Here is a 70,184-nt window from a genome sequence, read left to right on the forward strand (position 1 = left end):
ATGCTGAAACTCTTAGGTGAGCCTCCACAGGAATAGTTTCTAGGTATGCTTCTGGAAGCCTTTGTGGACTGACCACAAAGATGGCAGCCATGTGGGATTCTCAGGCCTTTTCCCACAGGCAAAAGCAGGCTTGGGGGGTGGCAGGGTTAATGGCCGGGGTGTGCTGCAGGATAGGTCTGTGTTCAAGTTCAAGACAAGAAGGTAGCATGAAAAGGGCACAAGCATGTCTTGAAGGAAAACGGGTTTTATTGGTCTCCTTGCACTCTTCCAGCATTGCTGGCTCACACTGTTCAGTTCTCTGCCATGATTGTCTCAGCCCATTCACGGAGGGCACTGACACGAGCATACACGGCAGGGGTGGTGGTAGAGCATCGGCTGCTTCCCCAAGACACGATGCCCACCAGCTTCCAAACTCCATTGTTCTGGCACACAAGAGGCCCACCCGAATCACCCTGCAAGGCACAACATAACAAAGGTTGTGGGCGTAGTCCCAGGTAGAGATGGACATGAACTGGGGAAAAACGTGTGGTTCGTGGCATTTCACAAACCACGAACTTTCACAAACCTGCCCCAGTTTGCGAACTGGTTCGTTTGGTTTGTGAAAACGTTACATCCAAGTCAGCAAATCGTCACTTCCAGGTCAGCAGAAGGCCACTTCTGGGTCAGCAGAAGGTCTGCAGAAAGTCCAACCCCTGTTGCCTGGGAAACTGATTGTTCGGCACCAGGCTGTCTGCCGTGATGAACCAAAAAACGAACCAAACGAACCAGCCTAAAGTTCGTGGCGGTTCATCAGAAATGGGCTCTGACAAACTGCTGGTTTGTGAACCATGAACCGGCTCAGTTCGTCATGAACTTTGGTTCGTATTTTGGTTCCTGCCCATCTCTAGTCCCAGGCCCTTGGGCAAATGCCTCTTTCCCTAGCAGCTACCCCACCCACTTTAGAAACCAGCAGACTTTGGAAGGAAAAGTTGCCCCATTTTAGAGTAAGCGTTCCATTTCCATTCACTTGCTCCTCCTTTCACACCCTCTTTCACACCCTCACACAGACCAAGTGGGAACAATTGTTCCTGGACTATATCATCCGCAGGGGGCAGGATTACATGATTCTCCATCTACAAATTGTTTTCTACTCATTAGAAACTAGATGGTGCTGATCTGTCTTAATCTTCCCCCTGAGAATTTTTATTTGTCTATATAGGACATTTTTGGGTCCGTGGGAAAGGAATCAATACCACTAGCGGTTGAGAAATTCTTTTACAATTCCATTCATGTGAATGCGGGGAAAACCACACCTAAGGAGAAAGGAACTGGCTACACATTTCTCCTTGTAACACCAGAACAATTAAGGCTAGATATTTTTTAGTGGAAGCTGGGAATTAGTACATTATTGCAACAGATAGTTGGAACACAGTAGTGATCTAGGCGTTACTATTAATTTTTTAAAAAAGTTCTCTGGTGGCAGGGGGGAAAGTGGTGGGGGCTGGGGAAGGGAAGTGCAGGGAAAATACAGGACTGGCTTGTGACTGTGAATGCCTCTGCACTTGTCTCCAACTGGAGGCAGCCCCAACTTATTAAGGGGCTGAAGTACCTTTCCTATGATTAAAGGCTAAAGAAATTGGGCTTTTTTGTTTAGAAAACACAACTTGGGAGCTATGTTGTCATAAAACAGTGCATGGAATGGGGAAAACATGCAGAGAATCCACCCCCCTCAAAATGCTACAACTCGGGGGCACCCACCAAAACTGATGAGCAGTACGGAGAGGGCAGACCAAAGAAAAAACTTCTACAATACATGAATTACTTATGCAACTAACTCGCTGTCATGGAATGCAGTGAAAGGAATGGAGAAATTCATGCTTAAATGGAGCTTCCACATTAAAGGGCAATATATCTTTGAATGCCAGTTGCTGGGACCAATTGCTTCAATGCCCTGTTTGTTGGTCTTCTAAGGGCACCTGCTTGGCCATTGTGGGAGACGAGATACTGAAATAGATGGACCATTAGCTTGATCCATTAGGGTCGCTCTTATGTTCTCTCAGTTTGAGTGCTACTGCTGGAAAGACAGTCATTCCGCATTTGCAGTGCAATCCTATGGAGAGTTACTCCAGTCTAAGGCCATTGGCTTCAGCATAAGATTGCACAGTGTTTTTCTATGAGAGGTGCCAGCCTACCGCTGCTCTTCTCCAGATGAGAAGGGCACTGATACTCACCATGCATGAAGAGGAGCCAGCTGCACCCGCACAGATCATCAAGTCCGAAATGTTGCTGCCCCAGGACTCCTTGCATTGCTCATTGGATAGCAGAGGCAGGGCCGTTTGCTGCAACTTGTTGGGGGTAACTAAGGCTGCAGGAAACAGGACTGAGTCAGAACACAGGGCTCCCATTTCCACACTGTCAGTGATCTGCTCCTACGGTACAGACTCTGCACTCCGCAGGCACCCCAAGTAACCCCGTTTGCAAGTTAATGAAGCCACTTGGACAATCTGTGTACAATGTGCCCTTGATTGTTTTCAGCACATGCTTTGAGTAATGCACCGGTAAACATAATACAAACCCTGCATTTAAGCAGAGGAATTAGCCATGTTAGTCTGTAGTAGCAAAACAGTAAAGAGTCCAGTAGCACCTTTAAGACTAACCAACTTTACTGTAGCATAAGCGTTCGAGAATCACTGTTCTGATGCATCTGACAAAGAGAATGGTGTTTCTCAAAAGCTTATGCTACAGTAAAGTTGGTTAGTCTTAAAGGTGCTACTGGACTCTTTACTGTTTTGCATTTAACCAGGTACTGATTCCAAATTATTAATTGCAAAGTAAACATGCATTGGCTCTTCCTTATGAACAGGTATGCACTTACGTACATATAGGATGTACATGCATTCATGTAACATGGAAACAGGGCTTCTGGTACGTGCAAAAAAGCCAGCCATGCGACTGCAGGCTATACCACTTCTGACTGTAAGTGGAGTGGGTCAAATTTTGGAATGTTCCTCCACAAATTTAGTAAATTAGAATAGTGGGTAGAAGGCTGCACTAAACCTCTCTCTCTCTGGTGTGGTGATTTTGCTACATACAAGAAAGTTTTTAAGTGCATTTGACAAAATGTCATGTAATCTGATGTGGTACAGTCCTGACAATTTCTACCACCATCTTCTGTTAGTCAAGAATGAGCTTGATAAAACAGTACCCAAGTTAAGAGCAGACAATAAAACACCTACAAAAAGAGTTAGTAAAAATCCTTAATTAAATGCCTGGGGAGGGAAAAAAACATTCTTACTTGGCACCTAAAGGACAATAAGCTAGTACCGAGTGAGCCTCACAGGAGAGGGCATTCCAAAAGTGAGGTGCCATCACGGAGTAGCCCTTGTCTTTTATCACCACCTACTTCAGTTCTGCAGGCAGGAGCACACGGCTTCAGAAGGCAGTCTTAACTGGTGGGCTGAGAAAGTTGGGAGAGAGCTGTGTAGCTTTGTGGTTAAGCACTTTACTGGTTCAAATCCCACAACTGCCATAAGCTCAGTAGATCCAGAGGAGTTAGCCGTGTTTGTCTGTAGTAGCGAAATATTAAAGAGTCCAGTAGCACCTTTAAGACTAACCAACTTTATTGTGGCATAAGCTTTCGAGAACTACAGTTCTCTTCGCCAGATACTTCTGACGAAGAGAGCTGTGGCTTTGGAGCTTAAGCTACAATAAAGTTGGTTAGTCTTAAAGGTGCTACTGGACTCTTTACTCATAAGCTCAGTAGGTCTTCTTAGCAGGGCTGGCGCCTCCATTGAGGCAACCCCAGTGATCGCCTCCAGTGCTGAGGCACTGTAGGGGGTGCTGGGGCCGGGGCTGGGGGCGCGTGCTGCGGAGCTGGTGGCAGCAGCGTGCAGGCAGCTGACCAGGAGGGATGGGAAGCTGCCCGTGCGCCACCCCAGACACCTGCCACGCCTGGCCAGCAGCTACTGCAGCCTCCCAGCTCTCCCACACTGCTGCCACTGCCAACATGCGCCCCCGGTCAGGAGCAGCAGCCGCAGGCCAGGCATAGCAGGAGTCTGGGGTGACGTGCGGAGCAATGGAGTGGGAGGGCTGGGAGGACGCATGCACGCCTCCCCAGCCACCCGTTGTGCCTGGCTGGGCTGGCAGCCTCTCAGCCCTCCTGCCCAGCCTCCCGCCGCCCCGCAGTACAGGTGCACGCGGGTGCACAAACACGTGCAAGGAGGCAGGAACAGTCCTGAAGCTGCCCCCCCCCAGCCTCAGGTGCCAGAAACCCTGGAGCTGGCCCTGCTTCTTAGCCCCAGTTCCCCAGCAGTACTGTGAGGATAATGATGATACTGACTTTGTTCACCCCCCTGGGTGGGGCACTAATCTGTCCAGAAGAGCAGTATACAAATGGACTATTATTATTATACAAAAATTGAACTGTTACAGTTTGGGAGGAGACAGTCCCTCTACTATCCTAGTCCCAAATCTTTTAGGGTCTTAAACATAAGAACAAGTACTTGAGTTCGGAAATTGATTTGCAGCCAATACAAATCTTGTTGGCCAATATAGATCTATCTCTGCCCCCAGGGCTTTTTTTCTGAGAAAAGAGGTGGTGGAACTCAGTGGGTTGCCCTCGGAGAAAATGGTCACATGGCTGGTGGCCCCGCCCCCTGATCTCCAGACAGGGGGGAGTTTAGATTGCCCTCCAGCATGGAGGGCAGTTTAAACTCCCCTCTGTCTGGAGATCAGGGGGCGGGGCCACCAGCCATGTGACCATTTTCAAGCGGTTCCAGAACTCCGTTCCACCTCATTCCAGCTGAAAAAAAGCCCTGTCTGCCCCACTTCTCCACATCCCCTGGAGCTGCTCATCCCTGCCTCTCTATGCGGTAGACCCTCAGAAGGCACATGCTCTGGCATGTGCTGTGGCCAGGGTGCACCACCTTCTGCAACGAACACATCTTTCTCAGCTCAAAACAGGAAACCTGCATCTCTCCCAGAGATACGGAAGCCTGCTGCCAGACCCACCATTGTAGCGTGTCTTGCCCCACCCGCTGGTGGCACAGAGGTCACCGCTCTTGAACTCGTCTGCAGCATCTGTCAGGCACACGGGGGACACCTTGGCAGTGATCTGGGCAGGGGTGGCCAGCTTGATCAGGGCAATGTCATTGTTGATGGCAACGGGGTCCCAGTCCGGGTGAGTGAAGACCTGGTCAGAAGAGAAACATTCTGTGAGTTCGACTGGGATAAAAACATGTGGGGAAGGAGGTGCTGTTCTCCTCTGCCTGCCCTTATTTCTTGCATTGCAAACTGAACTTTTTACTGCCGGGGATTGCTCTCTACTATGTGCCACGTGGGCTGCAAGCAGATTTGTAGTCCATCAATGGCTACTAGCCATAAGTGAGTAAAGAAAAGCTCCATAATCAGAGGCAGTCCACCTTTAAAACCCAGTTCTAGGAGGCAATATCAAGTGAAGGCGTCAGCCTCCGTGTCCTTTTTGTTGGCCTTTCATGGCAACTGGCTGGCCGCTGAGTGAAACAATATGCTGGATTAGATATACAGCTGGTATGATCCAGCAGGGCTGAATCCACACTTACTGGCATAGCGCGAAACAGTCGGAATGATAGTGTCATCATGATGACGTCAGAAATTGCACCAGGAAGGCGCTATCATTTCGACTGTTTCGCGCTATGCCGGTAAGTGTGGATTCAGCCCAGGGCTCTTCTCGTGTTCTTATGTCCCTACTTCCATCCATGCCCTTCTCTCTTATGCTTGCAAAGATAATTCAAGCAATAAGCTTCATCCTTCCTACTGCCTTGTAAATTATAAGACTTCTGGTTTTCTCACCCACCTTTTCAACAGCCAACTTTTGTATATTCTCCACAGAAGAGCTGCGGTCATGTTCTCCGAGCACTACAACGTTGGACTTCCTGGAGAACAAAACGAAGCAGTGAGTTGGTCCACAGTCAAAGGAAACAGCAACTCTACCTGCGTCTGGTATCATCCCGTTACGGTTTGCAAGCAGTCTTCGCAGCACAGAAAAGAGGTTCAGAGCTGGGAATTAAAATCCTTATTGGTTTGGATTGCCTGCTGACAAAATGGCTGCTTACAAGACAGGAGCAATTTGGCAGCTCAGCTTTAGCTCGGTTTATCTTCTGGAGAAGCGGAGCTGTTGCAAAGAGCTGTGTTTTGACCTGGCAGTCTAATAGTGGCATCCTAAACAGAGCCCTACCCTTCTAACCTTATTGACTTCAACAGACTTAGAAAAGTGTAACTCTGCTTAGGCTGCTGTGGTCAGGGTGGCAAAGCTTATTTTTATTAGCTTGCAGAGAAGCTATCTTGCAAAGTGGTTTCTCTTGATGCTACCAGTCAGCGTTTGGAATATTTATTTTGCCAATAACACCTGAGTCACTCTGCACAAGACATCTTACACAGGGATGCTCAAGTGAAAGATCTCACACTTGTTCTCCCATTGTGGATGCACATGCCCTATTAGGGAGACAGAGTACACTTGAATATAAGACCACACAGAAAGTGAGTCACTTGAGCGTCCGGTGTAAGATGTCTTGTGTAGAGAGACTCACTGTCCTGGGCCTTTCTGCATGATGAAAAAGGTGTCCATGATTCATTTTACCCTTAGTGTGATCTTAGTGAGTGTGATACACCCAGAAGCCCCAAGTCCACAGAACAGAACTAGCCTTATTTCTGTGGGCCAAACCACACATTACAAACAAAGGCATGTAATGAAGTCCCAATCATATTTTTTTCAAATGAGGGCCATTCCAACATGGCTCACCTGAACCCGGAACGCTGTGCAGCATGCCGAAAAAACGGGAGAAAAAATGTTGCGCAACATCACACAAAACTCGCAAGAGAAAACGCAATCTTCCGCATTTTTTTTCAGCATGCTGCACAGCGTTCCGGGTTCAGGTGAGCCATGTGGGAACAGCCGAAAAGTAGCTTTAGCAAGGGGCAGTTTTGAATGGAGAAGTAACAGGGGGAGAGATACGGTACATAGGGTTTCTTTTGCTTCAAATCATGCACACACACAAACACACACTACAGCTGGTTGCTTCTCCCTTCTTCCCAGTGGAGGTCCAAATACATCTTAAACATAGCTGGAACCTCTGTGAAGAATAAAGCAACTGGGAAATGATTCAGAACAGAAAAGCAGCCAATGGGGAAAGGGGTTCTCAGCCCCTCTCCCTCTGTCACTTCTCCGCTCAGAATTGCCTTCCCCTGAAGCAGCTTCCTATTTTTAAAAGAATCCAGTCAGAGCTTCGTTACATGCATTTGTTAAGCAATTGTAAGAAACGAATTGGTTTCAGCTCAGAGCTACCACTGTCGACAAGCTTGTTGCTATCATTTTTGGAGAGGAGTTGTGTAGCCATTGGCCAACAGCTTGATGCCAGTAGAGCATTAGGATGAAATCCTCCAGGCCACCAACGGGCATATTTTTCAGCCCACGGGCCACATCAGTGTCTCAACACACAAAAGATGTTCTCCCATCTTGCTCACTCACTGGAATATGAATATGGGTGAGCAGGGCTTTTTTTCAGCTGGAACGCGGTGGAACAGAGTTCCGGCACCTCTTGAAAATGGTCACATGACTGGTGTCCCCGCCCCCTGATCTCCAGACAGAGGGGAGTTGAGATCTAAACTCCCCTCTGTCTGGAGATCAGGGGGCGGGGCCACTAGCCATGTGACCATTTTCTCCAAGGGCAACCCACTGAGTTCCGCCACCTCTTTTCCCAGAAAAAAAGCCCTGTGGGTGAGTCAGACATGGCGCAAGACTGCCAGAATAGGAGCGAGAAAGAGTCAGCATCCACTCTGGAGCCTTCCCAAGCGGAGCCCTCCTCCTTTCTGCTGCTTTTAGCGGTTCTTCACATCCCCTCCAGCCCTCAAGTTGTTGAACAATTTTTTCGGAGCGCTGACCCACTGACTCATGCTCCTGACAAATGGTGAATCAGCTCAAGGGCCAAATGAAGTGTTCCCACAAACTGGAAATGTTCCCTTGAGCCCTAGTTTGTCCACCTCTGCTCTCGGCTAACGACCGCCGTGAGAAAAATTCCAGCTTGTGTTCCCTTGCCCTGGTGTGACATGGCTGAAACAGCAGGCAGCCCTGCTCGGCCAGGAGGCTGGCTTTACGCAGCCTCCCTTCCCTTGCCGATATTTTAGTTTTTTAAAAAATATCTCAACCATGATGAAACAGGAATTCTATACTCACGTCACCCCACAGTGGGCCGCAGTCACCACCCAGTTCTCGCTGACAAGAGACCCGCCACAAAAGTGCCACCCGCTCTTCTCCTGCAAAGCAGGCCGATAGAAAGAGAAGGTTAGATGAGTGTTAATATCCAGGTGGGGCTGGGATTACTCTCCAGATAACAGAGATCAGTTACTCTGGAGAACATGGCAGCTGTTAAGAATGGATTCAATGACATCACATTCCTGCTGTGCTCCTTTCCCCCCCTCCCAAACTCAACCCTCCCCAGGCTCTGCCCTCAAATCACCAGGAATTTGCCTACCTGGAGTTAGCTAAGCGACAAGTGACGCCTGACCCAGGTTGGACACTTGTCCGCTTCCCTCAAGTTTTGATGGGAAATGTAGGCGTCCTGGTCTTGCAGCTGTAATGGAGAGCCAAGCTGTAAAACCAGGACGCCTACATTTCCCATCAAAACTTGAGGGAAGCTGACAAGTGTCCAACCTGAGTCAGGCGTCACTTGTAGCTTGGCTCGCGCACACACACACACACACACACACACAAATTCTGCCTGCATTTCTTGCAAGAGAGAGCCCAATCACGCAGAAAAGTATGCATTCTGCATTTAGCATGTAATTTTGTATGTGTGTTGTTTTACCAAATTGTTTTTGTTCTGTTGTTTTGCACTTTGAGTCCTAGGATATCCAGAACAGTAGACTTATAAACATTTTAAATAAAGGAGGAAGACTGTGGGGTTGAAGGCATCACTGATGGACTTTCTGATATCCATCCCCCGTCCAACCAGCCCTCTGCCGTCAAATGAAGGGGGCCGGGTCTAGGACGAGGAAAAGAAACATGCAGTGGGATCTAATGCACACATGCGTAGAAGTACATCCCATTGGATTCAATGAGACTTACTCCCTTGTAAGCATACTCCAAAGTCTGATAGAGATAAGAAACTGAGGCAGAGCCTGGAAAGAGCCATGCATAAGAGAAAAAGGGAATTGGGGATGCGTGAGTAGGTGGGCAATGATTAATTTGTTGAAAGGCTAAAAGCCCCATCCCTCCAAGCTTTGAAACCCAGATGTTTAGGTGTCACTTGGCTGTCGTTGCTCCGTACTGAAGGGAATGTATTCTGAGCATGATCTGAAGCACTATCCTTTTTATTGTTATATAACCATATTCTGGGGCTGAAATCTTTTTTTTTTTTTTAAGTTCCAAAGTGCCCTAAGAAATTCCCAACCAGAAGATGAATGTCCAACCAAGGAAATTTGGAAAGACAAGATGGCAGAATATGCAGTGATGGCAAAACTGACGAGTTATATAAATAGAAGACCAATAAGTGAATTTGAAGAGAAATGAGGGAATTATTTTGCTTATAAAGAATAAAATAAATAAGATGTTGCAGTTTTATAAAGTAGAATAAGATCACATACTGACATTGCATATAGCTTATAAGAGTTTATAGTCTAACAAGGGGAGAAATGTATGAATATATAATCAAATATTTAATTGGTAAAATAGTTTGTAGATTTGGAAACACTGATAAAGTTATTGATAAGTAGAGAGGATTGCTATAGTAATCAGTTATATAAAGAGTTAAGACGAAATAGTGCAGCAATAATGGAATGAGGATTATATATTGATATATTGTTAAATATTGAATATAAAGCTATGATAAGATGGAAATGGGCAAATATTAATGACGAGGTAGATTGCATGATGTATTTAGTTTGGGAAGGCAAATGTGAAAATATACAGTAGCTGGGACAGTATATGTATTCTTTATTTTAATATTGATTAACTCTGAATAAGATATGTTTTGAGTACTCTGTATGTTAATAACTCTTGTAGTACAAAATCCCACCCCTTCTTTGACCCTGTATCTCCCCCTCTTCTTTCTGTACGCCATTTATTTTGAAAATATTTAAAAAAATAAATAACAAGAAATTCCCAACCAGTTTTTACCTGCAAAGAGACCTGCCAGGGCCACGATCCAGGCACTGCTTCTTCCCCGTTAACAATACGGGTGTAGCCACTAATGACGGGCTCAATCGCAGGGACACCACAGCCTAGAAACAACAAGAACATTTTTGAAAAAGCAACCATAGAGTCCCACCCTACACAGCAACAGTTTTTATTTATTTAAAATATTTCAAATTCCCATTAAATTAAAAAATTCTACTTTGCATGCAGCTGACACAGGTTATTAATTTATTTAGTTATTTATTTCATTTATACCATACCTTTCTCCGCAATGGGGACCCAAAGCGGCTTACATCATATTCTTCTCCATTTTATCTTCACAACAGCCCTATAAGGTAGGTTAGGCTGAGGCTGTGTGACTTGCCCACAATCACTCAGTCAGCTTCCATGGCAGAGTGGGGATTCGAACCTGGGTCTCCTTGATCCTAGTCTAACACTCTAATCACTACACCACACTGGTTCAGTCCCGGCCTCTCTAAATAAAGTTTAAGAAGCTGGCATCAGGAGAGACTTTTCTTGCTTGAGCTTCTGGAGCTGTTGTGGTTGATACTGCACTAGAAGCACCCGTGGTTTGATTCACCTTTGCCCTTTTCAGTTGTCGTATTTGGGGATATCCAACTACATGTACAAGAAGCGTAGGATACCTGTGCTCCTCCTAATATGTACATTTTTCTCTGAACAGGGCGCCATGTGAATTTTCAGCTTCCTTGCCTCCTCATTATCAAGGACAGCTGCACAGCCCTACAAGCTTGCATCTAGGCACTTATTTGTTATCTGTCTGCCCCCATGGGCCTAGACTTGCCAACCTCCAGGTGAGGCCTGGAGATCTTCCAGAATGACAAGTGATCTCTAGATGACACCTATCAGTTCCTCTAGAGAAATTGGACTTTTGGGCATCAAACCCCAGTGAGGCCCCTCCCCAAATTCCACCCTCTTCAAGCTTTGCCAAGGAATTTCTCAGCCTGGAGTTGGCAACCTTACATGTCACTATCCTCTCAGTAATTCCATTAAAGGAAGCTGGGAGAAGCTGTTGATGCGATTATGTAGTCAAGAGTCACACAGAACTTGATCCCTGGAAAGATGACACAGGATGGGATCGTGTATGTCTCGCTATTCCTGCCATCTTAATGGCGAAAGCCCTATCGGTGTTGCATGGGCAGCTACTGGTGCAGAGAAATAATTTGAACACCAGAAATTCCGTAAGGACAGCAGTTGTACCAGACCCCCTTGGATGTAGTGGACCACAGTTTTGCCCAAAGCTACTCGAGTTTTCATTTTGGATTTTCTGTTGTCTGGACCTTAGTTACATTTTATAGCCTGTGCCTTTAAGTCCTTTTCTTTTAAAAGCAGTAATAAATAAAAACAATTTAATCATGCCTGAAACCAAGTGAATCTTTTTGGGGCTTCCTCGTGAGTCCCTATTTCTGCTTTCCTGGCATCCTCTTGAAATCCATCTTTTGAGCCAGCTATCACCTTGAAATTCTGGTTTTCTGAACTTGTCTGTCTATCCCCTCCTATCCATTCCACTACTCCTGGCCCCGATTTTGCCCCATAACTAATGCAACCAAGACCCATGGCCCATCTCCATGTTCACCTACAAAATGTGATGTAGCCCTTCTGGGCTTGTTCTAGGCTTGCCAACCTCCATGTGTAGGGTTGCTAGCTCCAAGTTGGGAAATTCCTAGAGATCTGGGGGGTGAAACCTGGAGAAACCTGGAGAAAGTGGGATTTGGGGAGGGAAAAGACCTTGGCATGGCATAATTCCATAGAGTCCACCCCCCCCCCCACCAAAGTAGCCATTTTCTCCAGGTAAATTGATCTCTGTGGCCTGGAGACCAGTTGTAATTCCGGGAGATCTCCAGCCACTACCTGGAGGATGGCAACCCTATCCAGGTGGGGCCTGATCTTCTGGAATTGCAACTGATCATCAGACTACAAAGATCAGTTCCTCTGGAGGAAATGGCTGTTTTGGAAAGTGGACTCTATGGTATCACGTCCCGGCTGAAGTCCCTCCCCTCCACAAACCCCACCCTCTCCCGGCTCCATTCTCAACTCTCCAGGAATTTCCCAACCAGGAGCTGGCAACCCTGGCTTATGCCAATTTCAAATGCAGCTGGGGACCATGTATTCAAAAACTTCTTTCCCTCCTCCCATACTCGCACAGAATTCACTGTCCATGGAAATTTAGGACCTTGTTTAGGAAACAAGATTTCATGGTGCTGCTATGCTGTGGCTGTTGAGACAATTTTTAAATAATAACATAACATTTGATTTATATACTGCCCTTCAGGACAACTTAATGCCCACTCAGAGCGGTTTTCAAAGTATGTTATTATTACCCCACAACAATCACCCTGTGAGGTGGGTGGGGCTGAGAGAGCTCTGAGAGAGCTGAGACTGACCCAAGGTCACCCAGCTGGCTTCAAGTGGAGGAGTGGGGAATCAAACCCCGCTCTCCAGATTAGAGTCCTGCTGCTCTTAACCACTACACCAAAATGGCTAAATTCTCCTCTAAAATGTTGTCATGGGCCACAGATTTGACCCATGGCTGCAGTAACAGGTAGTTTGGCCCTTAGTTTATTAGGAACAACAGCTTGAGCCTAAATATCTCCATAATTCATTTTTGGATTTTGTTGGCTTAACATGGCAGAGCATTCCAATATCCTATCCCTTCAACTGCATTCTGAAATGGTACAAACCCAGGAGGTATTTCCTTTTCCTGGGCCGTCGTCACACGGGCATCTCTTCCGTTAAATTTACAGCATATAGCGTCCTACCTGTTATCGGCACAGTAACGTTTCTTTGGGTCACCTAACGGCTCTTCACGCCACCAGCTGTCCACACCGAAGCACTCTGTTCTGTTCTCTCTAACCGCGCAGAAGCAGCTCCTCCCCCCCTTTTTTATTATTCTGGCATTTAATTCCGCTATAACGGATTAACAGCATATAAACATTACGACCCTTTTGTTTTTCCAACTTTGAAATTATATAAATAGCCCTTTGCCCGCAGAAAACTCCCTGTCTGGCGTGATCCCCATCGCTGAAGACTCTGCCATGGCGACTGAGTCATTTTTACTTCAGCAGAAAGTTTTCATTGTGTTATGTCGTTATGGCGTTATAAGGACATAATAAAATTTAAAAAGGGAGTCGCAGGAAGAAATGGATTCTGGGATTGAAGGGAGGGCATAGGACGTTGCGAGGCGAAATACATCGATGTGAGGCATTCACACTGAGGTGCAAAATATCGCAACTATCAAGCAAAAAACAGCAATGAGGAAATCGCATCAGTGTTGGAATAAGGTGGGTGTTTGCCGGGAAATAGCGCCATTTTAGCACTAAAAAAAAGCCCGTGTGACGACGGCCCTGAAGTTATTGATCCCTTTGAAACTTTTCTGAGCTTGATCCTGAAAATGACACAAACAACTTAACTAACTCCCACCCACTGCTTCCCTGCTTTTGGGGAGTGGTGAAAAATATTCCTAAGGAGTTAGCTGAAGAGGGTAGAAACAGAGCAAAGCTACAAGTGACGAATGACACAGGTTGGACACTTGTCAGCTTCCCTCAAGTTTTGATGGGAAATGTAGGCGTCCTGGTCTTGCAGCTTGGCTCTCCGACGGCTGTCCAATGGCCTTTTCAACTGCCACTTGTCCAACATTCCGCCAAGCTGCTTACATTTCCCATCAGAACTTGAGGGAAGCTGGCAAGTGTCCAACCTGTGTCAGGCGTCACTTGTAGTTTGGCCCATAGTCCAGCTTTGTAAAACACAGCTCTGTAGTTATTATTTCTTCGTATCCCTCTCATTCTCTCTCAAAGGGTAGATTAAAATATTCAATTCAAATAAATTAAAAATTAAAAAGACAGAATAAAACAAATAACTGCAGCAAATATGTATCTATAACTTTGCCAGAGTTTTGCAAGCTACTTTGTTCCCCCCAAACCTGGATCTTACATCTCCAGAAAGGCTGACGTACCCACCCTCCAGCCCAGAGCCTGTAGCTACTTACTCTGCACAGCGCTGGCGATTGCCGCGCAGGAGAGAAACCACAAGATATTCATGCTAGATCTGAAGGTGGCACGATTAGAAAAATTGCTGGCAGCTCTATCATTTTTATACTGAATGCCCACAGCAAAGGTGGCTGTGTGCCAGCAGGTGCCTGGGAAGAAGCAGGCCTGGCCTTTGATAATGTGGTCGATAACTGACAGGAGATGGTAACTGTGTCTACAGTGGGGGAAAGGAGTTATTTTTAGGTTGATCACAGCTGAAGAGTTTCCACAGCATCATCTTTGGGGGACATTTCAGAATCCAGAGAGGAACTGACCCCAAAGCTTCCTTCTCTCTTGCTTTGCTTTGCGCCTGCTGAGGAATTAATCCCTTCCTGTTGCAAAGGACATTACTGCACTCCAGGGCGTGGTGGAACTCAGGACCGCACAATGACGTCACTTTGGTTCAGCTGGAACAAGGGGGGAGTTTTTAAAAGTTTAAATCGCCCTCGGCGAAAATGGCCACATGGCCGGTGGCCCTGCTCCCTGATCTCCAGACAGAGGGGAGTTTAGATCGCCCTCTGTACCACGATCTAAACTCCCCTCTGTCTGGAGATCAGGGGGCGGGGCCACCGGCCATGTGGCCATTTCCAAGAGGTGCCAGAACTCCGTTCCACCGCGTTCCCGCTGAAAAAAGCCCTGCTATACTCTAAAAATCCCACCCCCCACTCTGGCTTATTTCTCATGGAAATGAAGTATCTGTGTCTGAGCTGCTTTAGATCACAGGAGAAGGCTCACCGGATGGAATACCCTCCATATTATAGAATGCTTCTCTCTGCACATGAAGATGCCAAGGAGGAACATTGTTGCCTAGTCCTTGACACTCTATCTTTCAGTATACAGGGATTCCCCACGCCCTTTTCATGACAGAGCATTCCCTCACATCTGAAGCGGCACTGACCACCTCCATGAAAATTAGGTCTTCTTCACACAGGGTGCTGGTCAGTTTTTCTCACCATTGCCTTATGACCTGAGACTTATTCCAGAATGTTCAGCGTGACCAGCAAAAGCCAGGGTCATCCTTGGCCAAGGTGAGATGGATGATAGAAGAATATGCGGGGAACCTTTAAAGGGTGATATGATCAGATGACTATTATACTTTGACACCATGAAAGACGTCATTTGGATTTTCTGCCTCAGGAGACAAAATATGCAGCCTTGTTATTGATACTTTTGGACATTATAGCGGACATTAGTGCGTCAGCTATAGCACGTATTTTTTTACTCCAGAGGTAATCAATTTGTACCAGCTGCTTCCAAAATATTTAAGTCCAAAGTGATTTCACAACTATTGTATGGTATTCCAATCTGAAGGCCTTTGACTGGGTCATTGAACGTGTCCAATCTAAATTTCTGCGAAAAATCCTGGGCCTACCGAAGTGTGTTCCATATGCAGTCATTTGCTTAGAAACTGGCTTAATTTTAGTGGAAACGAGGGCATGGCTTATGACATTTAAATACTGGCTACGGTTACATTATAATTCTGACCCTGGGAGCTTTACATATCAAATGCTTTCAGAGTCCAATGTGTCAAACTGGTCAGCGTATATCATGGAAAAAATGGAAGGCATGGGTATATCTGCGGGCTCACTGTCTATGTTAACATCAAATGCGGCATTTCATCAAATTAAGAGTAGGTTGCTAGATATCGAGCGCCAGAAGTTATATAGCCTGGCTACTAAAACCTGCTCTCCCCTGAGCTTTGAAGTCCACCTCACTGTAGGGAGGATGGCTCCATATTTATCCTCCCTGCAGGTGCCCCAGCTTCGTAGAGCTTTTTCTTTGGCCAGGTGCAATGCTATGCCTTCGGCCATTCTACATGGCAGATTTAATAGGATAGCCTACTCAGCTAGAAGCTGTTTAGGTGAACAAAAATGTGTCGAGTCAATTACACATGTTCTTTTGCATTGTCATTTGTACACTGGTATACATCAAACATATTTAAAATCTGTTTTAGCTAGTATGATGGATTGCTCTGACTCGCTCAAAGTCTATAGACTGTTGAATGATTCCTTTCCTGACGTCACCGAGGTGACCAAATTTCTCCATTCAGCTTCAAAGTTGTGTCAAAGGATATCACGGAAATAAGCTATAAATGTATTTATGTATCCTTTATGTATCCTTTTAACCTTGTTTTTCTTTTTGTAAGTGGATAACTTGAATTGTTCCTACATGCCAATAACGGCTAACTTGACTTGACTTACTTGTGGATTTTGTCTAGATGCCGTCAACAACTGAGTTGACCAAGAAAAAGTATTTTCCATGATGGTACCACAACCATAAAAGCACCATGCTTTGCTTCCAGCCATCTTTTTGGAAAGGTGGGGTTCCAAGTTCTTTGATAGAGAAATTAAATTGCTTTTCTGCCACAGCAAATTCTTTCCCAAAGAGGGACTGCTGGTTCCCCTAAAACAACACAATTTGGAAACCACCAGATTAGAAAGCAGGATTTAATCAGTTTAAGGATTTTGGAGAACTCTGCAGTAACCATTCACCTTCCATATATTTATACACTTCGCCAGAATGATTTACATATAACAGGTATGTATGGTTTTCTTTTTCCTTCAGTGTGACATACAAGTGTAGATCCCAGTTCTATATTTATTTTATACCTTGTTTTTCTCTCCTCTGTGGCTTATATTGTTCTCTCTGCCTCCTTTTTATCCTCAAACCCACAACTCCACGATGTAGGTAAGGTTATGAGACAATGACTAGTTCAAGATCACCTGCAACCAGGGCTTTTTTTCTGGGAAAAGAGGTGGTGGAACTGAGGGCCAAACTACAAGTGACGAATGACACTTGAACAGCAAGTGTATTCCTCCCTGTTCACTTGCCCTCCACTTGCTCTCCACTTGATCCACTTGCCGTTCAAGTGTCATTCGTCACTTGTAGCTTGACCCTCAGTGGGTTGCCCTCGGAGAAAATGGTCACATGGCCGATGGCCCCACCCCCTGATCTCCAGACAGAGGGACGTTTAGATTGCCCTCCGCACTGCTCGGCATGGAGGGCAATCTAAACTCCCCTCTGTCTGGAGATCAGGGGGCGGGGCCACCAGCCATGTGACCATTTTCAAGAGGTGCCGGAACTCCATTCCACCACATTCCAGCTGAAAAAAGCCCTGCCTGCAACCTTTCATCAGAAAGTGGGGATTCGAACCTGGCTCCCCCAGATCCTAGTCTAACACTACCCTCTACAACAGGTTGCACATTGATGCTCTGCATAGCTTTATAAGTGGCAAAGCTACTGGCTTTAGTCCCACGAGCCCAGGACATGCACTTCAGGCAGACATTCATCGGGGTAGCAGCAGGAAGGGAAAAGGCACAGAACCTGTTCAGTGGGGTCACCAGACGCAGCTGTCACTGTTGAGGGAATCAAAGGTTACATGGCTGCCTCTCAGCTCTTGCAATGCACCTGGCTTTGAGTAAAGCTTTCCCAGCCATTGGTGTCCAGCACACTATGCTCTTCTTGGCATCAGGCAGACTTGACGGGAGTGGCAGTGGTTCATGTTAGCCTGCCTGGGAGTGAGAAGCATGGCAGCCTGAAGGGGTCTTCTGGACCTCAGTGTCTTAAATCACCAGTTTCCCAGGAACCTCAGTGGGGTACTTATTTCCTGCCTGCACGCTTTGCGCCTGCACTCTCCCATGCTCACCCATCATGATGGGGGAGAATGGGAGCTCACACGTGCAAAAGGCTTGGGCGGGATGTAAGCACCCTGCTGCCCCCCCCCCCAGTCCTCTGCACGCCTGCTTTGACCCCTGGGGCCCCTGGTCCTTGCATCAGGCAACCTGGGCCTCTGCCACACTCTGTCCACAGCTAAGCTGTGGAATTTTCTCCCTTATCTTCAAGGTCCTCAGATAGGAGATTAAAAAAAACCCCAAGCTTTGCTTTTCCATCCTCTGCCAGCCATGCAGACCCAGTCCATGCCAAGTATATAAAGGCCCGTTGCTCTTGCTTCATTCTCTGCTCTTTCAGGAAGCAAGATGGCCACCATCTGGTTCTTGTCTTGCTTGGCCCTCCTCGGCACTGCCTATGGTAAGCTCCAGCAAGGCCTGCGGTGGGTGAGGCAAGAACTAGGCAGACAAAGAGGCAGAGGTGGCTTTTCCATAGTGTGCTGCTAAAAGACCAGCCTGACGGGTTGGCCCCTTTGGGCACCGCTAAAGAAGGAGCAACATACATGGCCGGCCACCCTCTCTCTCCAGGGGTGGCATCTTCCGGCACTTAGCCCTAGTGCTGGAATCAAGTTATGTGGCTAGTTGCCGGTGTGGTGCGAAGCCAAACCCCGGGTTCTCCTTAGTGCACGCCAGGGAATCTATCCTGGGTTAACTCCTTGCCCTTGCTTCCTCATCAGGTTGCGGTGTTCCCGCCATCCAACCTGTCCTCAGCGGCTATTCACGGATTGTCAACGGAGAAGAGGCAGTGCCTGGATCGTGGCCCTGGCAGGTTTCTCTGCAGGTAAGAGTCCTACCAATTTTGCCTGTGCTAGAGATGTGGCAGGGCAAGGGGCAGAAGGCGGGGATCACCATATGACAGGGACAAGTGCCAGGCGTTTCAGTGGGTAGCCGTGTTGCTCTGCAGTAGAAGAGCCAGATTCGAGTTCAGTAACACCTTAAAGGCCATTTAGACTTCCAGGGTATAAGCTTTCGAGGGTCAAGCTCCCTTCATCAGATACCACCGAGTGTCTAGATTAGTTGTTGAGATGCTTGAGCAGACACCAGTTTAACTTACTTACTAGTCATGAGCAGAAAACCAAGTTTTGGGTAGGCGGCTGAGACGCTTGTGAATAATTCAAGCCTGTTTGCCAGGTTCATCCCACACAAACAGGCAGCCATACACAGTATACATTAACACCCCACCCACCCCCCATACCTGTCTTGGTGCAGTTTACTGCCAATTGCTTGAATAAAGAAAAAGTCACATATAAACCAACACTGTGTGATTTTTTTAAAAAAGTCTTACAGCTTGGCGTTCACCGGAGTCTGACTCATCAACATTAATGGTTGCCACAGGCCACTATTTACTATGTTTCAGCCTTTATTTATTCATTTGTTTACATCATTTAAACCCCACCTTTCTCCCCAATGGGAAATCAAGGTGGCTGACATCATTCTTCTCCCCTCCATTTTATCCTCACAACAACCCTGTGAGGTAGGTTGGGCTGAGGCTGTGTGATTGGTCACCTGACAAACTTCCACAGCAGAGTGGGGATTCGAACCTGGGGCTCCCAAATCCTAGCCTGACACTACATCACCCTGGCTCCTTTATGTCGGGTGTGGGCTGTTTGGTGTGTGTGGGGGCATCGGGTAACGTATACACATACAAACTTGCGATCATACAAAAATATAAACCTGTGAACATTTGACCTAAGTCTAGACTGAGAGCCAAGCTACAAGTGATGCCTGACACAGGTTGGACACTTGTCAGCTTCCCTCAGGTTTTGAGGGAAAATGTAGGCATCCTGGTTTTACAGCTTGGCTGACCATTGCAGCTGCAAGACCAAGATGTGCCTACATTTCCCATCAAAACTTGAGGGAAGCTGACAAGTGTCCAACCTGTGTCAGGCATCACTTGTAGCTTGGCTCAGAATCCATTCACTGCACAACTCAGCACCCTGGACAACTCGCTAAGGACTAGTGTGTTGCTGAGGTCCCTCACTAAAGACTAAGCGTTCAAGGAGTCCTTTCTGGATAATCCACTGCTCCCCTCCTCCTTACAGGACAGCACCGGGTTCCATTTCTGCGGAGGTTCTCTGATCAGAGAGAATTGGGTGGTCACTGCTGCCCACTGCAGTGTCAGGTAGGAAAAGATATTTGCATTTGAAGACTGGGGCAAGGGATTGATTTCAGAGGTGATTGGGTTCAAGATTCTGAAGATGCTGTACCTCCCTCCAGGCAGCTCTGACCCCCTCCCCAAACCTACCAGTGGCATAGCCAAGAATAAAAGAGTTACAGTCTGTTCCCACTCAGGGAAGTTCCAACACTACGCAAATGTAGCACGATTGCCAAAATTTTCCATACATTTATGAAACATGTCTCCTGTCAATCTGCTGTCCCCCTCACCTTGTTTTTTGGTGGTAGAGAGTGCCCTCAAGTCATAGCTAACTTATGGCGACCCCCGGAGGAGTTTTCATGGAGACTACCAGAGGTGGCTTGCCATTGCCTGCTTCTGCAACCTCTTAATTGGAGGTCTCCCATCCAATTACTAACCCAGGCTGACCCGGTTTAGCTTCTGAGAGGTAGACATTAGGCTCACCTGGGCTATCCAGGTCAGGATTCTTTATTTGTTACAGAGAGAGAGAGAGAGAGAGAGAGAGGAATATAAATACCATCTCTGTGCTGGGAGAATGGTCATTCCTCTACTATTTTACCATGTTCTCAGGATGATGTGTGTTTTGGCATGTGTTGCAAAACTCAGTTCTAGCTGTCAATCTCCAAACTGCTTGCTATGGTCTCCGTATTTTTAAACTGAAAATGCTCTCTATTATATTATTACACTCGTATGAATTTGGCTCCATTTCTACCATAAGGCGACATTCCTTGTGTCAATAATAGGGCAAATTGCTTCAAAATGGGGGGGGGGGGGAAGTATGGAAGTGGATGAACCCCTGAGATTCAGCATGGTGTCGTGGTTGGACTAGGATCTGGGAGAACCAGGTTCGAAATCCCGCTCTGCCATGGAAGCTTGCTGAGTGACCTTGAGCCAGTCACATGTTCTCAGCCTAACCTACCTCACAGGGTTCAAGGGGGGATATAATGGAGGAGATGAGAATGACGTAAGAGACCTTGGGACCCCATTGGGAGAAAGGTGGGGTGTAAATTAAGTAAGTGAGTGAGTACGCTTCCACTGATGGCAGAACACAGCAGGTGAAGCAGATTTATGATCCTGACAGAATAGTATCCTTTGTCTGGATGAGAAAATCCAGGAGGCAAATGATTTTCAATATCCACAAACATGTAGATCCTCCATCGTATTGTGAGTGTTGCGAATCCTGGAACAGCTGCTGTTTCTTTGAGGAGCTCTAGGCGATGTACCATGATTCTCCTTTGCCTCCATTTAATCCTCATAACAACAACCCTGTGAGGGAGGCAAGGCTGAGAGCGGGTGACTGGCCCAAGGTCACTCTGCAAGCTTCCCTGGCCGAGGGGGGATTTGAACTTTGGTCTCCCAGATTCTAGTCTGACACCCAAATCACCGTCCCATGCTGGCTAATAAGAGGCCTATTGAAGTCACTCTCTCCTGGCCTTAACCTTTGGGCAACTTGATGACAGCATTGACGTATATAACGCAACTGTTGGACGAACTGATGTTAGGTATGAATGTTAGGTGTGAATCGCCTTGAGCATTCTCAAGCACTGAGAATTCATGACTAATGAATGGTCTCTCTCTTCCCTTCTTCTCTCCCCCACTACAGGACAACTCATCGTGTGGTGTTGGGTGAATTTGATCAAGGCTCTCCTTCAGAAGACGTCCAAGTCCTAAAGATTGACAAGGTAATACAAAAATTCCTATCTCCAGAGGATGCTTAATCTTTTTTTTTTTGGTACAAACATTTGACATCTTCCAAGCTCAAATGCTTTTCATTCCCTGTCTTCACAGATCTTTCCACACACTTACCAGTGGAGACTGTGTGTGATTGTCGGTTGCAACCATTGCACATACCCTGGCCCACCTGTTAATAATCTCTCTTCCTCAACCACCATATTTTCCTTATTGATCTTCCATAACACACTCCCAAAGCTTTCAACTTGTGTTCCACTTTCAGTACATCTGTGCTTACTTGTTCCAAAAATAACTGGACTGTCCTTGCTATTTTAGGGGCAAATTGATGGTTTATTTTGCTTTAAAAAACAAAACAAAAACACCATGCCAACTTTACATCAGATCAACAACTTGCCTCGTTTCTCCACTGTTAAATTTGCAGAGAAAAGCAAAGGCTGAAAGAGACATGCATTAGTGTGTGTTGCAAAGACATCTGTGCAAGTTACTGCAAAACAAACAGAATGTGCAGATAGGTGAAAAAAAGGGACGACACAGAGGCCTGGAAAAGAAACACTTTTTAAAAGTGATGGAGGAGGGACAGTGCTTAGAGGGAAAGAGCAACAAAGTAGGGTTTTCTTTCACAAAAGACCAGCTAGAGATCTCTTGGAATTACAACTGGTCTCCAGACTACGGAGATCACTTCCCCTTGAGAAAAACAGCTGTTTTGAAGGGTGAACTCTATGGCATTCTATCCCGAGATCCCCCCTTCCCTAAACCTCACCCACCCAAGGCTCCTCGCAGATCTCTAGGAATTTCCCAAAGTAGACTTGGCAGCCTTAAAATGTGACATCCTGATAAGGGCTGATTCCGCACATGTTGGATAATGCACTTTCAATGCACTTTATCAATCATTTGAGGTGGATTTTTCGTTCCGCACACAAAAAAATCCGTTCCAAATGATCTCTAAAGAGGATTGGAAGTGCATTATCCAACGTGTGCGGAATCACTCAAGGTTAAGCGTCAGCTTTCTGAGGTACTAAAAACATGCCTGCAAACTAGGATAGGACAATGTTTCAGATGTAAACTGATGGGTAGACCCTTCCAAATTTAACCCAGAATTAATGAGGAGTAAACACATTGATTTCTCAGAATGATTCCACACACGCTGGATAATGCACTTCCAATCCTCTTTATAGATCATTTGGAATGGATTTTTTTGTGTGCAGAACAAAAAATCCACCTCAAACGATTGATAAACTGCACTGAAAGTGCATTATCCAACGTGTGCGGAATCAGCCTCAGACTCATGAGCTTGAACCAAATCGTCTTCTTTGGCAGGTCTTCAAGAACCCCAAGTTTAACATCTTCACCGTCAGAGACGACATCACCTTGCTCAAACTCGCCACCCCAGCCAGGCTAACAGCTCGCGTCTCTCCTGTGTGTCTGCCCGAGGCCACTGACAACTTCGCTGGGGGCCTGTCTTGTGTCACTACTGGATGGGGTCTTACCCACCACAATGGTAATACCATCCCTGTTGGGGAAAAGGAAAAGGGAACTAAGGGGCTCTTGCATCCACGTCTTATTCAGCTGGTTTTCTTAAATTCAACCTACCGTATACCCTCAGGAACCTGATGGTCTAGAGCCACTATGAAGCTGCCATTTCTGTTGGATTTTCAGTCTTTGTTCTCAGGACACCTCCAGATTCAACAAACCGGCTGTTTGCAGAAACAGATGGCGTAGCCCTTTGGGAAGTCTCCTCTCTGCCCTCCAATTCTGGCCAATATCTGCCAGGCTAAGACACGCAAGGCCTTATTGCCCTACGATGAAAGTGGTCACATGTAATTTTGGAAATTCCCATACTGATTTATTAGTTCTTTTAGGGCATATGTACAAACTGGTTCAATAGTCCTCGCCCCAAGGAATCCTGGGAATTGTAGTTCAGAAGCTAGAGATCTCTTGTAAAGAAATCACAACATTATCACTAGCAAGTCATAACGAAAGGGGTAGAAAATTGGGACAGTTGTTATGTAAATCCAGCCTCAAGTTTATTAAGAAGTTTTTAAAGAAGTTTTTCCAGATGAGTAAGAACAGCAAAGAGGAAAAAAACAGCCCCGAAAGAAAAAACAATAGAAATTAGGAATGTGCCACTTTTCTCTGTAAAAAATTATATAAATATTACATATTATACCCTAACTCCAAATTTACCTTTACCATCAATATAACTCCAAATTAACCCTAAGTGACTACATCTCCTTTCCCTCTAAAACATGTTTCTTCACCTCTTAGTCATCAAATGCACAAACCATCAATTCATTTCTCTCTGTTTCCTGCAAAAAGTCAATAAGGGGTTTCCAGGTAACAGTATATTTATCCAGCGACTTTTCCCTAATCAGTTTAGCCATCTCAGCATATTCCATCTTCTCCAGTCATTCTTCTATTATAGGTAATACTGTAGATTTCCATTTTTGAGCATATAACATTCCTGCTGCTGTTGTCATATACAAAAAAAGTGTACCGTGAGTAGCTTCTAACAGTTTGTTCATTAGTTCCAACAGGGTTTCATTTGTATATTAGTCTTTAGAATCTTCTGAATAATTGCATGTATTTGTATCCATTTTTTTGCCTTTGTTGCATGTCCACCATAGATGATAAAATGTCCCCTCCTGCTGTTCACACTTGCAGCATTTATTCGACACGTTCTTAGACATTTTGACATATGCCATCTGTACATCATTTTATAAACATTTTCTTTCAAATCTCAGTCTCAAGTTCAGAAGTGAATGTAGATGAAATGTATTGTTGGAAAGCTGTATCATGTATCATCTGGAACGCCGTATCTTTCCAATTCAAGAAATGTCCTTGAGAAATATCTTTTCTGTCGGGTCTTTTTCAGACAAGGATACACCAGAGAAGCTTCAACAGGTGGCTCTTCCTCTGCTGACCAACGAAGAGTGCAAGAAATACTGGGGCAACCGCATCGCTGATGTCATGATCTGTGCAGGTGCTGCAGGAGCATCCTCTTGCATGGTAAGCCCTCACCTTACGTCCCCAGAAACCCCCTCCCTATAGCTGTCTGATCTCCACCTCCCTCTGTAGACATTCACATGAAGCTGCCTTATACTGAAGCAGACCATCAGTCCATCGAGGTCAGTCTTGTCTCTTCAGACTGGCATCAGATCTCCAGGGTCTCAGGCTGAGATCTTTCACATCACCTACTGCCTGGTCCTTTTAACTGAAGTTGAACCAGGGGGATTGAACCTGGGACCTTCTGCATGCCAAGCAGAGGTTCTTCCAATGAGCCACAGCCTCTCCTACTCAGCAGCAGAACTTCTCTTGCCAGGGTCTGAACTGGCTACGGTCATCTCCTTGTTGCTTCTGCCTTTCTCTACTTTCAGGATGAAGCTCTGGTGGAATGGTAGAGTATCTGCTTGGCATGCAGAAGGTCCCAAGTTCAATCCCCAGCATCTCCAGTTAAAAAGGACCAGGGAATAGGTGGGGTGAAAGACTTCAATCTGAGACTGCAACCACCAGTCAGAGCAGGCAATACTGACCTTGACAGACCAAGGGGGAAGCTCCGTATAAGACAGCTTCTTATTAAAGGGTCATGGCTCAGTGGCAGAGCATCTGCTTGGCATGCAGAAGGTCCCAGGTTCAATCCCCGGCATCTCCAATTAAAAGTATCAGATAGGAGGTAATGTGAAAAACCTCAATCTGAGACCCTGGAGAGTTGCTATTAGACCGGACAATATGGCCCTGTTTCACGTGTTGATGTGCATCCCTTTGTTTGTCTCGCTCCTCTCTAACCTCCTTTGATAGATTCATGCTTCATTTCTGAGAGCCACAATCTAACCTGCAATGTAAATCCTGAATTTTAAGAGATTAGGCAATGGCTGCCTAGCAATAACAGAAAGGCATGCTGCGCCTGCACAGAAGCCTTTATTATTATATTCTGGGATGCAGCCGTAAGGTCGAAAGGAGATTCAAGCAGTACCCATGGTCCTTCTCCACCACTCACCTGCTCCCACGCCTGCATGTGTGTGGCAGGGGCCTTCCCGCTGACCTTCCCTCCATGCTCGACTGTGTTTCCTCTCTGCAGGGAGACTCTGGTGGACCCTTGGTGTGCCAGAAGAACGGCGCCTGGAACTTGGTGGGGATTGTCTCCTGGGGCAGCAGCACCTGCTCAGCATCTAGCCCTGGGGTCTATGCCCGTGTCACTGAGCTCCGAACCTGGATTGATGAGATACTTGCAAACAATTAGCTGGGGAATAATAAAATCTCAATCAGTTACTCTTTCTCTGTGTTTCTTTTTGGAATCTGAATGCCCTCCCCCCTCGTGCATGCATGCGCATGCGCATTCGTGCGCGCGCGTGCACACACACAGTCATGTCACTGTACAATGGATTAGCTGATCTGGGATAACAACATGTAGGTAATTCCTGTTTCTGAACTTCTGGGGCCAGTGTGACTGGGTTTGCAGCCTGACCCTATGTATGTTTTCTTGGAAGTAATTCCCACTGAATTCAGCTGTCAAGTAAGCATGCATAGGACTGTAGCTTTGGTTTCTCCTTGGGATGGCAACACTGCAGCCTTGCAAAGTCTTTGTAAAATCTGTTTTGTGTACATATGTGCAAGTGAAGTATCGTGGTGTGCAGTCACTTCTTTAGCAGACAGCAGATCCCCAGAGAATAGCATGTTACAACCGTCCCCAAAGCTGCCCTCCCATCTCTTTGAGTTTCAGGCTGAAGAACTGCGTCAAATTGTGATGATGAGAGATGAAGGTCTAGACCTATTGGGGAAATTAAAGTCTCCAGGTCCTGGTGGCATACCCCTGAGAGCTCTTAGGGAACTCAAATGTGAGGTTGTTGAACTACTAACCCATATATGCAACATCACTAAAATCAGCCACTGTACCTGATGACTGGACAGTAGTAAATGTTATACCAGTTTTTCAAAAGCGGTCCGGAGAGGAACCAGAAAAGCACAGGACAGTTATCCTAACATCTGTCTGAGGCAAAGATAGAATTATTAGACACACAGAGGAACAAAGCCTGCTGTGTGAAAATCAGCATGGCTTCTACAAAGGAAAGTCCTGCCTCGCTAACGTTTTGGAGTTATTTGAGAAAACGAACAAGCATGTATATACTTGGACTTTCACAAGGCCTTTTTGACAAGCTAACTCCAGCTAAAAACTTTCCTTTCTTTATCTTTGTTCAAACGAAATGTTCTGGCTATTTCTCTGGCTTTCCGTCAGACAAAGGGGTCTCACCTTCTTCTGAATGGGCATCTCATTGCACACACGAGAGAGCTCCCCCGTCAGGAGAGTATCTTCTGTCATTAGTCTCTATTGTATTGTCGAAGGCTTCCATGGCTGGAGAACGATGGTTGTTGTAGATTTTCCGGGCTGTATAGCCGTGGTCTTGGCGCCAAGACCACGGCTATACAGCCCGGAAAATCCACAACAACCACTAGTCTCTATTGATTAAACACCAGTGACCGTTATGGACTAACAATCCATTTTGCAAAGCCAATGTTACCATTCAATGTTTTGATATTCCTAAGGATCAGAGTGTATAAAGATCACCACTACAGTCGCATACTACTTTCATTAGCCTCTCTGGGCAGAATTTTATGTGTGGCCCTCAATTCATGTGTAGGCTGTTCTTGCTCGGCTCACGTGCATGCCACTTTCACAGGAACTCCCTTTGTGTGATTGCATCTGCAAGTGATTCTGACAGGCAGAGCGCCAATTCAGCTCTGTTTTTGCTGCGAGAACAAGTACTGTAGGCTCCTTTGACTTGCCAATTTGTATTTCTTTAAGGCGTGAGGAAGTGTCAAGATCTGCATTTCAAAGAATGGAGGTGGGAGAATCTGGGATACTTCTAGCAGTTGAGGAGGAACTGATATTGAACGCGTGAATGTATTCACACGGAGCAAATTGAAGTGTGACTGGGCGAGCAAATGCATGGAAAGTTGGAGGGAGGACATGTGAAATGAGGTTCACTTGAGCATCCCTAGGTACTTAGTAATGCATATTTCCACCCTCAGACACAAGGAAGATAATGCATCCTAGTCCCTTTATAAAATTGCAGGCTTATGTATAGGTAAGCCTGCAACATCACTCAATTTCAATAATCAAAAGCTCACCCACTTTATTATAATTTTACAGAAAAAAGGACTCATCCGTAACATTTCCCCCACTCTTAAAATGTTAGTAATAAGGCATGATCAGCAAAACAGAGAGGAGGTTCCAGGGCTAAACCCCCTCTCCCTTATCTGCACGGCCCCTAGACTAACTGAGGCTGCACACACTTGCAATTTGCATTTTACAAAGAAGAAGATAAGACTACAGATTGCATTTTACAGGTAAGATTACTAAAGGGAACCTCCATAGTCAGAGGCAGTCAACCTCAATTATCAATGCTGGGGGGCAACATCAGGGGAGGCCTTGGCCTCCCTTCCACTTTTGGCCCTCGAGAGCAACCAGTTCCAGTTCTTTCAGTATGCAGGGCTAGCTGGACCACGGGTTATCTATACAGGGGTCAGCCAATTTACTATTAGAAAGAATCATGACATTATTTCCCCCCCTCTACTGCCCTACCCTATTCCTGTCTGAAGAGGTAAAGTTTAAAACTGTAGCATTTTATTTCATGGAGCAGGACAAGGGGCGCTAATGATTTCTTTCATCTAACAGGGTGGTTAATAGATATGAATGAGTTCGACATCCATGTCGTGATCTTACCAGTTCTTACCTTAAAACACCTTATTCATTCATTCCTAACTTCGGGTCTGATGATGTCACAGTTCCTGCAGCAGGTCAGAACCACTCCATCTCACACGAGCATATTTTTTAAAGGGCAGGGAAACCATTCTTTCCCACTCTTTAATACCCCCCTCCCAAATATGATTCCAGATGCTAAGGTGAGGATTTGGGGAAAGGGGGGGGGAGCTAACTCATCTTTATTTATGATTGCTCATAGCCCAATACTAAGCCTCTTTACTGAGTTTCAGGTGGGTAACCAGGCGGGTCCGCAGCACAAGAACAAATAGCATCTTAAAGATTACTGAGATTTTGCAGGGTATGAGCTTTCCAGAGTCAAAGCTACAGGTTTTTTCACTTTTTTTAAAAAAAAATTATTATTAAGAAACATAACTACAACTACAGAAGAAACAACAAGTTGAACAGTAACAGTAAAATCATGGAGTAACAACAGCAAAGATAAGATACACTTAGAACAGTCTTAACTATATATACTAACAGATGGAGACGTGATTAACTATCAAGAATTGTCTGGTATAAGTCATTCGGTGGAGACATATCTTTACTAGCAATAAATTCCAAGAAGGGCCACCACTTTTAAAAGAAAGACGACTTGAGAGATTCTCGTTTTTGCATACAACATACGTTAATTTTTCTAATATGAACTGATCCCAGACTTTAACATACCATTGATCTCCATTTGGTCATATACAGTTTTGACTCTCAAAAAGCTTATACTGATGGTCTTTAAGGTACTACCGTTCCCGGACTCGAATCCAGTTCATCTCTACTGAGTTGCAAAGTTCCTCTTTACTCAACGGGGCTAAGTCTCAAGTATGCAAATACAGGAATCCATCTTTCTTTGCTTAGCGAAGATTATTTACCAGGCCCGAGAGGTGGACATATTCGTGACCCAAGGAAAGCTTTACCGCTCGATATAGAAATTGGCCCCTGGCATAAGGACATGCCACTGAGCATGCACAAAGTGCTTAGACTCCTTATGCCTGAATCATATTCTGACCATCTCTGTTAGCACAGGCCTTCCTCATACCCTTTCAGTCTCTGATCTTTCCTGGAGGTAAAGCTTTGCAACACAAGGCCAGGAACACGCTGCTTTCCATTCATCCCCGTTTTCCAAGCAACAGTCCTTATTTTCAGAGCCCTGGTAAATTGCTGTCCCTGTTTTTGTCTTAAAATGGTATTTGTCCCTCCTTCCCTCAGTCTCCAGCCGTTAATAAAGATGCATCCCCGGTCGTGGTCGTGATTTATCTCATAGAAATCGATTTTATCTCATATAAAATCCTTATTTATCTCATCGTTTCTCAAGGGAGGACATGGTGGTATACGTGCATCCAGGGCTTTTTTTCTGGGAAAAGAGGTGGTGGAACTCAGTGATGGAACTCAGGACCGCACAATGACATCACTTTGGGTCAGCTGGAAGAAGGGGGGAGTTTTTTAAGGTTTAAATCCCACTTGGCGAAAATTGACCTCCAGGGCATGGAGGGTGATCTCAACTCCCCTCTGTCTGGAGATCAGGGGGGCGGGGCCACTGGCCATGTGACCATTTTCAAGAGGTGCTGGAACTCCGTTCCACCGCGTTCCTGCTTTAAAAAAGCCCTGCCTGCATCTCCTCTCCTCCATTTCTATCCTTCTGAGGGAGGCTAGGATGAGAGTAAGGTTGCCAGCTCCAAGCTGAGAAATTCCTGGAGATTTTGCGGGCAGCGCCTGAGGGTGGCAGAGTCTGGGGAAGCAAGGGGCCTCTCTGGTGTACAATGCCACAGAGCCCACCTTCCAAAGCAGGCAACTTTCTCCAGGTGAACTCATCGCCCTGGCCTGAAGATCAGCTGTGACTCCGGGAGTTCTCCAGCCATCACTTGGAGGTTGGCAACTTGGGACCAATCCTAAGCAGGTAAGTCGCATGCTATTCGGTGGGGAAAGCGTCCTTAGGATTGCAGCCAAAGGCTGGCTCCCAATGCATTTCCCCACGAGCAGGCATTCCTCCCCACCCCCGAAGCGAGATCTGCACCCCAACAGATGCTTTGCAAGAGCGGGAGAGTCGGCAGGAGGCATCTCAGCGCACAGGAGGGGACCCCTGGTGGGCTTTCCTTTCCGCCCCGTGGGAGCGCGTTCCAGTTTGCAACGCCGGAGCGAGATCCGCGCCCGGGGATCGTTTCCCCCGCCTGTTCGCCGAGCGTTCCACTAAGCATGTGCAGACGGCCCGGACTGCGCGTGCGCTGCGCCTTCCGGGCTTGGGCTCAGTCCTCCTTAAACGGCGGCGGCGGCGGCGGCTCCGCCTCCCGCCTTCCCCAGAGGACGGCCCTGGCGGGGGGGAGCCGCCGTGCCCGTGCCCTTCGCCTGCGGGCGGCCATGGCTTTGCGGAGGACGCTGGGCTTGGCAGCGAGGCCTTACTCGCGAGGGGCCGCGAAGGTAGAGGCGGCGGGGGAAGCAGGCAGGGCGGGAGGAGCTCGCTGGCTCCGGCGGACTGCGGCGGCTTGTGCGCCCCTCTGCAGTGGGTCCGCCTGGCGCGGTGGAACCTCCCTGTTCAGGGGCAGCCTACCTGTGAATGCTGGGCATTGCAGCGGGGCAAGCAAGGGGGTCGCCTTGATAACCGGCTTCTGGGCAGCTGCTCGGTCACTGCCGCAGGAGGCTGGACTCGAAGTTTGGGTCTGATCTTGAGCAAAGCCCTGGCCGGGTGACAGAAACCGCGGGAGTGGCTGCGGGAGGCGGCGATTTATTTATTTTTTACACATTCAAGCGCCCTGGCTGTAAACCAAAAGGGATTCCCGGCATCCTTTGCAATGCTGGAGGGGGGCAGAGTTGTGTAGTGGTTGGAGTGTTGGACTAGGATTTAGGAGACCCAGATTCGAATCCCTGCTCTGCCATGGGCCAGTCATAAGGTTGCCAGCTCCAAGTTGGGAAATTCCTGGAGATCTTGGGTGTGTGTGTGTGTGTGTGTGTGTGTGAAACCTGGAGAAAGTGGGGTTTGGGGAGGGAAAGGACCTTGGCATGGCATAATTCCATAGATTCCACCCCCAAAAGTAGCCATTTTCTCCAGGTGAACTGATCTCTGTGGCCTGGAGACCTGTTGTAATTCTGGGAGATCTCCAGCCACTACCTGGAGGCTGGCAACCCTAGCCATTCACTATCTCTCGGCCTAGTGTACCTAGAGGTGTCGTGAACATAAGGTGGAGGAGAGGAGAACCAGGTTTTAAGCTGTTGGTCCCCATTGGGAGGAAGGGGGAATTATAAATATATAAATAAATAAATAAATAACAACAACATTCAATTTACACACTGCCCTTAACACCCACTCAGAGCGGTTTCCAAAGTATGCCATTATTCTCACGACAATCACCCTGTGAGGTGGGTTGGGGCTGAGAGAGCTCTGAGAGAGCTGTGAACGACCCAAGGACACCCAGCTGGCTTCAGGCGGAGGAGTGGGGAATCAAACCCTGTTCTCCAGATTAGAGTCCAGTTGCTCTTAACCACTACACCTTGATAATGGAATGCGGCCTGTGTGTGCGCAGGGGGTCCTAGACTGCTCTCAGACATGGACTTTTAAAAAAAAAAATTGGACCAGCAGTGGCCAGCCAGGATCTGGAAACTGATCCTGTGCATAAGAATTTAGTCCTTGTTTTGGAGGGAATCATTCCTAAACAAGGACTGCTGGATTAATTACACAAGAATTGCAGAATAAGGATGGCAGAAATGTTCGATAAACAGGTGGGGGAGATGCCATTTGATCGATGCCGTTTGTTGAAACGAATATATGTGCAGTGGCCTTCTACGGAGTTGGACCACTGATCAATCGATCCATCTCTCTATGTAATCTCATATCTAGCGTCCTCTAACCGGAGGTGCTAGCGATGGAGCCAGGGACTATGTATGCAATGCATACCTCTCTGGACAGCTGCTGCGGGGTGGACGTCTCATCCTCCAGATAATTGCGAGCCCTCCAATGTTTAGTTTAGGAAAATAGGAATGCTCGTAGTCAAGCCAGTAACGTCCAGCCCATTTCCAGGGCCTCGGGTCAGGGACGTGCTAAAGAATTCATTGACTAGAACACCAAAATATATACTTCTTTACGATTGAGGAAACTCAATTTTCACATTTATGTCTTGTCTGTTTCTGTATTTTTATCGTCAGTGTACATGTCGTTCCTCAGTGATTTACTAATGAGATCCAGTTCCCAGACAATCTTGTCCTAAAGGATGTCGAGTAAATGTCACTGGAAGAGATTTATACTTCCTGGAGCACCCAGTAAAAAGATAGATGATTTGATATGGAGCATTGACAGGGGTGTAAGTTTTGTTGCTCCTGCGTCTACTTGCTCCTTGGCTGCTGGAATGGATCAGTTTAGCATCCTGTTCGCTGTCCTTTCTTTTCTCCACACTCCCCAACAACTGTGCAGAGTTGAGCTTGCACCAAGCACAGCCCCACCTGTTACGCAATTTCTCCTTGCTCCTCCCAAATATTCACTCATTCCTTACCTTATCTCCTTGCCACAGGACTGGCTGACGGAGGATTTCCTCGATGCCCTGAGAGCCGTGGTAGGGAGCACCAATGTGTCCACGGCCACAGCTGTTCGTGAACAACACGGCCGAGATGAGTCTGTGCATAGGTATGTCAGAAGGGAATTTTCAGGCATAGATTCATTACTTTCAGTGCTCTTTCTGGATTTTCACAAAGAGAAGAGACCAGTCTTTCTTCTGGGGTGGAAGTTCTGCCTCTCTGTTCCCCTGCAATGGCCTTTGGTCCAAATAGACAGAGTCCGGTCCTCCTGAGTTGAATTTGGTGGACTTTCCTCAACCTGTCTCTTTCAGGCCTGGTATAGTTCAAAAATATTCGCTGCTGTACTTCTGGATTCTGAAGGTAAAAGGTAAAGGTAGTCCCCTGTGCACGCACTGAGTCATTACTGACCCATGGGGGGACGTCACGATGTTTTCTTGGCAGACTTTTTACGGAACCGACCTCGGAAGGATGGAAGGCTGAGTCAACCTTGAGCCGGCTACCTGAACCCGGCTTCTGCCAGGATCGAACTCAGGTAATGAGCAGAGCTTGGGCTGCAGTACTGCAGCTTACCACTCTGCACCATGGGGCTCTTGAAAAGCATTTTCCACTTGGCTGCAAAGTTCTCTTGGCTAGTATACTCTGAGGCAGCAGGCGAAAGAGAGATCCAACCTGGGGTCTTTACATAGACAGCTCTGGACAGAGTAAACGCACAGCACAGCGTTGGAGACTGGATCACCCTCCTGGCCTAGAACCACAGAAAAATGTGGTGGAGAGATCGTGGCAGAGAGGGGTAATGGGGTGGCCTTGAATAGAAGTGTGGGGTGGGGAGACAAATTGTGGCCTCCAGGAGTCATCTGAAACAGTAGCTAAAGGGGCCCAGCACAAGAAGACAAGCACCCTCTGCCTCCCTGTAACTTAAGCACTGCTCTTGCCTTTGAAAACTCATGGCACAAAAAATGTTAGCCTTTTTGTTTTGTTTATTGTCACTGCAGATGCGTTCTGCTATAGGCTTTCCCCCTCTGCGTGTGCTGCTACTAATGCACCAGCACAGAGCAGCTCAGCCTGGGTCTGCGGGTCCTTATTTATTTAGTCGCTTATTTCATTTATACTCTGCCTTTCCGATGGGGATCCAAAGTGGCTTATGTGCTCTCCTCCATTTTATCTTTGCAACCCTTCTGAGGTAGGCTAGGCTGAGAGGGAATATGACTGGCCCAAGATTACCCAGTGAGCTTCCATGGCAGAATGGAGATTCGAACCTGGGTCTGATGCTCTATTTTGCACATTGGCTTTCTGAATGAGGTGGGATGGGAGAAAAATCCAGCATGAATGCGCGTGAGAGAAGGCAGAGAACGAGCAGTTCCGTCACCTGCATTCCCCTTTAATGTTAAAATGAGGCATTTGCACAAATATTCCAGCTTTATATGCAAATAAGAGCCCCGTGGCGTAGAGTGGTAAGCTGCAGTACTGCAGCCCAAGCTCTGCTCACGACCTGAGTTCGATCCCGGCAGAAGTCAGGTTCAGGTAGCCGGCTCAAGGTTGACTCAGCCTTCCATCCTTCCGAGGTTGGTAAAATGAGTACCCAGTTTCCTGGGGGTAAAGTGTAGATGACTTGGGAAGGCAATGGCAAACCACCCCGTAAAAATGCCTGGTGGATTGTCCAACATGTGCGCAACTGTTTAAAATAGATTTTATTGACTGATGTTTTAATTTATGCTACCATGTTTTTATTGTATTTATTGCATTTTGTGATCCGCTCTGAGCCCGCCTGCAGGGAGAGCGGAATATAAATTTAATAAAATAAAATAAATGATTGCACCTTGTCCTGCCTCTCCCCCGTGTCTTAGGTGCTGCCCGCCGGATGCGGTGGTCTGGCCTCAGAACGTAGAGCAGGCTAGCTTGCTAGCCACGGCATGCTACAGCAGAGGAGTTCCCATTATCCCCTTTGGTACGGGCACAGGCCTGGAGGGTGGCGTGAGTGCCGTGCAGGTAGGGCAGCTGGCGAGAGAGACGGGCAAGGCTGGGCCCTGGTGGCTAGCAGGGATGGGGCAACTTTCTGGGGACTGGAGCAGAGGAGGACCAAAAGAGCGCCAAAGTCTGTTTGCAGAGCTCTGTCTTTGCTCTGGGGTATGTCAAGAGGTAGAAACACTCTACTTAACCGTCACCAGTGAGGAACCGCAAAACAGATTCTGCACATTTGGGTTTAGAGGAGAAAAACTGGGTCTGATGGTGGGACTTTTCAGACAGCCTTCAGCCTGAACACCTCTTACTTGGTGCAGGAAGGAGCTGCAGCTCTCCTGCACTAACCTTTCAGCGTTCTCTGCTGGCACCAACGTTTTGACTTCTAGGCCTGGAACATTCGCGGAACCCATTTTCAGCTACAGCTTGCGCTTTTGAGAGATTTACCAGGCCGGGAGATGTGCAAATGGATCCCTGTGTAGAAGTGACGTGGGTGGGGGGGAATCAGGAGGACTGTGGATGATTGTACCAGTCCTTGTGTCCACTTGGCTAACTCTCCATTTTTACCCCCTTCAATGGGACAGGGTGGCGTGTGCTTTGACCTGACCCAAATGGACCGGATCTCTGAGCTGAGCACGGAAGACTTCACCGTGGCTGTCGAGCCAGGAGTGACCCGGAAGGCCCTGAACAGGTTCCTGCGGGACAGTGGACTCTGGTTTCCTGTCGGTATGGCGAGCTTGGAGATAGGTTTGGGTGGAGGGCAGTGGCCTGGACGCAGCTTTGAGGGCAAGGCAAGAGAGAGCTGTTCTCTGGGAAGCAAAACAAGCAAGACAGTATCACAATATCCGGGGTGCACTACAAAAACAAGTTGTGAAATCTTACTACATAAAAGTCATAACCGAATATATAATGAACATACTTCACACAGATTATTTACTCAGAAGTCAAACAAACAGTTTTTCAAGTTTTTCATATTGCACAGATGGTGATAAAGCGCCGAGTCAGTTCTTAATGAGTCCAAAGAAATTAGTCTCAAAATCCACGCACACTTAGTCCTTGTTGAATGTATTCATAAATCACTTTTTGGACGCATTAAGAACTGACTCAGCACTTTATCGCTGTCTGTGCAATATGAACTCTCTTTGAATTCTCATATGGAGCTGTGCAATATTTGATTACTGCCTGGTGATTGCTAGACTTTATGAGCACTGAAACCCACGCACTTTAATGGTTAATTGTATATTTGGAATTCAAATAATAATAGTTTGTTTGTACATCCTACTTTAAGAGAACAGTTTGTTTCTTCTTGATTTGGGATTGAGAACTTTGTCTGTTCATCCAACTTTGTGAATACACTTGAAAAACTGTCTGTTTGACTTCTGAGTAAATAATCTGTGTGAAGTATATTCATTATTTGGTTATGACTTCTGTGTAGTAAGATTTTGCGAGTTGTTTTTGTAGTTCACTGGGAAGGGCAGAACCCTATGTGGGCTGTGACTTGGGTCAGTCGCATCTTTCCTTACCTGTCCCCAATTCACATGGCAAATTTATTTAGATATTTATGCCCCGCTGTTCTCCCCAGTGGGACCCAAAGCAGCTAATCACATCGTTCTCCATTTTATCTTCACAACAACAACCCTGTAAAGGTAGGTTAGGCTAAGAGAAAATGATTGGCTTGGAGTCATCCACCAAGCTTTCCTGGCTGAGGTCCCCCAGCATACCTGAGGGACCACCTCTCCCCGTATGTAGCCCGGAGAGCGCTTAGATCAGCACGAAAACACCGGTTGGTGGTCCCTGGCCCCAGGGAGGCTCGACTGGCCTCAACCAGGGCCAGGGCATTTTCAGTCCTGGCCCCAACCTAGTGGAACTCTGTCAGAAGACACTCAGGCCTGCCAAGATCTTGTGTCCTTTCGGCGGGCCTGCAAGACAGAGATGTTCCACCAGGCATTTGGTTGAGGCCAGCATTTAAATCCACTAAATCAGCCTCCCTGCTGGTCTCCTACCAGTGAGGAGGAAATACAACCGTCTGCCCGCCACGTACAAGTAGTGACCAGCTGAGCATCAACTCACGTCTCCAACCCCTCTCCTCATATGGGTTTCAGGGATGGGTGAATGGAATCTCACCCTGGAACACCAGGAACTTATGTGGCGGAGCAATGCTTTATGCCGCTGAACTTGGATCTTGTGATATTACGGTTTTATTTATTGTATTTATTTGTTTTCAGTAACCCACCCTGAGCCCACTTGCAGGGAGGGTGGACTATAAATTTAATAAATAATAATAATAATAGAGTGGGGCTCGGACTTGCCCCAAATCTGACTGTCCAGAATCAAAACGGCAATCATAAAACAGGAGAGCTGTGCTTCAAGGACCAGTTCGGGTCAGTTGCATCTTTCCTTACCTGTCCCCAGTCCACATGGCAGATTTATTGAGATATTTATGCCCTGCTCTTCTCCCTGGTGGGACCCAAAGCAGTTCTCCTCTCCTCCGTTTTATCTTCACAACAACAACCCTGTAAGAGAAAATGATTGGCTTGGAGTCTTCCACCGAGCTTTCTTGCCAGAGTGGGGATTCGAATCTGGAGCCGCCCAGATCCTAGTCCAATCCTGTAATCACCTCACCGCACTGGCTGTGTGGGTTATGAAGGAACTGTAGCGGATGTTATGTAATAAGCCTTTTAAACGGGGGCCGTAAAGCTGCCTAAAAGGGCTACATTTATTTGGGGAGTGGCGTGGCCTGTAACGTCCATATTTGAAAATCCGTTTGATGCCAGACTGACTGATGAAGGATGGAGACAGACTAGAGAGGGTTTTCCCCCAGAAAGTTGAAGGTAGTTCGCAACAGGGATTACCGCTCCCTGCTCCAGGTGTATAAACTCACCCACTTCCAGTGATAAGCAAACAGGTTTGGCAGGTAGATCAAGATGGGGAGCCGTGTTAGTCTGTCTGTAGCAGCAGAAAAGCGCAAGACTCCAGCAGCACCTATAAGACAGAGCAGAACCACAAGTGACAAAAGGCACAGGTTGGACCCTTGTCAGCTTCCCTCAAGTTTTGGCGGGAAATGTAGGCAGCTTGGCGGAATGTTGGACAAGTGACAGTTGAAAAGTCCATTGGACAGCAGTCGGAGAGCCAAGCTGCAAGACCAGGATGCCTACATTTCCCATCAAAACTTGAGGGAAGCAGACAAGTGTCCAATCTGTGCCTTTTGTCACTTGTGGTTCTGCTCTAACAAAACTTGTGGTAGGGTAGGAGCTTTCATGAGCCAGAGCTCACTTCTTCAGATACCAGGTTTGGGTGTTTTTCCAAAAACCAGCAAGACTAGTTTGACCAGAGCAACAGCTGTGTGTGCCACAGAAAACAGGACCTCTTAAAAACCACATTCTGTTTTCTTAAAAACACACCAGGCACTACCTTCAGGCAAAGCCTAGTTTTGTACGGACCTGGTTAGTAGTTAGACAAGACACCGCTGGGATCGCCATCTAACAAGCCACTCTGTTGGCCTGACGAGACGATATATTCTGCTCGTGTGTCCCCGTCTCGTCCACCTCAGCTGCTGTTGACCAGAGGTCTGCTGGAGTTCTGTGCAGTGAACTGAATTTCCATCCACGCGGGGACCCCATTCAGATCAAAACTACTGCACCAGGGGTCACGGGGTTTTTTTTGCCCCTGCACCATTTTCCTAACCTGAAACTGTACTGGGGAGCTGCTGTTGGCCCCACTGGGTACACTGATGTATATTGATGGGCTGCAAGAAGATTTCCCCATCAGGGCAAATAGCAGGTCCTTAAGGCAGTTTCAGGTCAACAAAATGGCATGGTATGTGGGTGGGTGCATGTGTTAATTCCCTCTGCTTGTGTGTTGTGGTTCTGGTTTACGTCGGACCCTTTGCAGCCCGTGGTTTCAGTTCTGACCGTGAAGGTCCTAGTGTGGTGGACCAGGCATGGGGTGGACAGGGGAGAGGGAAAACGCAGATGCTGTGTATTGTGTACTTAGATATTCAGATCCCCAAAGGAAGACCGGCACGTAAGCATGCCGAGCAAACAAATTACAAAAGAAAGGAGTGATTTCAGGCAGCTTGAGGTTTTTGAGTAGCAAAATGGTAAAAGAGTCCAGTAGCATCTTTAAGACTAACCAACTTTATTGTAGCATAAACTTTTGAGAGCCACAGCTCTCTTCATCAGATGCATGTGTAGCATAAGCTTTCGAGAGCCACAGCTCTCTTCGTCAGATGCATCTGTAGCATAAGCTTTTGAGAACCACAGCTCCCTTCGTCAGATGCATCTGTAGCATAAGCTTTCGAGAACCACAGCTCTCTTCGTCAGATGCATCTGTAGCATAAGCTTTTGAGAGCCACAGCTCTCTTCGTCAGATGCATCTGTAGCATAAGCTTTTGAGAACCACAGCTCTCTTCGTCAGATGCATCTGTAGCATAAGCTTTCGAGAACCACAGCTCTCTTCGTCAGATGCATCTGTAGCATAAGCTTTTGAGAACCACAGCTGTCTTCGTCAGATGCATCTGTAGCATAAGCTTTCGAGAACCACAGCTCTCTTCGTCAGATGCATCTGTAGCACAAGCTTTTGAGAACCACGATGCATCTGACGAAGAGAGCTGTGGCTCTCGAAAGCTCATGCTACAATAAAGTCAGTTAGTCTTAAGGGTGCTACTGGACTCTACTATTTTGAGGGTCAAAGTTCTGATTAGGAAATCTCATGCTACACCAGATTACTCTTTGGGGAAGACATTAGTCCATCTGCAGTGGTCTTGGAAACTGATGTTTCAGTTTGCTCTGCTTTCCCTAAGAGAGTACGGCCAGGGACCCATATTTTGGAGGCAGGTTCTCCAATGCCACCTCCCCTATTCGTAGCAGGATCTGCTGTACTCACAGTTTGTTGTATACCCACTTGATCAGCAAGTTGTAGCTCGGTGCACCAAGAGGAAAGAAGCATGCTGGCAATCCATGCCCTGAGCCCCGGGAGGCATCATTTTATCCTGCTGCTTTTGCTTGATCCATTTTGAGGGATTATCCTCTGTTGTACAGGGGCTTTTTGGCGTCTTTTGGAGGGGTGACTATGCTGTTTGTGACTAAAAGGACTAGACGGACCACTGGTCTGATCCAGCAGGGGGGTTCTTATGTTCTTAGGATCTTCCCCTGCAAAAGCAGAATTTGGGGGGTTACTTGCTCAATCCTGGATGCCACCAGTCTCGTATGAGAGATTTCTGCTAGTCAGTTAACTGGGTGGACGGAATGGTGAGCAGGTGCCTGGTGATGCCTTAATGATCTTGGCTTTCCCTTCCCAGATCCTGGAGCTGATGCCTCTCTCTGTGGCATGGCAGCCACCGGTGCCTCTGGAACCAACGCTGTACGCTATGGCACCATGCGCCACAACGTGCTGAACCTGCAGGTGGTGCTTCCGGATGGGAGGGTGCTTCATACAGCTGGGCAGAACCGGAGGGCCAGGTACTCCTCAGAGCTTTTCTTTCCCTCCCCTTGCTGTTTGGCAGCTATGCCGCACTTTCCCTTTAAGTCCCTGCTTTGGGTTTCCTGGCACATGCCACATCAGGCTGGGAGTTTTTACGTCCCAAGGTCTTTGCAGCATGTGGTGTGGCTTGTCTGATTTCCTTTGTGTGTCTTTTTGACGTGTAGTTGCTGCTGGTTGCCCGCTTTGGTTCACATTGTATATGTGGGTTCGATGGGTGCTGATGGGCACAGCCCAAGACCATGTTTTTAAAAAGAGACTGTGCATCTGGAGAAAGTGCAGAAGAGGGCATCCAAGGCGATCAGGAGGTTGGGGTGCCTTTCCTGTGAAGAGACGCTGAAGAGACGGTGGCTTCTCAGTTTAGAAAAAAATTGTGATTGGGGCGGGAGTTCATAAAATTACGCACGGGGTAGAGAGAGTGGGCAAATACCAGAGCGTGGAGGTGCCTAATGAATGTTGATTTAGGATGGACAAAAGGATGGACTTCTTTACTGCCAGAGGATGTAGTGATGGCTACAAGTTTAGATGCCTTTAAGGGGGGGTTGGACAGATGCATGGGAGTAGATCCAGGGCTCATTTCGAGGGGGAACGCGCAGGAACACAGTTCCGGCAGTTCCCCAAAGAGGTCACATGTCAGGTAGCCCCACCCACCTGACTCGGCCATTTTGGGCCCATTTCAGCCTGGATCGGGACTGAAACAGCCCCAATTGGGCCTCTGACGGGTGGTGGATCACTCTCCTACTCAGCAGCAGCCCGATCCTGACCATTTTGGGCCCCTTTTCAGCCATTTTTCAGCCCCTTTATGCCATTTTGGGTCCAATTTTGGCCCTGAATGGCCAAGATTGGGTCCAAAACAGCCAGGATAGGTGATGTCAGGGGGTGTGGCACATGCAAATCAGTTATGCCAATAACACACTTCCGGTGATGTCAAGGGGTGTGGCATATGCTAATAAGCTATGCTAATAAGTTCCTCCAGCTCTTTTTCTATGAAATGACCCCTGGGTAGATCCATCAGTAGCTACCAGCCACAGTGACTAAAGGGAACCTCCATATTCAGGGGCAGTCTACCTCTGAAACCCAGTGCTAAGAGGCAACATCAAGGGAAGGTCTTGGCCTCTGTACCTTAGTTGTTGGCCCTCCAGGGCATCTGGTTGGCCACTGTGCGAGACGGGATGCTATACTAGATGGACCACTGGTTTGGTCCAGCAGGGCTCTTCTTGAGTTTTTATGGGTATTGTATAGTTATCATTTTAGGCTGCCGAGTGTAGTTTCCCGCTGTTTGGATGTCCCTGGTTTGTATTCTGGACTTGTTTTAAAATAGATACTTCCTTTTTTTAAAAAATGATTTTCTTGTTTTGGTTTTTATCCTTTTTGTTTTACTCTGTGAGCCATTCCAAGCAGATCTTTGGAGAGAGGGCACCTATATTTTCCAAATAAAAAAGCAAACTGAGTATGGTGGAGGACATGAAGTGGCATCACGTTTGGAACTCAGCTTCCTGACAATCTTTGCTTGTACTTTAAAATTTTAAAAACAAGTTTCTGGCCCTTAGGACTGAGGGAATATGTTCTCACAAACGTCAGCTTACTGGGGGTTCAGGAGCCAGAGAGGTGGCAGAATATTTCTAGCAGTGGTAGGGAATGTGGTTTCGTTGCTCTGTGCTTCTGCCTATCACCAAGCAAAACTTGACTGATTTATGCAAAGTGCTACAAAGCGTAGAATAAATGAGACCCAAACAAATAAAAAAAGACTGAGAGGCATGCACTGAGGTCTGTGTGCTCCTGAGATTTAAGTTCCCATGGGGGACACGAGGATTTTCTAATGTGCGGTTCTGTCCTAATCGTAGTGATTTTCAAACTCTGTTCTGGGGAACCCTGACGTTACTTGGAAGCTTCTGGGAAATTTTCCAAGGAAGTCAGCAATTCCTTACCCTCTTTCCTGAAGGACGAATTGCCCCACACTGCCCTGGCAGCGGGGAGGAGAAAGAGAACTGTGTTTGAGGTCACTGTTTCAGTCCATGTGGGGCAACAATGAGGCCGAGGATGTCTGGCCGGTGCTCCATATGAACGAGGCGCGGAGTGGGAGGAGAGTCCTTTGCAATGCGCTGGGATTTCTCCACTGCTAGTCATTGTACCTTCTGTTTTTTCCAAAGAGCTCAGGATAGCTCTTTGGGGAAAAAACAACAACAGAAGATATAGAATCTTTATCCCTGTTCTCTGAGTCTGAGGCCTTCTCAAAAATAAAATCCAGTCTTTTGGGATTTGAGTTACAAACTCTCTATAGTTATGCCAATAGAACTTGTTCTTCCCTAGACTTGGGGATTGTCCCTAATGTAAGTTTCCCTTTGCCAACTCCTCATTCCCAATTTACGTAGAGCCTTTTCTCTGGCCAGATTTAATGTTCTTCCTTCAGCCATTTTATCTGGCAGATTTCATGGGATTCCTTATTATAGCAGGTGTTGTCCTTGTCTGATGGACTGTGTTGAAACTGTTTCCCATGTTCTTCTCCAGTGCTCTTTTTATCTGGCGCCACGCCGGGATCTTCTACGCCCTGTATTAGCCCAACTTTCAGAGTTTTCTGATGATTCTAAGGTTCAGTTTCTTCTTGACAACCCAGATGGGGAAATAACTGAAATAGTAGCAAAGTTTCTGTACAGTGCCATGGCTATACGCCCGGACAAGTAATATTCTGTACTGGTTTTGCTGCACTGCTGCCCTGTTCCTATCTGTAATTTTAATCTCATTCTGTATGGAGCTCAGGATAGTACGCACCGTTGCCCCTTCTTCCATTTAATCCTCCAGACAGCTCTTTGAGATAGGTTGGGCCAAGAACGAATTATGGCCCCTAGGCCGTCTGATAAGCTTTGTGGCAGGGCAGGGCAGGGCATGGTCTCCCAGGCCTTAGGCTGACACTTGAAACCCTGCAGCATGCTCCTGACTCGGGAGTCCTGAGTACACAGAAGGGATTCCTGCAAGGCTGAAGATTTGGAAACAGCTTGCATGTAAATTTAGGCTCCCTGAGGCTTCTATGTTCTGTACAGCACCTGCACAGCGTGGGTGGTATTTTGCCCATCGCTGAGGAATAGCATGCCGGTTCTCTGAAATTTATACGTGTCTCTCCCTTCCAGGAAGAGCGCTGCCGGTTACCAACTCACAAGCCTCTTCGTAGGCTCGGAGGGGACCTTGGGTCTGATCACCCAGGCCACACTGCGCCTCCATGGCATCCCCGAGGCCACCGTGGCAGCCATCTGTGCCTTTCCAAGTGTGCAAGCGGCTGTGGACAGCACCGTGCAGGTTCTGCAAGCAGGGATCCCCATCGCCCGCATTGGTAAGACCCGGGAGGTGTCCAGGTGAGCTAAAGGGGAGGGGCAAATAAAGAGTGGGGCAGTTTGTTTGTTCGGTAAGCCAGAAAACCTGGGATACTTCTTCCCTTTTGCCTTGCTGCCTGAGAGTAGATCAGGCAGTCATTCCAAACTTTGGAATGATATTTTGACCTCTCCAGAACTTTTGGTTTAGGGGCTGTGAGCCAACCAACCCAAACCAGTACAGTACAGTACAGCAGCGATCTTTGGCCTTTCTAGACCCACCCACCTTTAACGTTCAGGTAGCAGCAAAGGCTGCCACAGTCATGTGACAGGAAGAAGAGGAGACGGTTATTTATGGAGAATATCCTACTTTCACACCTAGTGAGTAACTCATTTTCACTGCACTTTACAACTGGATTTCATTGTGTGAAACAGGAAAACCCAGTTGCAAACGATTGCATGTGTGAAAGCACTTCCCTGGGAAACTGAGATTATAACCTCGCTGGTAGTGAGGGTTGGGGGATGTGTGGAACGCTGGAGGATGGATAGTGGGAGAAGGCTAGACTAAGAGAATGCATGGGAGAGGAGGGGGTGACTCCAAACCTTCCTGTGCTAGAAAGGAATTTTCTCTGCTTTTGAGTGACCTCACTTTGCAGTTCTGTTGTTCTTCTTTGTGTGTGCAAATGGTGGGAGCAAGCTTTGCGCTCTGTACATGTATGCGAGAAGCAGGCCCTTCCCAAAAGCACCGCTCCAGATAGGGAGTTATGACCCAGTGGGTAGGACTGCACAACCTGCCGGAAAGTTGTGACCCGCTTGAGGGTTCCGACCCATTGGTTGAAGACCAGCATCTTACAGGCTGTGCAGGACAGGAAAATGCTTTTTGGAAAAAGGCCCTTTGTGGTATGAATTTTCTCAGCAAGGCTTATCCAACTTATCTATACATGCTAAAAACGGATCACCATTAGCCAAGCGGCTGCTGTGTCAGGGGATGTTCACCAACATTCCAATTTCTGAAGGGAAGAAGTAAAACAGGAGGTGGCTTTGGTGAAAAAGCCTGAGAGGGAGGCCGAGGGACAAGCAGGACAGTGTACTCTGGGGGCACTTCTACAGCTAACCACACAACTCATTTATGTTTATAACACCCTGACAGCTGACCCTGAAGTAATACCGGGAGATGTGTTTGTGGCAGTAACAGCATTCTCCCCTCTTCTCTTAAATAGCTGGTGTGTGGAGGCCTGTTCAGAGAGAGACAACAGTGTAGGGAAAGCGAACCCCTGCTCCCGCTCCCGCCATTTTCTTGGCCTGAAATGGCCCTGTGAAAGTGCAGTTTGCCCTGGTGGACAAATATATCGGTCGTGATATGTCCAATGTGACATGGAGGGCATTTGTTGGGAAAATGGAGGAGGGAAACGCCGCTGACAGAAGATACTGTGGCCTCTGCTCTGTGGAATGGGCTCCCTAAGCTCCACCTTGGAGATCTTTAGGAGACATTACAAGGCTGGGCGGTTTGCCAGGACTTTTTAGGGGGATTTGAATGACTGTAAATGACTGAATGATTTTAACGGTAAATGTTTTTAATCCAGTATTATAAGCCACCCTGAACCATGAGGGAAAGGCCAGGTTAAAATGTTTAAATAAATAAGAGTTCTGTATTATTTGAAAAACCCTCTTCCAGTATTTTGGTGGGATGAGAAGAAGTGCTTTGTGGGCTTTTTGTTCCACTTTCTGCCGGGGTCCGTGCACCGAGTGATGCCCCTTCTGCTCTTCCCAATACCTCAGAATTCCTAGACGATATAATGATGATTGCCTGCAACCGCTACAGTGGCCTGAGCTATCCAGAATTGCCCACCCTCTTCCTGGAGTTCCACGGCAGCGAACAAAGCGTGGAAGAGCAGGTGCAGGCGACAGGTAGGTCCTGCAGAAGGCAAGTTCAGGGCGGGCCGTGTGGGTGTGCGTGCAGCGGCGCACGGAGGGGCAGCAATGTGGCTGTGACACGAGGCTTCCTCCGCAGGAGAGATTGCACAGCTGAATGGCGGGTCAGAGTTTTTGTGGGCCCGCGAACAGGAAGCCCGGAACCAGTTGTGGAATGCAAGGCATAACGCTTGGTACGCAGCGCTGGCTCTTCACCCTGGCCAGAAGGTGAGCAAGAGGGCGAGGGAGAGAGGGAGGTCTTTCGGTGTAAATATGGAGATGTGCTGCAGAAACATGGAAGTTGTGTTGTACTGAAGCAGACCATCAGTCCATCAAGATAAGTTTTGTCTACTTACAACGACAGCAGCTCTGCAGTCGTAGGTAGAGGTCTTTCTCTTCACCTCCTACCTGGTCCCTCAATTCCTGGGGATTGAACCTGGGACCTTCTGCATGCAAAGCAGAGGCTGTTCCCCTGAGTCACAGCCCTCCCTCCATCCCTCCCATGAATCTAAGGCAGTGAGCTGTAACTCATGAAAGCCCGTATTGAAATACATGATAGACCTTTATGGTGCAACTAGACTTCTCTTTTGATGCAGTGCCTGTTAGATCCTTTGTATTATTATGGTTCTTATTATTGGCAAGCAGTGACTTGTGGTTTGTACAGTACTTCCCCCCTCCCCATCAAACTTCTCTAATGTGTAGCTTGGCTCACTTGCTTTGAGTGCTAGGGCTTTCAGGGCCCCTGGCTCAGCGGTAGAGCGTCCGCTTTGCCTGCCTAAGGTCCCAGGTTCAATTCTTTGCATCTTCAGCTAAATAAATCATAGATCCGATCGCAGGTGATGGGAAAGACTTCCATGTGAGACCCAAGAGAGCCCCTACCAGTCAGAGTAAACAAGACTGTCCTTCATAGAGCGAGAGTTTGATTTGGTATAAGGCAACTTTATGTTTGGTGTGTGTGTCTTTCTTTCCCTTACCACACATAGGAGGTTTGGATTGCGTAGATTAGTAAACAGTGAGTAGGATGATGAATCATTTAGCCTTGTAGCAAAGAGCGGGTGTAGAAAAAGCTGGGTTTGGGAGTGGGGAATTCTTCTTGAAAGGGCTTGTTACGACCCCCTTTCCTTTTCAGTTAGATTTGTCCTTTAACCCTCTTCTTACACCCTCTGGGTAGATTGCTGCCACCAGGAATTCTATTTTAAAATAGTTAATTTAAATTTCCCCTTTAATAACATGCTCAAGCGTCAGGCTCCTTTGTGGGACTATGTGGCCCTGAGGAAAGGAATGGGATAGTGGAATAACAGATACTCTGGGTTGAAACCTCCCCCCCCCCCAAATAAACGTTTATTTTTTACAAGCGTATCAGTTTCACACTAGTACTTAAGCTGAATGGTTTCAAAGATAGTTCTCAGTTCTTAAAGTTTCTTTACATAGGCACAGTCACACAGATCTTTATGAACTTTATCTCTCAGGCTCACACACAGTTTGCCTGTCTAAACTAGAATCAGTATTTCTCAGTAATGCATAGACACCCTCAGGCTGCACACAGCTTGCCTGCTTTCCCCAGACTGAATCTTTTCTCTCCACTCAGTAACTAAAAACTGCAGTTCACTCGCCCACCCTCTCCATCATCAGCCAATCATCTCACTCCCTCATCCCTCTCTTTCACCCCCCACTCTTCATCTGTACCACACCAAGCATTTAAAGACACACACACACAAAATCATTACAGGGCTAATCGTAAGCATGGGAAGAAACTTTTTTTAAAGACTTACCCCTGATTTCTACCTCCTTGAATAGGAAAAGGCACTTTGGTGCAGTGCCATGAGGATATTTATGCTTTGACTTCTCCCCCACACCCCAGGGTTATTCCACGGACGTTTGCGTTCCTATCTCTCGCCTCCCTGCTATCCTGGTAGAAACCAAGCAAGACCTTCTGGCCTCCAGACTCACAGGTAGGCGGTGTCTGTCACTGGGTGGCTATCCTCATTCCTCTAGACGGAGGATTTGGCCAGTTCAGAAAATGCACTGCTGATCCTGAGAAATAATGCTCAGGTATTGAACTCATTATTTATCGTGAGACAAGGATACGGAGTGATGGAGATGGGCCAGTTCCAAAAAGCAAGCCAAATGATCATCAGTTCCCAGTTGATTTTTGATCCATTCGTTGACCGCCATCCTAACTGGGCACGTTTCTCTCACTCTCCCCTTTCCTTGGAAAACAAATATTTCTCAGCAGTACCCACGCTCAGAAGACTGGAAAACATCCCGGTCTATACTTCCTTTATAGCCTGTTTGCAAGGACACCATTTTCTTCTGTGGCAGCGTTCAGAACTAAACCAAAAATCTTTTTGCAGCCAGCTCTGTCCAAGCTGGGAGAGGGCTGTAGTGTACATGCCTTGAATGTGGCTGCATCTCTTCACTCATTTCTTCCCTTGTGGCCACATTGTTGGGAACCTTCTCATTGAAATGCAGGTGCACCTTTCTTGTCCACTGAATATTTTCCTTCTCTACTCCAGTTTTCCTCTTCTTGGCAGCGGCAGGAGGAGAGAGAGATCCTTTCTGTCCTCTTGGAAGCCATGTTGGTGGTGCTATGGCCTAGTTTTAAAAAGTTCCTTAAACATTACTGCCCAGCTCAGATGGGCACAACTGTTTATCTTTGTCAGGGAAAAGGGCACAAGGTAGAGTGCCATGCTAGAATGCTAATTTGGTGTAGTGGTTAAGAATGGCGGGACTTTAATCTGGAGAACTGGTTTTGTTTCCCCCTCCTCCACTTGAAACCAGCTGGGCGAACTTGGGTCGGTCACAGCTCTCTTGGAGCTCTCTCAGCCCCACACACTTCACAGGGTGATTGTTGTGGGGATAACACTTTGTAAGCCGCTCTGAGTGGGTGTTAAATTGTCCTGAAGGGCTGTACATAAATCAAATATTATTATTAATAGTTGACTAAGCAGGCTTGCTATAATGGCTCCCACCTGATTTAGGACAATTTTGTAGGAACATGCCCTGTTGGTTTCGGGCTCCATAACTCAGGTCCTGAGCACCTTAGTACCAAATAGGCCATCTGCTCAGCCTGATCCCCGTTGTGCTATCCTTCAACATTGTGTCCGGGATGCCTAGATCACCACAACAGCTGAACCAGAAGCACAGCGTTGCGATTGCTATGCAGAGGAGCAGAAGAATAGATGAATCAGCAGCCAGCCAATAGAGTGTCAATACTTATTTAAAGTAATCTATCATGTTCTTTTTACATGGTCCCCCGCCATGCCTTGGACTGGCTCTGTAGCACCTTCTCATTAAAACATGCAGGCTACTCTGTGCAGAGGGGTTGTATAGAAAAGCTTTTTCCCTGTATTTTTGCTGGCGTCAAGGTGCAGAACATGAGCTAGGAGCTGTCAAAAGGAAAGCACAAGACAACCCGGCGAATCTCTCACTCTTTCCTCTGCAACAGAGGGATAATGCTAGCCTAGCTTGAAGGCCTGTTGTAAAGAGTACTGCAATAATGTATTTCAAATGCTTTGAATACTCTCAAAGCGCTAGAAAAAGTTACAGTATTGTTAAATTTGAAAATTGAGTTGGGGGCTAGAACCTCGGGCCAGAGGGACCTCGGTCTAAATCCCTGCTGTCTCCCCTGCAGACTTTGGGCAAGTCCCTCTTGCAGCTTCAGAGGATGGCTGCGAGGATAAAAGGGGGTTACCTTTCTGTACGGGCCTCTCAGAGCTACTAGAAGGAAGGAAGGGTAACAGGCTTGAGAATGAAATCTTTGCAAAACATTATTCTGTTGAGATCTTCATTGTGGGAAGAAGGGATTGATGCTTTGTGTAGAAGTATACATCCAACTGCTTAGGCCTATGGGGAACTGATTAACACTAGAGTATTGTGCCTCCAGGACCGATTGTTGGCCACGTTGGAGACGGCAACTTCCACTGCCTTCTGATTTTTGACCCCGAAGATCCAGATGAAAGCGGGCGAGTGAAGGAATTCACTGTGCGGCTGGCCAGGTAGGATCTGACCTTGTCCCACGGGTGGGTGAGAGAGTAGCTAAGCCTTTCCTATTTGCCCAGTGGGGGGGGCCTTGCTTCCTAGGGAGTTCTGCCAGTAAGAACTTACGGAACAGAGAACGGGCAGCCTTTAAGCCCGTGGAGGTGATGGAAGCATTGGGGTCTCTGTACCTGCTTCCCTGTTTTTCTCTACCTTTGCTTCCAAACTGGAGTGTTGTCTCTCCCTCACCCCCAATCTTGGAGCATCGACACCATGCCATCCATTTCCCAGGTTTTTCCTCTCCCCCGTATACTGTCTCACAAACATTGCCTTACTACTTCTGACAGCACTCCTATATGAACCCCAAAGTTTGTATTTTTGAAGGTCTCACATCAGCGCCATTCTGCTTTGGTCAGCCCTTCGCAGCTGCCATTTTTCCTGCTACACCACTAGAGGGCTATTTTTTTTTAAGTTAGCAATTGCTGTAACCAGGGCTTTTTTCAGCAGCAACATGGTGGAACAGAGTTCCGGAACCTCTTGAAAATGGTCACATGGCTGGTGGCCCCGCCCCCTGATCTCCAGACAGAGGGGAGTTGAGATTCGGAGGGCAATTTCAACTCCCCTCTGTCTGGAGATCAGGGGGCGGGGCCACCAGCCATGTGGGTTCTCTGAGGGCAACCCACATGGACTGAATTCCGCCACCTCTTTTCCCAGAAAAAAAGCCCTGGCTGTAACACTGTTGCAATTACTGCTTCCCTCCCCCACAAACCCTCCTGTGGCACATCAGGGACTAAATGGGGGGGGGAATGGCTGCTGATGGAAAGCATGCAACACCCCACACCACCCCCTAGAAAAGCTCCCTTGCGGATGTTCCATTCCCAGCACAAATGTGTATGCATTTGCAGTGGCAATGAACACAAAATGGAGGATGCTTGCCAGCTGGATGCAGCTTTTGAGAGGAAAAAGAATCTCATCCCAGACATTGAGATTCATTACATTGATGATAAACTGACCTTGAGTGGCAGGGCTGGGGGAAGCTATTTCCTATCCTTCGGCAAAGCCATTCTTTCCCTTGGCTCTCCCTCCTTTTGCCTTCTTAAGAGTCGGTATGTAGTCATACCGTAAAGAACTGATTGTGATGAGAGCCCCTGTGGTATACTGGTTGGTTCTTGGGCCCCCAACCATTTTGTGCCTGTGGGTCCCTGGAATTCTGACATGGGGTGGTGGGTGCGACTACAAAATGGCTGCCTCAGGAGGTGGAGCCAACCACAAAATGGCTGTCAGATGAGGGAGAGCTGTACACCCACAAAGCCCACCTGCTGAAGGCAAGAGGGGCAATTTTAAAAAATGCACTGGGAAAAAGAAATGAGAGAATAAACCCAACACTCTGTTGGCAGGTACCTCTGAAACATTATTTCAATCGGCGCAGCCATCTCCAGTGGCCAGTCAGAAGCCCCGTTGTGCAAGAGCCACATGTGGTACCACCCACTGTCTGAAAACACTTGGCGGGCACCATGAAAGGTGTGGGCAGGAGCCATGGACTAGAACAGGTGTGGCCAAACTGCAGCTCAGGAGCCGCATGTGGCTCTTCTATACATATCATGCAGCTCCCAGAGGTCTCTTGAGCATTGTCATGGCCATATAGTTTATTTTAGTTTATTTCCCTCCCGTTCTTTTTTTCTTTCCATCCCTCCCATTCCATCTTTCCTTGTCTTTCATATTTTCAATAAAAACATTGGGGTTGTCAGGTCCAACTTGGAAAATACCTGAGGACTTTTGGGGTGGAACTGGGAGACTTTGGGGGTGGTGTCTAGCAATGATGTGACATCACTTTTATGATGTCACTTCCAAGTCAAAGGCTCTTCCCAAGCCTCACCCCCTTCCGATATCACTTCCCACATACTGCACCAACCCCCTACCCCTTCCTATGATGTCACTTTCAGGACACTCCCCCAAACCCCTCGTCCTCTGAAGTCACTTCAATGCATCATGTCTTGTGGCTCTCAAACATCTGACTTTTATTCTGTGTGGCTCTTACATTAAGCAAGTTTGGCCACCCCCCCCCCCCACCCGCATGCCTTCACCTGAAGGTTTCTGGACGATCCTGGGCCAATCACACACACACTCACCTCAATATACCTCACAAGATTGTTATGAGGATAACAGGGAACAGGAATCCATTTACGCCACCCTTGAGGAATAATAACATCATTCAATTTATATGCCGCCCTTCAGGACGACCTAACATCTACTCAGAGCGGTTTACAAATTATGTTATTATTATCCTCACGACCATCACCCTCTGAGGTGGTTGGGGCTGAGAGAGCTGTGACTAACCCAAGGTCACCCAGCTGGCTTCAAGTGGAGGAGTGGGGAATCAAACCTGGCTCTCCAGATTAGGAGTCCCACTGCTCTTAACCACTACACCAAATTAGGAAAGAGGGTAGGATAAAAGTGTCCCAGATAGACTGAGGGGGAAAAAAAGAAATTATTTTTTCATTCACATACGAAGGGGCCTTTTCCTCCATCAGATCGCTCACAAGAACCTCTCTTGGCCACATACTGGAAAAAAAGTTTTAACAGCCATGGAAAATCTTATGCATCATTTCCTTTGATAAGCATCATTTTACGGCACACTACTACACCCATATCACATGAACAAATGAAAGTGGTGATCCCATCGGGGACAAGGCACTCTAGTCAGGATCGTCTTCTCGGGCCAGCAGTTCAGGGTCTTTGTGAGATGTCTTTCCCATCACCTCCAACCCGATCCTTTCACCTGGAGAGGTCAGAGATTGAATTCGGGACCTTTGGCATATCAAGCAGATTCATCACCCCTGAGCCACAGCCCCTCTGCTAAATAGCAAAGCAGGGATAAGAGCCTCTCTCTCCCACCTCCTAGTCCTCCACTCCAACCATTGTTCCACATTGGCTCTCAGAGCAGAACCACAAGTGACAAAAGGCACAGGCTGGACACTTGCCAGCTTCCCTCAAGTTTTGGCGGGAAACGTAGGCAGCTTGGCGGAATGTTGGACAAGTGACAGTTGAAAAGTCCATTGGACAGCAGTCGGAGAGCCAAGCTGCAAGACCAGGACGCCTACATTTCCCATCAAAACTTGAGGGAAGCTGACAAGTATCCAGTCTGTGCCTTTTGTCACTTGTGGTTCCACTCTCAGTCGAGTTTAGAGTTCAGAAACTGTGTGATACGGAATGATGAATTTATGGCACTTGCTGGCCTTTCAAGAACAGCCACATTTCCATGTTCAGAGCCAGTGTGCTGTTGCATACCTAGAAGTAGTGGTGGTGGTGGTGGTCTAATACAGGAGGGATAGCACCTTCTCACCCAGCTCAGTCTTCCCAGAGGCATCCTCAGTTTCCTTGGACTCTTGCTCTGAACCAGTAGGGGGTTTATTACATTTTGCTTTTATTTCTTCTCCTCCCAGGCGTGCGCTGGCCATGGATGGCACCTGCACAGGGGAACACGGCGTAGGTCTGGGCAAGCGGCAGCTTTTACGGGAGGAGGTTGGCGAAGTGGCCCTGTCCACTATGCGGCAGATCAAGGCCACACTGGACCCCAAGAACCTCATGAACCCAGGGAAGGTCTTTTGATGCCCACTGCTTCTGTCTCGAACAGGCTGCAGGCTGTCTCAGTATTGTAACCAGTATTGGACAGAGAAACCGCCAGCAACTATTGTTGTGTCTCAGTATTGTAGCAAAACACGCACTATTAACCACGTTACCCAAGGCCAGATATGCTGGCTCCTGGCCCTGTGCTGTGTCTGCACTACAAAATTAAACCGTTTTGTCTTCCGTACCTTTTCCTTCTCCGAAGAAATTAAGGTCAATGTTGTTTCTCCCAGGGAGAGGAGGAGGGCTCCAGTACTTTACTGTTAGCTGTCCCTGCTGCGTAAACCTGCCAGGTTCCCCCGAGGGAATTTTTTACCCTCAAACTCCATTAAGAAACAGGCCTGCTCTTCGTCGGAGAATTAAACTGCCAGGAACTCAGCTGAGAACTTCCCACCTGAACATTTATATTGGCAGCTGGAACTAAAATAAAGGGGATTTGGGGGGCATCCGAGCTGCCTGTGTTCTAGATCTGTGATGAATTTTTCCTAACCTGAAATAGCCCGGTGGGCACTATTTGTCCTGTTCGAACTGCGCATGAACTGATGAACTACATGTTTCTGCAAGCAAACAGCCCCCCACCCCCAGTCAGGAGACTGGCACAGGAAGGAGTGAGATCTAAGCCCTCACCCCTTCCCTGCACTACAATCCTGACCCAAATCAGGCCCCCGTGTGCCTGGGAAGCTCAGAACACACCTGGGGCTGTCCCCAGAGAAAACATAACGCAACGTGTAGCTAGGTCCTTAGAAGCTGCCTCGCCAAGGGCAGAAAGGCGAAAGAAATGCAATTGCTTCGGATGCAGCAGCAGCAGGAAGAAGAGTGGAAAAACAAAGCCAGGAGAGCTTTTCATCTCAAGTGGTCCTTGATTTCACTCTGCCCTGTAAGCTTTCATCAAACTTTCCTAAGTGCTGAAGTGGCTCTTACTCCTCGCAAAGAAGTAGTGGAAGAGAATATAAGAGCCCGGGAGCAGGGTTACAGGCCTTGCCTGGCATGCAAACCTGCTGTCTGCCCCCACCCACCTCACCAGCCTGCAAATCTCTGCTCTTCCACTCCAGCCAGTGGCAGTTTGCCTGTCTTCATGCAGTCCAGCTTTTCCCAAACCTCCATGGGAGAGGCTGCAGCCAAAAGCTATTCTGTACGGCCTGGGCCGTACTAATCTGTCCCAGCCCAACAGATCCACATAGGATTAACGCCCTCATCGTTAGTGGGGGGTAGGGGAGAGGATGCTGAATAAGTACAGGCTCACTGCTAACCACACATGGTGAGAGGCCAGAGAATGCATGGCCTTGTGTATCGAACGCAAGCAAGTCCTAGGGATGCTGTGTAACGATGCATCCCGCTCCCACCTTTTCTGGTCTTCCAGTGACCAGGGAAAATGGTTTAAATTGTCAACTATGTCAGAAATTGCAGCCTGCTCAATTTTGTCTCATAGAATCTACTCTTCTTAAAATCCACTCCTGTGGGGCAAAGCCCTACTCATTCTGTTCCATCGCTTTTCATGGGGCCGTTCTAACCCAGCCCCCAGTGTCTTGCATTTCATATCCCGAACTCAGAGCTAAGCTACAAGAGACGAATTACATGAGGAGGAGCACATGAAGGGATGTTAGCCGGGAAGCCGAGTTTTAAAAGAGATTGGAAGGCTTTATCAATTTCCCCTGTCTACAGAGCGAGAAAAGATCTCTCCTCAGAGGGTTTATTTCCTCTTGGCCTCCTAGAAGGGGAGGTGAAACTGACAGAGCCTTGGGGAGGCAAAGAGGAAATTAACAAACCCTCTGAGCAGCTATCTCCCTGGCTAGTCTGTAGAGAGGGGAAATTGACAGAGCCTTCTGCCCACTTTTAAAACTCAGCTTCCCGGCTAACATTGTGACTCCCTTCATGTGCTCCTCCTCATGTAATTCGTCTCTTGTAACCTGGCTCTCAGACTCTTGTATTCCATTTCTCACCTTAAGATCATCACAGAGAAACTGTAGGCAGGGCCTGATACAGGCCACAATTCTAGGGACTAGGCAGGGGAGAGAGGAGGGAAACATAGCATGTTATACTGGCTATGCAATTCATTTTCCTCTACCCCAGTCTGAATTTTTGAGGTCCTGCCCTCTTCAGTGCTACTGTCCTTGTCCCCATCCTCAGCGGACACCCCCCTTTTTATTGTAAAGAAAATTGACAAAGGGCATTAAGCTACAGCAATATATGTCAATTACTGATTTTAAACTTGATCACTGATATATCACTCTAAATGCAGTTGACATGCTGTTGAAGCTGAAAATCGGAAATTGACTTATCGGTGTAGTGCAACATTATAGCCATGGAAATTACCAATTTTTTGTCATGGCTCGGGGGGGGGGGGGAACTACCCTGTGGACACAGCTGTGAATGACTCTGCATTTGGAAAAGCTCCACCTTTGTGCCAAAAGCTTCGGCATGGCAAAAGCAACCCCTCCTGATTACATATTGCTTCACTAGAGTAAAGAGTCCAGTAGCACCTTTAAGACTAACCAACTTTATTGTAGCATAATCTTTCAAGATTACATCTGATGAAGACAGCTGTGCCTCTTGAAAGCTTATGCTACAATAAAGTTGGCTAGTCTTAAAGGTGCTACTGGACTCTACTAGTTTGCTACTACAGACGAACACGGCTAACTCCTCTGGATCTTTGCTTCACCAGAGCCTCTCAAAATCTGCCCAATTCAAGCCATTTCCCAACCTTTCTAGCTCCGAGAATGGCATTTCTGGGCGTTAACTCTAAAAAAAGAGAAAGTTAATGCAGACCACCTTCGCCTGAGCCGCCACCTGTTACTTCCCCATGCCCTTGGGATGACCAAGAAGACAACTGAAATAAAATAACAGTGACTATTTTATTGAACATTATTTAATACCATATCAAAACACCTTGACTAATAGGGGAAGCTTCCCTTCCCAAGCTTTAAAGTTTTTGTTTTTTTTGTAATTTTTGTTAAGTTTTGTTTTTTAACTATATAAATACAGATACCTTTCCCTGCAGGATGATGGCTGCCGGCAGGGGTTTTCCCATGGCTGACATTCTCCACTTCGTGCTCAAACGTGGATCGAGGCTGTGGGGGAGCGGTCGGGGTGTGGGTGTGTGCCACTTTACAATCCAGGTTCATTTTCCCCACAGGGCTGAGCGAGAGGTTCAGGCATCTTAGCAGGACACTTGTGAATGGCCACAGCCCTTCAGGATGTCCCCCACAACCGCCCTGGAGTGGGAAGTTCAAACCGAGACTCTCTAAGGAGAGAAGGGACAAAAACCAGGGGACTTTTGGCAATGAGGTGTGGCGTCCCCAGGAAAAGGCAAGGGGTGGGAAAAGAGATTCGGCTGCTCAGGTGCCGAATGGCTCCAGCGGGGAGGCCAAGAGGACGCAGTCTTGTAAACATCACCAGGAACACACATCAGTTGACACGAAATGGCTGTTTTTTGTAAACACTTGAAAGACAAACCTACGACGCCTTCAAAAAACAAGACAGAAAAATGCCCTTTCCTCCTCAGGATACGGGTGGGATTGGAGGCGTGGGTGGGGTAGGGGGTCTGTCTCTCTTCCTGGTTCCAAGGAAAAAAGAGAAGAAAAAAAAATTCACCGTTTCAGTGCAAAAGTGTGACCCGCGTGGAGTGGGAGGACCAAAGTTCCTTGTCAAAGCGGTGGCAATGCTCTCTCGTGCTCCGTTTGGCTAGCAGCCGGATCCGGACCAAACATCATGACGCTGCTGAAGAGGGGATGTCCGAAGGACCTCATGTGGTGGTCCTCATCCCCCGCCCCCTTAGAGACTGACTGCTGCCAAGGGACAGCTCTGCAAAGGCAGCGGCTTCTCTTTGGGGTCTTGTCTGCCCTTTTAAAGTCGAGAAGTAACACAAAAATCCCCTACGCGGCCGTCCCGCAGGGTTCCAGAGCTGGTTTGGAAAAGGTTTGGGAGGGGGAGGAAGGGACGAATGGGGGGTTACCTGTCAAGAGGAACAAATCACTGTATCAGCAGGGGCTCAAAGGGGTTCAGTGGACAAAAAAAAAAAAGTGAGTTTCCTTGGTCCTTTCCACACCGTGATGAGTGCTGCTGCAAATGCAGTCATTCGCAGCAGTAGCAGAGCAACCATGTGCTGGGTTCCCCTGCATTTTTCCAGCTCCCTCCTCACGTACACTAGAAGGTAAAGACAAATTGGCATAGGGGCTTGGAAAATGGCGTTCAAGTGGCTGATCCAGGCTTTCCTACCCACATGGCCGCCACTCTGACTTTGCTGCACTCATTCCAAAAAGATCACAGTAAAGCCGAGGAAAATCCAGATGGTGAACAAAAGTACCATGAGGCTGTGTGGAAGCTGGGGGCGGGGGATGACCTGTTTTGTTCGTTTCCCATTTGCACCAAAGCTAGACCCAAAAGGTATTGTCGAAGGCTTTCACGGCCGGAGAACGATGGTTGTTGTGTATTTTCCGGGCTGTATTGCCGTGGTCTTGGCATTGTGTAGTTCCTGACGTTTCGCCAGCAGCTGTGGCTGGCATCTTCAGAGGTGTAGCACCAAAAGACAGAGATCTCTCAGTGTCACAGTGTCATCCTCTTACAGGATGACTCAGCCCAACCCCACCTTCCTGAGTAGATACAAATGACCTGCCAACTTCTTTTCCACACTGTGACACTGAGAGATCTCTGTCTTTTGGTGCTACACCTCTGAAGATGCCAGTCACAGCTGCTGGCGAAACGTCAGGAACTACAATGCCAAGACCACGGCAATACAGCCCGGAAAACCCACAACAACCATCTAGACCAAAAACTTGGGTGTGGAAATGATTCTTAGCGCTGTATCCACACACAGGTTTTCTTCCTTGGCTTCCAAACTGCCGTGTGGCTTTGGGGGTGGGGGGGGGGGGGGGGAAGTGTCCACTTACATCAACCACTAATCATCCACTTCCCAAGTTTTCCTTGTTCTCAGTATATTGAATTGACATGGTCTTTTCAGACAGAACGCAGTCCAAGCGCGTTAGCAAGCTGATGGGAAGGAGTGCGTTTTAGGAAGTCCCACCCACCTCAGATCCGTTTTCTTTCCCTCATCTCCCCTGCTGCTGCCCCCGTTTCCTCTGCAGAGAGGAGATTACAGCAAGAGGTCGTATAGAAGCTCTAAAAAAGAAGCGCTCCTGTCGGGAAGCCAATTTGGAGAAAAAGCTGTGTGGAAGCAGTCTTGGGGATTTCAGAATGCTGGGATGAGTTCTCCTGTGCCAAAGAGTGGCGTGTGGTGGTAGAGAGTGCCCTCGAGTCACAGCTGACTTATGGCGACCCCTGGAGGGGTTTTCATGGCAAGAGATTAACAGAATGTGCCGGCTTTTTAAGCGTCTGCCAGTATGCATGGGTGGGCAGACAACTGGGGTGGCAGTGCCAACATCAATCCCCAGAAAAAGGCCTAGTTTTTGCAACAAAGCTCAGCATTTGCCTGTTAGCTGTATAACCTGTGTCATCTTTTTTTTTAAATCCCCCTAAATGGGAGGAAACTAGCCGATGTTTCAAATGGGGGGGTTGTAGAGTCTTTTGAACGGCTCACCTGGGGAGAGATCTGCAAGCGTTGCTAGGGTCAATCTGAAGGGTGCTCCGGGCAGGATCTGTTCACTTCAAACCAGGAATCTATACAGCTGCCAAAGAAAAGGGGGGAGTCAGAAAGGGATCTATCACCATGTGCCACAATGTCCAGGGCAGGCATCTTGCAAGGGAACCAAGGCGGAACACCCGCTCCAGCGCTTCTTTTCACATGGCAAAGGGCTTGCGGGATCTTCCCATTGTTGCCTGGTTGCCAGTACCATGCAGTGGCAAGAGGGCTTCCACATGGCAAGGGGAATGCAAAGAAACCTTGCCGAGTCCCCTGAGGCAGTCGTTTCCCTTCTGCCACTAGACGGCTTTATTTTTTAAAAAAATCAACAATGGATAGATCATTAAAACATCCTAGCTGTTACAATCTGTACAGAGATAACGGGAAAGGCGTATTTCTGCAATGAAAGGCGCCAGAACCTTACTTTTTTTAATGTGAAAGCTGGTAATTCAAAGAACGGGATAAACAGATTGTTATTACACCATTATGGTATGGCAACTGCTGGTTATTATTTTAAAAAGACAAACCTCTCCAGTGGTGGGCAGGGGAAATGACTCCGATGTGGGCAGGACCTGGAAAATCCGGACTTTCCAGTCCACGCGGGTATCACCCCAGCTTTGCTACAATCTTTCTCAAAACACTGCAGCAAAGCAGGCTTGGGAAAGGTTGCCAAAAGACGCCAAGCCCCACGAGATGCCAAGCACAAAAGCACCACAAAGGTATGGAGAACTGGGGGGGGAGGGGCTGCTTTCCCAACAGCATCCAAATGACGTGTAAGTGCCCCATGATAACCAGGACAGGTAACAGCATCACTATCCCTTCCCTTTCAGGGAGAGGAAGAAACACCCCAAAGAATTTCGCAGCCCCTTGTGGAGGAAAGACGCGGGCTTTTGGGGAGCCTCGAGCAAGCCAAGTCGTTGCGGCCACACAAACAGGAATGCCCCAGAAACAGTGCCAAGTGTACGTGTAGAGGGTTTCATACTGTACCTCTTGTGGTAAATGCACAGGCAGGGAAGCCGGGCTATCGTGTCCCCCTGCAGGAGCTCTTCCAGGCAGATCACACACTCGCCTGCATCCTTTGTTAGCACATCGTCTGCAGGGAGGCAAATAGAAAAGGCAGATGGGTGATGAGGAGCATCCGGCAAGCGACAACAACCACACACACACCCCTACACCACCTGAGCAGTGGTCTACCTTTGGGGGGCAGGGAGATGCAAAGCCCATTAACAGAACAGAGCTCCTTTTCGGGCCTGCGTAAGAACTAGCAATAAGGTCCCTTCCTTTCTCACCCAACTTTGGTCTTGCAGAAATCTCACATGCCCCTGGCTCTTATGTAGCATAAGGGAATAGAGTAAAGAGTCCAGTAGCACCTTTAAGACTAACCAAGTTTATTGCAGCATAAGCTTTCGAGAATCACAGATGCATCTGACAAAGAGAGCTGTGGTTCTCGAAAGCTTATGCTACAATAAAGTTGGTTAGTCTTAAAGGTGCTACCGGACTCTACTATTTTGCAACTACAGGCTAATATGGCTAACTCTTCTTGATCTATGACTAAGGGAATAGAGGCCGCTTTCATAACAAGAGCAGGATCGTAGCCTATTCCACTGTTTATTGAATGCATTACCTTGCTCTTACTGCATCCTTTCCTACTTTTGTAATTCCATTTTTTGTACTGTTCACGACGTATTGTGTCTGATACTCTTTGTTTTTATTGTAATGCTTGTCATTCTAATCGTGCTGTTATCCTTTGTTGGATGTCTCGCCCAGCCTGATTGCATGGCCTTATGTTGCCTTGTGTCTCAGCAATAAAGTAAATAAATATAAAACAAATACCTTTCGGACAGACTGGGAGATAAACCATGTCATAGCAACCATTTTGTAAACAACCACCCACTGCCCCTCCACTCGTGAAGACTGAAGGGGCACAGTCCAAAAATGCCCTGGTTGTGATCGAGAACTTCCATTTCTCCCATTCCTATGCTGCGCTGGGTGGTTGGCCAAGGCCGCATATTGCAGGATCCTTTTGTTAACTTGATCAGCCTCATATGTGCATGATAGTGAACGAAGCGTGACTCACTTCTAAATCCAACAAGCTGCTTCATCACGCCTGCCAGCCCTCTCTGGCTTCTGCCAGACCAATCAAGAAAGCGTTGTGTGGCATTTGCCAACCACGGCATGCTTTAGGATGGAAGGACACTGCCCCCATGGTGCAGATAGGAAAACCTTCCTTGCACAGACATCCCACATTAAAGGTGGCTGCACAGAGATGGGATCACAGTTGTAGTCAGTGGAGCGACACACTTTCTATCAGTAGGAAAGAGCAAGAGTCCAGTAGCACCTATAAGACTAACAAAATTTGTGGTAGGGTATGAGCTTTCCTGAGTCACAGCTCACTTCTTCAGATACAGCTAGAATGAGTTCATGTGTTCTTTTATCTTGGAGAGTGGAGTGATTTCAGATGCCAAATGACAAACGGTGAATGACAATAGCAGCTGTGATTGGATAGGGTGGGGTATGCAAAGGAATAACGAAGCTCAGGATAATGCATCCACCTGGATTGAATCGAGACCTAGGCTTCTTGTCTCATTACCAATGCTGATTTCTCCACACCCGCCACCCCTCTGCATACCCCACCCTATCCAATTATGCCTGCTATTGTCATTCGCCTGCTATTGTCTTTTGGCATCTGAAATCACTCCACTCTCCAAGATGTAAGGACAGATGGACTCACATTCTAGCTATATTTAAAGAAGTGAGCTGTGACTCATGAAAGCTCATACCCTACCACAAATTTTGTAAGTCTCATAGGTGTTACTGGACTCCTGCTCTTTTCTACTCCAACAGATAAGACTAACACAGCCACCCATCCTGTCGCTTTCTATCAAGCAAGCACGATTGAACAATTTAAAATGTGAGCTGAAGATTTAAAGCAACCTTAATTAATTGGGGAAACTACTCGCTTTACGGAAGACTCTTGCTTGTATTAAAAGAAATATCTTTTCTAGAGCAAAGGAAAATTTAGTTAAGGGTACTCAAACATGACACCGGGAACTGCTTAAATTAAAAATGAGTATGTTGAAAGTCACAAGAAAAAATGGGGGGAATAACAAAGACCTATACTGCAGAATAATAACAGACTGAACAGCAGACACAGACAGTATGACTTCCAAACCTTCACAAATAAAAGCGGGCAGAGTACTGGACAGTTTCCCCTTTCGAAGGGGAAATGCAAGGTATAATTTTGAAGTTGTTTCCACCTAGCCAGCACAGTTTGGAAATCACTGGCTCGGGTTACAGGCATCTTTCACACGGAGGTTTTGTGTGTTTGGATGCTTAACTACAGCAGTTTTTCCTCCAAGCTTCCTCGCAGAGATCCTCGTCCATTAATTGTGTTCACACGGTTCCCTCACTATTCCACAGCGCTTTTCCAAAATGGGAGGAAAAGGTCGTCTGAGCAACCACAGAGAAATAACAAGCAGACGATGATGTTGTAAAGAAACTCAGAGAGAAAAAACACTGCAGTGCAGCATTCAATCCATGAGAAACCTGTGTGAAGCCTGTGAGGCAAAATTAAAGAAATTTAACTACAGTGTAACATGAAATCTGAACTGGGAGGGGGCTGCAAAGTTTGCAGCTGATTGGTAAAACCATGGTTTGCAAACCATGGTTCATGCTAATTGCAATGGGGCAGAAATGACAAGCTGTTCGATACGCTGCAGTTCCAGAGGCCACAGCACAGAGAAGAGAGTGCTGGGTGGACAGAGAACCAAAGTAGCCCTAAACCACGGCTTGCCAGTATGTTTGGAAGATCAAGCCACGGGGTGGAATGTAAACTGGGGTTAGCTTAGCGGAAACCACAGCTCAGCAGGCGGTCCAGTTTGTAAAACTGTGAGTTTTCCTGTAACATTTGCCCCATCTGTACTAGTTCCAATTACATATTCCCCCATATGTTTACAATGCACAGCACCGGCAAGCTTTTATTTTATAGAGTGCATCTCTTCCTCTTTGGGAAGGCCTGTTGTTGGACATAGAATAATGTCTATCTTCCTGCCCCCCTTCCCAACAGACCTAGAAGCACAGTTTGCTCTGCAGAAGTGGTTGACTAAGCAGTGGAAAAACAGCAGGAGTCCAGTAGCACCTATAAGACTAACAAAATCAGTGGTAGGGTATGAGCTTTCGTGAGCCACAGCTCACTTCTTCAGATAAAAAAGCACACACACACACACACAGACAGACACAAACACACGGCTCTTAAGCAATAAGGTAGCGTTTGATTTTTTTTTTCTCTTTCCCTCCCCAGTGTGAAGTTTGCACACTTAAATTAAACTGTCGTCTGCAAACCAGGATGCCAAAAAGTACTTGCAATAATTCCGGGTGTGTTAAATCTAATCAGTTAAATCTTTCAGTTGGTTAGAAGCCAGTCAATTAGCTGGAAGATCTTTCACTGGGTGACAGCCCTGAACAAATGATACCCAAACTCTTCTAGAATGCCTCTCTGCACGGGCCAACGAGGCTGGAGGACAAACACCCTCAGAGAGGCAGCGGGAGAAACTGGCACAGAAGGTGCCCACACCCCGGCCCTTTCCCTCCTTCCTAAAGTCAATTCTATGAAAATCCTCCCTTTCCTTCACAGCTCCAAAAATAGACAGCGAAGGTGATGGCAAATGGGGAGAGGGGGAGAGAGAGGAGAAAGGAAGAGTTGCTAAGCACTCAGGTTTTGCTTTCACAAATCTCTCCCCGCCCCCGGCACATCTGACCTGGCACAACCCTGAAATCGGTGGATGTGTGCCAAGGACGCCATGGGGATGGAAGGGGGGGGGGAGAGGGACCCACACAACAGGGGAAAGCAGCAGCGCCTTCTGGATTTCGTTCTCCAGCATCTCTGGCACGAGGTACAAGGCCCTGGTGCAGCTGGGCAGGCTGAGGAATTTCGGGGGGGGTGGGGATGGGGGAGAGACAGAGATGCCTTTCCTATTGCAGACTACTGTCAGGCAGGCTGGGGAAGGCCCATCTGTGCGATGCCGAATAACCAGCTCCTCCTTCTGACCTGATTTTCCGACTTGCAGCCTCAAGAGCTGCCTGGCGCTGTCTCTGCCGACGCAGACGGGGCGGGACCCGTGTAATGTCAGGGGCACTGTGGGACTGATGTGGCCTGGCACCGACAGCTGGAGCAACATCAACGTCAGTCGATCTGATCGGGCTTGTTGTCGATGGGACGGACGTACCCGTGGCTGGGGTGGAGGAATGTCTGCCTTCTCCCCACTCCCTTGGCTAGCTAGGCACCCATGGGCACCAGGAAAGCTGGGCCTGATCATTGATATGAGAAGGTGGCAGCAAGGATGCTAATTTCATGCACGGGGCTGAAACAATAACACACAGTTCATGGGCTACAGCAACACATGTGAACACCCCCCCCCCCCGCCCCCGCCTTAGGATGCGCCTTCCTTCTCAATACCAGACGTGCCTCCGCCAGCCCAGCCTGGCTCTCACAGGGTGTGCATTCCATACACATCTTCACAACCATTCCATCCAAGCACAGAACTTAACACTTAATGTTAGGGCTGGTTTCCAGCATCCTGGAAATCTTTGCTTTGGCTGGGGGGCGGGGAAGGAAACTTCAAGTTTCTAGATCCTATGACTAAAGAAATAATTCAGAAGACATCTGGTGGTGGTGGAGAGTGCCCTCAAGTCATAGCTGACTTATAGTGACCCCTGATGGGGTTTTCATGGCAAGAGACTAACAGAGGTGGTTTGCCATTGCCTGCCTCCGCAAGCCTGGTCTTTATTGGAGGTTCAATTACTAACCAAGGCCAACCCTGCTTAGCTTCTGAGATCTGATGAGATCAGGCACACCCAAACTATCCAGGTCAGAGTAGAAGACCTTTAGGTCCTTAAAAAAAAAAACTACCTTTTTGTAAAAATTTTCCATGCACATTACACAAAACTGGCTTTGTAGGCATGGATTTATTTCAGTCACAAAATTTATCTTCTCTTGGTGCCCAATTCCAGATTTATGCATTGGCACACAGCACTCACAGCAGGTGGGACCAGCAGATGCGACAATATGGAAGAATTAGGCACAGCCCATAAACACTCTTCAGGGCGCCTTAACACTGAAAGGCAGTGAGATAGGTGAACCAACGGGGGAAGCGTGTGGGCAGACAGGGCCTGAGCATCACAGAACGTCCACAAGAGACAGCAGTCTGGAAAAAAAACCCCATACTTGCCCGCATTCACATTCTGCCAGACAAGACCCCCAACAAAAAGGACCCACTTACCATTGTAGGAGAGGCGGGGCTTGCTCAGACACATGATAAAGTGCATTTCCGTTTCATCGGAAGCCACGGATTTGGAGCAAATGGGACACTTGAAACCTGGAAGAGGAAGGATGGGAGAGAGTTAAAACAACTAAGTACTAGGTCTACTCCAACACCAACTGCGTAACAGCTTTGCCGGGAGAGAACCGTCTATAGCTGGTGCCGTATTCTGGAATGTGAGCGTTGCAAGACCAAGGACAGGCCTCGATTTGCTTATGACACTCTGTAAAGCCCAGCTAACTTTTGATGGCACCACTCAGTGCTGACAGTGAACATCTGCACATGGTTTTCCTGACTTGCTTTATGTATGCAATGATATAGGCTGCTCGCCACAAAAACCTCACATCAGAATATGCCAGATTGCTTCCAAAAATTGCAACACAACACATTTTGATTTCTTACTATTTAAGAGAGACAGCAACTTCTGGCAATACAGGGGAAGAGACGACAACTGAACGTGCCAGTCGCTTGCAGTAGCCTGAAATCTCCCCAGACACACCTTTCCATGATCTTTTCCCCCACCACCCTTCAAAGCAGGGGAAAACAGCAAGGCAAGGGATTTCAGTAATTCTCATTTACTTCATTTATACCCCACTTTCTTCCCCAATGGGAACCCAAAGTGGCTTACAATATTCTTCACTGTGTTATTTCCTTGACAAAGGTTTCTAAAGTTTCCTGCTCTTTCATTTTCTCATTTTCTTAAGTTTTCTGCTCTTTTTTTTTTACTGCTTCCTTTCAGAATTGCTAGAATTCCCTTGTTTGGGATCAAACATGGCTCTGCAGCACAGGTGTGTGTTCGCCAGTACATCCTGACTTTTTACAGAGGAGATCCGTATCATGAAAGGGCACAGACAGAGCCTGCCCCTCCCTACAGGTTCATACAAGCCCTCCTTTAAATACAGCCAAAGTTTCCTCTCTCTGGGGTGTGCGTGGTCAAAAGATTCGGTTTTCTGCTTTGGGTATACCCGAAGCGGGGGCGGGGGGAACTGTGGGAATCCGGAAACCCGAAGCAGAAAGCTGCTTTGAGAGTCGGGTATTTCAATCACTTTGGTATGTTCCGCAAAGATTCTGAGCATACTGAAGTGAGGGGAGAAGCTTTGTCCCAGCCCCCCAGCCCCACTTAGCACCCCACTCCCCACCCCCACTTATTCCCTCTGCCCCTCCCACTTACTTGGAAGATCTGCAGCGGCCAGCTGGGCAGCAGGGAAGGCCGGAGCCACCGCCGTCGCCGCCTCCAGGGCCCGCAGAGGCCAGCCGGCTGGCAGGGACGGTCAGGGAAGGCCACAGCTGCCACCTCCAGGGCCTGCAGCGGTCAGCTGGGTGGCAGGGAAGGCCAGAGCTGCCACCTCCGGCCATTCCTGCCGCTGAAATAGCTGCCGCAGCAGTCATTTGAGGGGCAGGAAGGGCCTCCACTGCCGCCACTGTGGCCATTTGAGGGGCGTGGAGGCCTGGAGCCGGCTCCTCTGCCGCTGGCTCCAGGGCCTGCAGTGGCCAGCTGGGTGGCGGGGAAGGCCGGAGCCACCGCCTTTGGCCCTTCCTGCCCCTCAAATAGCCACCACAGTGGCCATTTGAGGGGCGGGACGGCCCAGAGCCAGCTCCTCTGCCGCTGCGCCGCCACCTCGGGGGCCTGCGTGGAAGGCTGGAGCTGCTGCCTCCACCGCCACGGAAGCTAGTGGGGAGGCAAGGGGGCTGGAGCGTCCTCCTCCACCACTGCAGTGGCCCTGCTAGCGCAAAGTAAGTGGGGGGGGGTATAGGGGGTTCGGGGCTGGGGCTGGTGGTTGGGCAAAGTTTAAAGGGCCCTGCGGCTTGCAAGTGGCAGGAAAAGGGCCCTTTAAACTTCAGCTGGCAGGAGGGGGATCCCCCCCTGCCAACTGAAGCCAGCCCCGGGCCCAAAGCTTCCTGAGGCAACCCGAATGCTTGGGGAAGCTTTGATTCAGGATTTCCTCATCAGGGCCAGCATGCTGGCTCCTATTCGTAAATCCCAAATCTTTACAGATCAGGTCCGATTCAGGTATTTTTCCCAAACTGGAAACCCGAAGTGCACACCCCTACCTCTCGCCAAGCGAAGCACCTCTGCCTTGAGCTTGGCATGCAGATGCCTTCTAGGCTATGAAAAATCCCTCAGCATATTGCAACGATAAAACTCACAATAAGCAAGTATGCTTAAAAGCAGGCTGTGGAAGCCGCCTTGCTGAGACAGTGAGGAAGCTGCACCCACTGGAACTTGCTATCTAAATCCAGGCTCCACACAAATTGCTAAACAGATGAGCGAAATGCTCCGTCAGTCTTGCTCAGAGCTCTCCATAGCTCTGCAGGCTCTTAGGCAGCAGCCCTGCCCAGCCAAGGACACAACAGTGACTGCTCCCAACGCTGTGCAGAACATGCGAGACTTAGTGAAATGTCATCCTCCAGGCAGGCTAGGGTGACACAGAATGTTTTGCCCAGCGCTACTTAAATTAGCTTCATGGTGGAATCTGAAGATCCCTGCAGCCAAATGCAACGCTTCAGCTACTGCACCAAAAATCTATCACGTTTTTATCCCACCCTTCTTTCCATGGAACTCAAAGCGGCTTACGTGGTTCTCTCTCCATTTTATCCTCACAGTACCACACTGTGAGGTAGGTGAAGTTGAGAGACTGACTGCCTCAAGGTCATCCAGTGACCAGCAGGGCTGAATAGGAACCCTGGTCTTTCCCTGTCCTCGTCCAACGCCCGACCGCTACACTATGCTGGCTTTCGCTCTGGAGAAGAACACCTATCATGACAGAGTAGCCATTCCATCTACCAGCAAGTGGGGAAAAGGCAGCAACTTGCTTCAAAAAGTGGCAAACAAGATCTGAAGTCCCACAGGAATAAGCGCTGTTCTGTCACATGAATGAAACAGTCTACTCAACCCCGGGGGGGCTTTAAACACTCTTCTGTTGGTACTTTCCGCAGAGATGTGCAGGGTGATGCGCATACTAAGATTCCAAAGAAAACCCCACATAGAATGTTGTACTGGATGCAGTACACGGCTTTCAAAGCACCTCATCCTGGTCCCTCTCCTCAAAAGCAAGTTTCTAGTCCTTATGGTTGCTACAATATGCTGCATAAAGTATATGGTCACTGCTTCATGAAACCCGAGTAGGGAATTAACATTCAGCTCTTTGCATAGCTCTATGCCTCATAAAATACAAAACTAGACTACACTATGCAAAATGGGAAATGCTTTCCAATGCAAAATTATGAAATCATGCAAACCCACTCAATGTGCTTAACGCATACAGGTTGCAGAATTTTCTTGCTTGAACATATGGCATTTCAGACACAGAGTGCCTCCAGGCCTGCTCGTCTGGGACTAGCTGACTCCCTTCCCTGCTTAAGGATACGCCAGAACATCAGCGTTCTCGGCGTGAGCCAGAGAGCAGAGCTGATGAAATGCAACCATGAAATCCCACAAGGACAGAAGAGGCGGCACATTTACATAAGGTAAAGTGCCAGATATGCAGGCAAGAGGATGGGGCGACAATAAAGTCACTTGTGGTGCAAACAACCACACGAATGAGATCAACTTCTTTTGGGGAGACAGTTAAGACGCAAAATTATGCACAGCTAAAACCACCAGGCTTTATGAATAGCATTTCTTAGGATAAGCCAGTCACCACGTTGCAGCACGGACAGGAACTTAACAACTTTGGGGATACAGAGCTGGCTGCAGTCTAAACAGGTCTATCGTGGAGGGGCAAGGCCAGAGGCAAAGCTTTGACACTGGCAACAATGATCTGAAGCGGCCAGCGGGGGTGTTCAGAGAGCATATTCTGCACCATACAGCTTGAACATTATCACGCCTTCTCTTGTAGTTCTGTAAGGAATCCAGCACAGACTGTTCAGCAACCTTCTGAAACTACAATTCCCAAGATCCTTTGGGAGAAGCCATGGCCTTGAAACGGATATACGGCCTATCTAAATTTGGGCTGTGGCTGATAGGCCTATGTTACAGGCCTACCCAAATTGTCACCACGGGGTGTTGCGCAGGGGAGGAGGGGGGGGGGGGAGAACAAAAAGAGACGAATGGCTTGAGAGAAGAACATTCCAGAGCTCTCAGAATCTCTTAGAAAATTCTGGAATAAATTGTGTTGCTCTTTAAAGTGCCAATAGACTCCTGTTTTTATTTTGTTGGACAGAAGGAAAAACAGGCGTGTTTCTTCCTGGATTAGCGTTGAGTCCCTTAAGACTACCCTTAGCTGCTCTATAGGCAACACTTCTAGTGAAGCACAGAGAAGAATCACACGGATGCAAATGCCGGATAAATGCCTACAACGAAAATGTGTGCGCATTCATGCACGCGCACGGTTACTTCAACAACAGCTGCTTAAAAGGGGCCATTCCTATTTATGTGCACCAATGCCAATTTATTTAGCTGGTAGAATACTTGTTTAATCCTTTAAAACCGCAACATTTGGTATTTAGATTTGTAATACACATCTTGGAAACATTACAGATATTTCCATAGCTGTGCGGATCCCTCCCCCCGAGCCCTTTTGGAGGAAACGCGCAATCAATTTTCAACCACCCTTCCTCCCAACACTGATCAGATATGAAAATAATCTATGCAAAAATTACAGCCCTTCCCAAATTCAGCTGAACAAACATCACTGCAAATCAACAGATAAACAACAAGATGGGGAGGTTAATTGACTCTTCCTGCCTGAGAGAACTGGGATGCCACAGCCAATCTGGAATCCTTTGGTGGAAACAAAGCAGTTCACAGCTCTGCCAAAGCCATGCGCCGCCGCCCCCCTCCCCACATCGTTCGCTTGCACATCATTGGCACTCCCCTGTGTATTCAAGTGCCACATTCACACAGTTACTGTAGCTTCACAGGTTTAAGTCTTCTGCAGTGCAGCTATATAAGGAAGTGAATACACCACTGAGTTCACACTACTCCACCTTGGGGAACAAACATTTGATCCAGAGGATCTACAGAGTTGCCAGGAGGGGGGAAGACCCGGCACTCACCTTTCTTGTTCTCTTCGCACGTGTGCAATGCATGCACGCACTCCCAGCTCCAGCATTATGACATTACTTCTGGAAGTGACGTTGCCCCATCACAGTGGCCACAGGAGCGC

At 47.6% G+C, this 70,184-nt stretch overlaps 4 protein-coding genes across 4 annotated transcripts in view; 2 read left to right on the forward strand and 2 right to left on the reverse strand.

The window, feature by feature from the left end:
* Nucleotides 1–228: 228 nt before the first annotated feature.
* Nucleotides 229–14,223, reverse strand: LOC129344220 (chymotrypsinogen B-like). Its single transcript, XM_055000767.1, has 7 exons — nucleotides 14,151–14,223; nucleotides 10,130–10,233; nucleotides 8,189–8,268; nucleotides 5,813–5,891; nucleotides 4,990–5,170; nucleotides 2,211–2,344; nucleotides 229–452 (listed from the first exon to the last, which is right to left on the reverse strand). Exons 1-7 carry the CDS (start codon nucleotides 14,200–14,202, stop codon nucleotides 291–293), a joined length of 792 nt encoding a protein of 263 aa, XP_054856742.1. The 5' UTR covers nucleotides 14,203–14,223; the 3' UTR covers nucleotides 229–290.
* Nucleotides 14,224–18,107: 3,884 nt separating this feature from the next.
* LOC129344338 (chymotrypsinogen 2-like) lies at nucleotides 18,108–25,950 on the forward strand. Its single transcript, XM_055000937.1, has 7 exons — nucleotides 18,108–18,219; nucleotides 18,536–18,639; nucleotides 19,901–19,980; nucleotides 21,596–21,674; nucleotides 23,002–23,182; nucleotides 24,557–24,690; nucleotides 25,760–25,950. Exons 1-7 carry the CDS (start codon nucleotides 18,168–18,170, stop codon nucleotides 25,919–25,921), a joined length of 792 nt encoding a protein of 263 aa, XP_054856912.1. The 5' UTR covers nucleotides 18,108–18,167; the 3' UTR covers nucleotides 25,922–25,950.
* Nucleotides 25,951–30,742: 4,792 nt separating this feature from the next.
* LDHD (lactate dehydrogenase D) lies at nucleotides 30,743–53,669 on the forward strand. The gene is made up of 11 exons (XM_055000912.1): nucleotides 30,743–30,847; nucleotides 32,929–33,041; nucleotides 34,777–34,918; nucleotides 35,473–35,614; nucleotides 40,188–40,347; nucleotides 43,492–43,691; nucleotides 45,448–45,576; nucleotides 45,680–45,807; nucleotides 47,441–47,531; nucleotides 49,466–49,577; nucleotides 53,001–53,669. Exons 1-11 carry the CDS (start codon nucleotides 30,788–30,790, stop codon nucleotides 53,164–53,166), a joined length of 1,443 nt encoding a protein of 480 aa, XP_054856887.1. The 5' UTR covers nucleotides 30,743–30,787; the 3' UTR covers nucleotides 53,167–53,669.
* Nucleotides 53,670–56,017: 2,348 nt separating this feature from the next.
* Nucleotides 56,018–70,184, reverse strand: part of ZNRF1 (zinc and ring finger 1) — a 34,218-nt gene continuing 20,051 nt past the window's right edge. The window contains exons 2-5 of the mRNA XM_055000938.1: nucleotides 65,038–65,133; nucleotides 59,747–59,852; nucleotides 58,718–58,805; nucleotides 56,018–57,136 (exon numbers count right to left, since the gene is read on the reverse strand). Of these exons, the coding sequence (XP_054856913.1) occupies nucleotides 58,748–58,805; nucleotides 59,747–59,852; nucleotides 65,038–65,133 (260 nt within the window). The 3' untranslated portion in view covers nucleotides 56,018–57,136; nucleotides 58,718–58,747. The remainder of the gene's footprint in view (nucleotides 57,137–58,717; nucleotides 58,806–59,746; nucleotides 59,853–65,037; nucleotides 65,134–70,184) is intronic.

Source organism: Eublepharis macularius, chromosome 16, assembly GCF_028583425.1.
Source record: "Eublepharis macularius isolate TG4126 chromosome 16, MPM_Emac_v1.0, whole genome shotgun sequence".
Classification (NCBI taxonomy): Eukaryota; Metazoa; Chordata; class Lepidosauria; order Squamata; family Eublepharidae; genus Eublepharis; species Eublepharis macularius.

Coding starts and splice junctions, on each gene's coding strand:
- LOC129344220 (XM_055000767.1), bottom strand. CDS start 14,202: ATGAATATCTTGTGGTTTCTCTCCTGCGCGGCAATCGCCAGCGCTGTG. Junction 10,234..14,150: donor AATCGCCAGCGCTGTGCAGA/GTAAGTAGCTAC, acceptor TGTTGTTTCTAG/GCTGTGGTGTCCCTGCGATT. Junction 5,892..8,188: donor GCGGCCCACTGTGGGGTGAC/GTGAGTATAGAA, acceptor TTTGTTCTCCAG/GAAGTCCAACGTTGTAGTGC.
- LOC129344338 (XM_055000937.1), top strand. CDS start 18,168: ATGGCCACCATCTGGTTCTTGTCTTGCTTGGCCCTCCTCGGCACTGCC. Junction 21,675..23,001: donor AAGTCCTAAAGATTGACAAG/GTAATACAAAAA, acceptor CTTCTTTGGCAG/GTCTTCAAGAACCCCAAGTT. Junction 24,691..25,759: donor CAGGAGCATCCTCTTGCATG/GTAAGCCCTCAC, acceptor TCCTCTCTGCAG/GGAGACTCTGGTGGACCCTT.
- LDHD (XM_055000912.1), top strand. CDS start 30,788: ATGGCTTTGCGGAGGACGCTGGGCTTGGCAGCGAGGCCTTACTCGCGA. Junction 30,848..32,928: donor ACTCGCGAGGGGCCGCGAAG/GTAGAGGCGGCG, acceptor TCCTTGCCACAG/GACTGGCTGACGGAGGATTT. Junction 40,348..43,491: donor GGGCAGAACCGGAGGGCCAG/GTACTCCTCAGA, acceptor TCTCCCTTCCAG/GAAGAGCGCTGCCGGTTACC.